This window comes from Siphateles boraxobius, unplaced genomic scaffold, assembly GCF_051911475.1.
Source record: "Siphateles boraxobius isolate OS27281-9 unplaced genomic scaffold, OSU_SipBor_1 43, whole genome shotgun sequence".
NCBI classification, from domain to species: domain Eukaryota; kingdom Metazoa; phylum Chordata; class Actinopteri; order Cypriniformes; family Leuciscidae; genus Siphateles; species Siphateles boraxobius.
Window position 1 is genome coordinate 4037152 of NW_027509064.1, and position 72089 is coordinate 4109240.

At 42.3% G+C, this 72089-nt stretch overlaps 1 protein-coding gene and 1 long non-coding RNA gene across 2 annotated transcripts; one reads left to right on the forward strand and one right to left on the reverse strand.

The window, feature by feature from the left end:
* Positions 1-21710: 21710 nt before the first annotated feature.
* On the forward strand, positions 21711-23800 carry LOC143708843 (uncharacterized). Its single transcript, XR_013193678.1, has 2 exons — positions 21711-21845; positions 22055-23800. It is a non-coding gene; the product is annotated as an uncharacterized LOC143708843 (long non-coding RNA).
* Positions 23801-50694: 26894 nt separating this feature from the next.
* On the reverse strand, positions 50695-59509 carry tent5bb (terminal nucleotidyltransferase 5Bb). The gene is made up of 2 exons (XM_077200126.1): positions 59131-59509; positions 50695-52624 (listed from the first exon to the last, which is right to left on the reverse strand). Exons 1-2 carry the CDS (start codon positions 59284-59286, stop codon positions 51599-51601), a joined length of 1182 nt encoding a protein of 393 aa, XP_077056241.1. The 5' UTR covers positions 59287-59509; the 3' UTR covers positions 50695-51598.
* Between the last annotated feature and the right edge of the window lie 12580 nt (positions 59510-72089).

Here is a 72089-nt window from a genome sequence, read left to right on the forward strand (position 1 = left end):
TCAAAAGTCTTGTGAACACATATTTACTATGTGTTGTGTGGCCTTATTTCAGACACTTTAAGTTTTAGTTTTTTCAATAACCACGCATAAACATTATTCTCTAAAAAATACAAACATGTACATACATGTTGCTCACATTTTACGGTAGCCCTGTTTGTGCTATATAGAGTGAATTTACACCTTTGCCATTAACATGTTTATAAATAACTGAAAAAAGCACAAATGTCAGAGCATGTCAGAACACCTCAAGGACCCCAAAAAACCCTTAGACCTCAGAGGGTTAACACTCCCTCCGGGAGGTTAGCAGGTACCCGTTGATGGCCCATGTATGTAGGGACCATAGTTGCGGGCGAGCATGCCAAATCGAGCCCTTGGCCTGAGAGAGGAGGTCTTTCCTCAACGGTATTGGCCACGGGGCAGTGCTGGTCAGCCGCATCAGGACTGGGAACCAAGTCTGGTTTGTCCAGAGCGGAGCCACAAGCAGCACTGGGCATCCGTTTTCCCTGATGCGTTCCAGCACTTGAGGCAGGAGCGAGACGGGGGGAAAAACATAGAGGGGACAGCGGGGCCAGACGTGGGCCAGCGCGTCCTTGCTCTTGGAGAAATATTTCGGACAGTGAGCTTTCTCGTGGGACGCGAACAGGTCCACCTGCGCTCTGCCGAATGTCTCCCACAGCAGTTGGATCGTCTGCGGGTGCAGCGACCATTCCCCTGCTGGGACATTGTTTCTGGACAGTCTGTCTGGTCCCAGATTCAGGTGACCAGGCACATACGCCGCTCTCAGTGAAAGCAGGTTTTGCTGACCCCAGACCAGGAGGCGTTCCGTTAGCCTGTAAAGGTTTCGGAACTTGATGCCCTTGCGATTTATGTATGCCACCACTGACATGTTGTCCGACCGGGCCAAGACGTGGTGACCCTCTATCTGGGGACAGAAGCGCCGTAGCGCTGTCGACCGCCATCATTTCCAGACAGTTTATGTGTAGGAGCTTTTCCCGTTCTGACCACTGGTCAAAGAACGGTCTGCCCTCGAGCAGCGCTCCCCATCCCGAGGTGGAGGCGTCCGTGGACACCACCTTCACACTCGAGGGAGTCCCCAGACTCATACCTGACTCCATGCCCTGGGCGGAACTCGCGCTTTCAGCCACAGTTGCAGTGGGCGCATGCGAAGCAGACCCAGCTGAGGCCATGAGGCCCAGCATTTTCTGAAACCTTTTGAGCTGGAATATCGAGCCGCGGCGGAAGGATTTCACGGCGTGCTGAATGTTCAGTTCGCGCTCTGGCGACAGACGCGCTGTCATGGATAGCGGGTCCAGCACTGTTCCCAGGAAAGAAATGTTCTGGCTGGGAGACAGCGAGCTCTTCGCCCAATTGACTGGGAGACCCAGATTCTCGAGATGCTCAAGTAATGTGGCCCTGTGTTCTATGAGCTCTGATGGTGATCGAGCTAGAATCAGCCAATCGTTCAAGTAGTTCAAAGTTCGCATGCCCTGGAGTCTCAGGGGTGCGAGAGCCGCGTCCATGCACTTCGTAAATGTACGGGGTGCCAGGGACAGGCCGAACGGCAGGACTTTGTATTGGTATGCCTGGCCCTCGAAGGCGAATCTTAAGAAGTGCCTGTGACGTGACGCTATTTGTATTTGAAAATAGGCGTCTTTCAGATCTATTGACATAAACCAGTCCTCCTGGTGAACTTGCGTGAGGATTTTCCTGGTTGTAATCATTCTGAACTGGCGCTTCACGAGCGCTTTGTTCAGCTGTCGCAGATCTAGAATGGGTCTGAGACCCCCGTCTTTTTACGGTACCAGAAAATACCTGCTGTAAAGCCCCCCTTCGCTCTGAGCCTGAAATAAAGGTCCTATAGCCAATTTGCTCAGTAGTTTCGCTATCTCGGCTCGAAGTAGATAAGATACTTCGTTTTTTACCGTCGTTTCGACTCGCGCCGCGCAAAGGCGGGGGCTTCGAGTGAACTGCAGAGAATAGCCTCTTTTTATAGTATTCAGCACCCATTCTGATACCCCGGGAAGCGTTGCCCACGCCTCTGCATGAATAGCTTGAGGTAGAATGAAATCTGGGCTCTGGCCATGGCATAGCAGCGGCCGGAGAGCTCCGGTGTGCTGAGAAATAGACACTGTGTTTGCAGTGTGCGAGGGGGGGGGGGGGGGGGGGTGCGCTGATCACAGCGGGCAGCCCGGCCACGCTCAGCTTCTCTCTGACAGGTTGTGGAGAGAAGGCGAGCGGGACAAGCCCCGTGGGGTTCGGCATGTCTGTGAGGGAATGCGGGATAGCGGGCACACTCACTGCACTGAGAACACTGTCGGCCCGCGCCGACTGAAAATGTGTTGGTTTCGTTTTTACAGAAACCGAGGGACATGCTTCGTTTAGTGTTTGTGGGCACTGTGTCGTGGGCACGTACACTACATTTATTGCACAATCGACATGAGTGGATTTTATTTGTGCTAGCCCTGTATTGTGGCGGGCTGTGTCTGCGTGTGGGAATGGGCACTGAGACGTGGGCATTCTTACAACACTCATAACACCATCGGCCGTGGCCGGAACACCAGAAAATACACTCTTTATTGGATTTATCTGGGTAGCCATAAAAACGGCTTTTGTGTGCAGGCAAGCGGGCAAATGGACCGGCTTGTTGACTGCTAAATACGCTGGAACAGTCACATTGCACGGTAGGGGATGAGCGAAACGTTTCGGTGAAAGCGCCTCCCAGTTGAGGCCGAGGTTGTCGACGGCTTGAGAGAGCAGACGCATCAGCTCTGATTCAATGCCGGCTCGTTTCCCAGAAGGCTCGCGGATAGCAGAGGGGAGGTCCACAGAGCTCGCCCAATTCTCACTATCTGACGCCATAGAACAGGCCTCGGCTGTTTCGCGGCGCTACAGCGGGCTGAAGTGCAGGCTCTGAGAATGATGCCAGGCGAGTCCTCAGAGTCACCATCGGCAGTAGCTCACAGTGAGGACATCCGCCGTTGACGAGAAAAGGATATAACGCCGGAAAGCGTAGCAGGTACGGCAGCTAAAGGTGGCGATGCCAGCAACATCAGACTCAAGGCTCGTCCCGCTCTGTGCTTTTCCTCAGACAGCGTGGCTTCTCACTCCGGATCCAGCGATGCGTGATGCTTCGCTGAAGAGATGAAAATCAGTTGTACCAGCCTAATCGAGCTATATTTATAGGGCGAGACCACGCCCTTTCTGGCGGGATGTGATGAAATGGGTGCGAAATGCCCCCATTGGATGTATGTCACGCGGGGCCACTCTCGATAGGCTGCTACTGTTGCCGCAGGGCAGCAAGTAGGCGCGGAAGCCGTCTTGCCTATGTCTGCATGCTGCCGCACAGCATTTTACATTCATTCAAAATTAAGGATTTTTGATTAATTAAGAGGTTTTCCCCATAGCGTAAGATATTACGCAGTATGAGAGATACTCTCGTAAGAGAACCAAGTCACATCAAATTCTCATCAAGTAGGTATAAACTTCAAATTTATACACTTACAATTTGAATATTAACCCATGACATTTTTTTTTTGTCTGAAAGATGATGCCAATACTTGAATGAAAGGATCAAAACATTATTTTGTAGGGGATAATTAAGACAGAATCACCAGATGCATGGTTTATAACACTGCACTTTATTGTCAACCTTTTTCTTACCACCATGGAGCACGAGAAGGCAAAGTACTAGTATTAAGCATCCTGTAGCGAGTTGCCAAGTTCAACAAATTGTTTATTTGTTGTTGGCCTGAAATAACTAATGAGCCCTCATAGCCAGGCAAAGCTTTGATCTGCAAACATGATATAGAGAGACATCTCAAATATTGAACAGTGTGTTTTTATCAACAATTCAATTCAATTCAATTCAAATTTATTTGTATAGCGCTTTTCACAATACATATTGTCTCAAAGCAGCTTTACAGAAATTGCATTTCGGAAATGTACATAGAAAAATACAGTTAGTTAATCAAGTATTAATTTATGGCATAACATATCGCCGGCTTTGAGTCGTCTCTTCACAGGCGTCGAGTCGTCTCTTCACAGGCGTTGGGGCATCTGAAGTCTCCGTGAGAGGCTGGATACAAACTGGAGCTGACGAACGCTATTTACCTCGGGACTAGCGTCCCGAGATAACAGCAGAAAGGCAGATGGGAAATAATTAGCATAGCTGATGTTCATAATGTTAATGCATTCGAACTGATTCAGCAGTAGTATCAAAGGTTAAGCATTAAGTGAATGCTTGGTTAAAGAGATGCGTCTTTAATCTAGTTTTAAACTGGGACAGCGAGTCTGAGTCTCGTACAATATCAGGAAGGCTATTCCAGAGTTTAGGAGCTAAATGCGAGAACGCCCTCCCTCCTTTAGTGGACTTAGATATCCTAGGAATGACCAGAAGCCTCGAATTTAGTGATCTTAAAGAGCGCGATGGATTGTATGGCGATAGAAGGTCTGTTAAATACACAGGAGCTAAACCATTTAGGGCTTTATAGGTCAGTAGGAATACTTTGTAATTGATACGTAACTTAATAGGTAACCAGTGTAGAGATGATAAAATAGGTGTTATATGATCATATTTTCTTGATCTAGTAAGAACTCTAGCAGCTGCATTTTGCACTAACTGTAGCTTGTTGATTGAGGATGCAGGACAGCCAGCTAATAAAGCATTACAGTAATCTAGTCTCGAGGTCATGAATGCATGAACTAACTTTTCTGCATCAGAAACAGATAGCATGTTGCGTAGCTTAGCAATGTCCCTAAGGTGGAAAAGGCTGTTCTTGTAATATATGAAATATGATTTTCGAAAGTCAAGTTGCGGTCTAGTATAACACCCAGGTATTTTACTGTAGTGGATAAAGTAACAGGACATCCTTCTAAATTAAAGTTGTATTGTAAGGGATTTCGTGGGTAGTTTTTTGGACCAATAAGTAGTACCTCCGTCTTATCTGAATTTAATAGCAGGAAATTACACGTCATCCAGCATTTTATATCATTTAGACACTCTGTCAATTTAGATAAGTTAGTGTTTTCATCTGGTCGTGATGAGATATATAATTGAGTGTCATCAGCATAACATTGGAAATTAATTCCATGTTTTCTTATAATATTACCAAGTGGCAGCATATATATTGAGAATAGCAGAGGGCCTAACACCGATCCTTGCGGCACTCCATAGTCTACTGACGTTATCTTTGATTTTTCCCCATTTAAACAGACAAAATGGTAACGGTCTGATAAGTACGATCTAAACCAGCTTAATGCCTGTCCCTGAACACCAGTGTAGTTTTGTAGTCGATCCAAGAGTATTTTATGATCGATAGTATCGAACGCAGCACTAAGATCGAGTAGAACTAGTATTGAGATACAGCCTTGGTCAGAAGCTAAAAGTAAATCATTTGTAATTTTAACTAGCGCAGTTTCTGTGCTATGATGCGGTCTGAATCCCGACTGGAATTTTTCATAGATATCATTTTCTTGTAAGAAAGAGCACAATTGAGCGGACACAATTTTTTCTAGTATTTTAGACATAAATGGAAGATTTGAGATGGGTCTGTAATTTGCTAAGTTATTTGGATCTAATTGCGGTTTCTTAATGAGAGGTTTTATTACTGCCAGCTTGAATATTTTTGGAACATGACCTAAAAATAAAGACGAGTTAATAATATTAAGAAGAGGCTCTTCGACTACAGGTAACACTTCTTTCAGTAGTTTAGTGGGTATTGGATCTAATAAACATGTTGTTGGTTTAGATGCAATGATAAGTTTATTTAGCTCTTCCTGTCCTATAGTTGTAAAGCGGTGTAGTTGTTCTAGAGGGGCCATAATTGAGGCTGAATCATAAGACATCATAGAGGATTGTATATTTACAATTGTGTTTCGGATGCTTTCTATTTTCTCATTGAAGTAATTCATAAAATCATTACTACTATATTGTAATGGAATATTTTGCTCTGGTGATGTTTGTTTATTTGTTAGTCTAGCCACGGTGTTGAATAAAAACCTTGGATTATTTTGGTTATTTTCTATTAGTTTGCGGAGATGCTCAGCCCTGGCTGCTTTTAGAGCCTTTTTATAACGTGACATACTGTCTTTCCACGCGATTCTAAAGACCTCTAAATTTGTTTGTTTCCATTTACGCTCTAAGTTACGAGTTTCTCTCTTGATTGCATGCGTAGCACTGTTGTACCATGGTGCTTTAGTTTTCACTCTAACCTTTTTTAATCTAATTGGTGCAACAATATCTAGTGTACTAGAGAACATGGTGCTCAAACTACTAGTCATTTCCTCTAGTTCATCTGTTTGTTTGGGTGCACTGCGCAGCTGAGATAGATCAGGTAAGCTATTTGAGAATCTATCTATAGTGGTTGGAAGGATTGTTCTGCCTGGTCTATAACGTGGCGCAACATGACAAATTTCAGCAGTATGTATTATACAAGTTACCATGTAATGATCAGTGAGATCATCACTTTGCGGTATAATATTTATATCAGTTTGATTGGTTCCATATGATATAATTAAATCTAGTGTATGATTTAGACGATGAGTGGGACCACTGACGTTTTGCGTGACCCCAAAGGAGTTTAATAAATCTGTAAACGCAGTCCCTAACGCATCATTTGTATTATCTACGTGTATGTTAAAGTCTCCAACAATTATTGCTTTATCGACATTGACCAATAGATCTGAGAGAAAGTATGCAAACTCTTTTAGGAAATCAGCATAGGGCCCTGGAGGTCTATATAGGGTAGCCAAGGCTAGAGATAATATGGATTTGTTTCTTGCATCTAAGAGCGTAACATTTAGCACAAGTACTTCAAACGAATTAAACCTGTGACCTGTTTTCTGAGTAACATTAAGAATATCTCTATAGATTGTTGCAACACCGCCGCCACGACCGATCAGACGGGGCTCATGCTTATAACAGTATCCTGGTGGAGTAGACTCATTTAGACCGAAATAATCATTTGGTTTAAGCCAGGTTTCAGTAAGGCAAAGTACATCGAAACTATTATCTGTGACCATTTCATTTACAATAACCGCCTTAGGTGTGAGCGATCTAATGTTTAGAAGACCTAGCTTTAGAAATTGTTTTTGTTCACTGATATTTAGATTTTCTGGTTTAATTACAATAAGATTTTTGCTAGATCCTACACTAGATTTATTGTTTGGCCTCACTAAGCGAGGAATAGACACAGTTTCTATATAATGTTCTACACTACTTATATCAATTAAGTTGGGACAGCAAAGACTGTGATTTGGACTTTGACTTACTAGTCATATGGTGTGTAACGTCTTGGAGATGTTGTCCGACAGAACAGCCGCTCCGATTCTGCTGGGGTGCAGGCCATCAGCACGGTAGAGCCTAGGTCGCTCCCAGAACAGATTCCAATTATTTACAAAGAGCAGTTTCTGTTCATTACACCATGACATTAACCATTCATTTAGAGCAAATAATCTACTGAACCTTTCTTGTCCTAGTCGGTACGTGGGAAGCGGTCCAGACACGATGATCGTTGCTTCAGGCGATGTGCTGCGAACCGTCTCGATCAGGCTTCTGTAGTCCTTCTTCAGAACCTCCGTCTGCCGCAGCCTGATGTCGTTCGTCCCCGCGTGTAGGACCGCAGCTCCGACGCGCTCGTCACCGTTCAGGATCTCGGGAATCTGTGCAGCGACATCAAGAACACGAGCACCAGGAAAGCAGTGAGTGCGCACCTTACGCTTACCTGAGGTAGCACGGACATGACGGACCATGGAAGTGCCGATGATCACGGCGGCGTCACGTTCCGGCTCGCGAAGAGGGGAGAAGCGGTTCCGGGTGGAGATCTCGAAGACCGGGAGGGGCAGGGAAGTCTTTGGTCTGGTCCTGGCTCGTGTCTTCCGCTGTGGGATCACCCAGGGTCCATGGTGTTGCCTCGGTGCCGGTGTGAATGAAGGCAGAGATGATCGCGTCCTCCTGGGCAGAGAAACGCACGGAGTAGACGAAGTCGGAGTCAAAAAGTTACTAACCACTGACTTGTGAGCATCGGCGCGTGATGTTTCAAGCGTTGATCGCCGATCTCGCAGCTCGGCTTGCTTCACCAGCAGAACGCGGATCTGTTTCTCCACCGACTCCAGCTCCAATCGTACCGAAACCAGCTCGAATGTGTCCTCACCTGCACTCAGAGGTAACGTTAGACACACATCCGATATGTTCGCCATTATAACAGATGAACAGTAAATTAGTAGTGATACTACCAATATCACTACTAATTTAGGACTGAAATGATGGATATAACCCGTATCCTTTCAGTTAAACGGGTGTAAAAGGAGAGGGTCGATAGGCGCGAGGCCACGCGTGAAATGCTAGCGGGCTAAAGGCTAGTAGCCGAGATTCGGAAAGTTGGATCTAAGTAGCGATATCAAAGCAATCCGATTGTTTTTTATAAGGAATAGTGTCGAGGATAAGTTCACATGATATAAAAATAGAAAGTGCTTGTTTATAAATGAGTGGTAAAGAAGAAAATCAGGGATTAATGAATCAATTCGACGGAGCTCCAAACACAAACACAGATCGCACGCGCATGCGCAAAAAAAAAAAAAAAAAAAAAAAAATATCAACTTTTTTGTTTCACAATACAATGCCAGAACAAAATGCTTATGTTTGTTATAGCAACCTGTTGAGTGTCTCTACACAATTTCCCTCTGTTTTTTGTATATAAACAGACTTGTCTGAAATAAAATGTCCATACGTTTGAGGCTCCGATTGAATTTCACAACAATTATTAGAAATATTTAGATACCCAAGCAATCAACTAGTATTATTTATTTCCAGTAGTATAGGAAATAAATAGGCAGAGAAAAGCATAATATTTTAATCATTTCACCTAAAGAGACAAAACTTACAAATCCCATGTGATTTCCCCTTGTGGAAAAAGGAGTGTGCTTAATCATATTTAAATGTTGTAGTGTATCTCAAAGTACATTTTCTTAAAAAGGAAAAGGAAAAAAGTATATTTTAAAATACAAACGTATTTTTTAAAACTGTACTTGTACTGCACATAATATCAAATTTAAAGGCCACTTAAAGTCGCAAGAAATTAATTTATTAATTTATTTATTATTATGTATCACCGTAAAGCTGCTTTATGAACAATTTATAAACAATCTGTATATAAATACAGGTGACTTGACACTGGTGACGTGTACAGTATTTCTACCATAATTTAGTCCTGTAAACCCTGCCCCTGAAAGATCACGTTCATCTGCCTCCACTTTTGAGTGCAACCCCCACATCTCAAAATCCAATCAACCTTCCACCAAGTTTCCACCCTACATTTTTTTCTTTTTCAATAATACGTCACACTCGAATGTACATCAGTACAGACAAATACAGCCGTCACTTCTTCTGTTTCATTGTGACTTTAAATGTTCTTAAAGATAGGACACTGTTTCTAAACACACTTTCAAAAAGTGCACCTTCAAAAAACAAAAACAAAAAAAACACATTTTAAATCATTACTTTGTAATAATATTTTTATCATGGTTTAAAGAAGTGCTCTTTTTTATGTTTTGAATACCATACTAAAGCACATGTAAAATACTTAATTATGGTTTTAACTGTAGTGTTTTATTTGATATTACATTTCAAGTCAATGTATTTTAAATTAACTAAATGTCATCATAACAAATGTGAAATTACAAATATATTTAAATACAATACATGGCATAAGTTTTAATAGAAATGGCTTTGAAGTATATTTTAGTTTACCACAAATGCTTGTTAATACATTTTTAACGAATGGTCTACTGAAGGCGAGCAGAGTTAAACCAATGTGCAGTTTTATTGATAAACAACTGTGAAACTAGATACAAAACAACCAAAACATAACATAAACCAGAGGACACTTGAACTGAACATGAGTACTTGACATGCTTGACTAAACTCACCAACAGCAGGTTGTCAACAAACAGACAAGAGACAACGGAAATATGAGGGCTATATACTTCTTCCTAATGAGCCTGCTACGTTGTAGATTATGTGAGGCACTTCTGATTTGAGGAAGTTCCACTAAAAAAGATTAAAACAAATTATTTCAAATTGTAAGGTTACATTATAGATAATCCTTAATCCGTCAGTTTGACTGAATGAGCAGTACAATTTCCTTTATGTTCTATTTTCAGATTTCAAGAGAATAACATAACGCTTGTTATTTTAACGTAATATGGTATAACAAGATTATGTATGGAGTCACGATGTGGTTGAGGCAAGGAAGAAGCAGGATCCACTTGCAGCACACTTGAGAAAGGACAAACAAGCTGAACAAGATAACAAGGGGGCCTGGTTAATCGGGGACACCTGGGAAGACTAATAGAGATAATGGGGAACTGCTAAAACAAGAAATGACAGGGGAACACAGACTGACATTATAACATAGCCAGTTCAGGAGGGTGGTGGAGCGAAGGCGGTCCTGGGGGAGGGATGGAGGGCCAGGTCCGCGCGGGGGAACAGGACCAGGGCCGTGAAATGGTGGGCCTGGGCCGTGGAACGTGGGTGGACCTGGGCCCTGGAACGTGGGCGGAGCTGGGCCATGGAACGTGGGCGGAGCTGGCTGCGCAGGTGACCAGGGCGGAGCAGGCTGCGCAGGCAACCAGAGCAGAGCAGGACGTGCAGGCGTCCAGGGCAGAGCAGGATGAGCAGGCGGCCATGGCGGAGAAGCCCCTTCAGGTGGCCATGGCGGAGACGCCCCTTCGGGCGGCCATGGCGGAGACGACCCCTTGGGCGGCCATGGCGGAGACGACCCTTCGGCCAACCACGGCGGAGAAGACCCTTCGGGCGACCACGGCGGAGAGGACCCTTCGGGTGGCCATGGTGGAGGCCTACTGCCCCAAAAAAAATTATTGGGGGTAGCTACGGGGTCAAAGGCTGGAGCAAGCACCGGCTCAGGAGATACAGGCAGGGCCAGAAGCTCGGGCAGCACCGGCAGGGCAAGGAGCATGGGCGGCGCTAGCAGGGCTAGAGGCTTGGGCGGCGCCGGCAGGTCTAGAGGTTTGGGCGGCACCGGCAGGGCAAGGAACTTGGGCGTTTCTGGCAGGGCAAGGAGCTTGGGCGGTGCCGGCAGGGCAAGGAGCTTGGGCGGTGCCGGCAGGGCAAGTAGCTTGGAGACGGCCTCTGGGCTGACAGCAGGCTTAGGAACGACCTCCGGGCCCAGTGCGATGCAGAAAGTCTTCCTCCTCCTCCTCCTCTTCCGAGAGCGAGAGGGTGCAGGACTGGACGGGATCAGCGGCGAAGGCTCGGTACTGGACGGGACCAGCGGCGAAGGCTCGGTACTGGACGGGACCAGCGGCGAGGGCTCGGGACTGGACGGGATCAGCGGCGAGGGATCAGGGCTGGACGGAATCAGCGGTGAGGGCTCTGGCTGGACAGGCTCTATCTGGACAGGCTCTGGCTGGACAGGCTCTGGCTGGACAGACGGGACGTGGACAGACTCTGGCTGGGCAGACGGGACGTGGACAGACTCTGGCTGGACAGGCTCTGGCTGGACGGGCGAGATGTAAACTGACTCTGTGAGGGGGTACTCTCAGCTGGCAGGGTGCTTCATCAGCCAAGCCCACAGTAAATGCCGAACCACCTAAGTAAAGGGCCAGGTCAATATATCCCTGTAGGGTCCAGCCAGTATACTCATCTGGCATCAGCTTGGCGATATCTACATCCAGCCCGCTCAAGAACAGGTCCATGAGCTCAGTGTCTTCAAAAGACCCCAGATGGCAGCAGTTCAAAAAGTCCCTCACATACCTCTCTATCGGCTGGCCATCTTGAAACATAGAGGCAAGAAATTCTTAGCGCCTGGTTGCTGACAGCTGCTGGATCCATCTTGCGGTGAGTTCTTCTGTCACGATGTGGTTGAGACAAGGAAGAAGCAGGATCCACTTGCAGCTCACTTTATTAAACAAACTCCAAACTTGACAAGGACTCAGACAGGGAACAGGACTCAGGAACAGAACAACCAACATCAATGCTACAGCATCATAACAAAACACACACAAGAACTCACAAAGACTGGACTGAAACACCGGGCTTAAATACAAGGGCAAACAAGCTGAACAAGATAACAAGGGGGCGTGGTTAATCGGGGACACCTGGGAAGACTAATGGAGATAATGGGGAACTGCTGAAACAAGAAATGACAGGGGAACACAGACTGCCATTATAACATATGGCAAGAGCTCTTCTTTTCCTCCTGATTATTTTCTCTTTTTCCTTTGTATTCCACTGTAACAGTCTGAAAAAGAAACACATTGACGGTACTAAAATCACTCCGGAGCAGGTTATGTACCAGGGTTAGATTACTTCAGAGGTATTCACTGCATGTGTGCCTATCGATGAGGTTCCAGTGGGCGAGACAGATTTCATGCAATATTGTGTATTATTAATATTGTGTTAATATTGTGTATATATATTTAAAAGCACTGTGACATAAAGCAATGTTTATTTTACTCTAAATTGTTTATTAAATGTATCTTATTCTACATTTTCCTTACAATGCATTTCTATAGTAAAAATACAAATCTAATACATCCCTGCTCACAACAAATGTGAACGCAAAATGGCTAAACAAGTCAAAATCACCATAAAGTGCTTTTGAGACTTCACAATTTTCAAAATAAAAAACTTCAGAGGTTACATATGTAATGTCTCGGTTATGTATGTAACCCTTGTCTCCTTGAAGGAGGGAACTGAATTGGATCACACTTAGGTAGCCTGTCATCTTCGAGTACTGTTAAAATGAGCCAATGCACATTGGCGTGTAAAATTTGAATCTCACACTCTGCCCCGCAGCGCGGGTATAAATACGGAAGTGGATGCACGTAACAGTTGTTTTTCGCTGAAGAGCCGAGCCTAGCGGAGCCCGGAATCAGCGGTGGTCCAGCAATAGTGGTGACGCGACTATGTCTCCGTTCCCTCCTTCAGGGAACGAGGGTTACATGCGTAACGAGACATTCCCTTTCAGTCGCTCACGTTCAACGTAGTTAAGGTGTCGACTGATTGGGATCCCAATTAAAATGCCACTATTGCTGCCACCTTCCAGTGCCTAGACAAAAGCCTTCTGATCCCCCCGCATTATTTGAGGTGGAGATGGGACAAGGCTTAGGCCAGGGAAGTCACTGCTGTTCCAGAAGACCACTGGGAAAATGTTCTCTTTCGGTGGAAAGGAATACGCTGCGGAAGCCACATCCTGCCCGTAGGGAGGTAACATGTGGAGGATACACATATGGACTGGGCGGATTACCGGGCCGTACAACATATAGAATGTCACTGTGGTGGCTCCAGCCTATAACGGGGGGATACTCAACAGTGGCAGATTTAGCAAATTGGGGGCCCAAAGCGAAGGTAGGTATGCCCCCCCCCCCCCACCCCTTCTTTAAAATAGAACGAAAAAAAAATGTACCGACCGAAAGCTAATCTACGGGGAAGTAAAGGTTGGAGAGGAGAAAAAAAACCTTCCCCTTTAAACCCTGCATACATTTCTTTACTCCAAAATGAAGATGGAAAGGAGAGAACACACAAAGTGTAGCACTACACAAACTAATAGTCATGATGGAACACAACAGAGAATACGGTTTTAGATAACACCTGTCTTTGCCAAAATGCCTGGAAAACCAGCACGGTTTATTCTTTTTTTAAGATCATAATAAATGTCATATTTACTTTTGCCCTTTCTGTAGGATGTAACGTTATAACTTACACGTTATCCTCACCTTGCATCACTTCACATAACAGCTGCTGCTTTAGCGGCATGTATCCCTAACAGAAGGCGTAAAAAAGTTTGTCATTTTTGGCAGCGTTGCCAAATACATATCGGCGTCTTTTTTCTTTTATTTGAGCCGCTTGGGTAACTTCGTTTAATTTTCGCGTTAGGACTCATCGTGCTTCGTTGTGTACTTCCCAGTCCTTCTGTCATTGTGTGTTCATGTTTCGTGCCTTGGCGCGCACCGTTACGGACTAGTCCATTCCATTGAGAAAGTAAGGAGTGTTATGTGTAGGGACAGATAGCAACATGCAGATATGTTTTCGCTTCGGAGCCAAGTTAATTCTTTCGTTCCACAAGCCATCTCTGAACTGTCAGCTTCTTACAGACGAGCGAGATTCTCTGGTGTTGGTGTGACGGCGATCTCCTGGCGAGTCCGCGCTTCCTGCTTATCTGTGCAGTGGTTTGCAAGTGAGTGTGTTTCTACCCGGCGCTTCAACACTCTCAGAGTTTTCTTTCTCTCACAAAAGAGCTCGCACGCGGCACGTCTTTTTAAAGACGGGTCGCCCGTGCATTTCTTGTTGCGGTTGACTCATTTCCGATTTTGATGGGCACATTCTCTGCTCTGCGTGCTTGGGCTTGATCACGCTAGAGCAGCGTTTGTGGATGACTCACGTTCTCCCCGCGGGAACATGACCATCGCGTCATTACGGTCGAGACTCAATGATCTTGTTTGAGAGAGAGTCCCCTCATCCACACCCAATCTAACACTCTCCACGTGCGTTCACGGGATGCCCGCGGGCCCGTCTTCGGACCCCCGCGGGTTTCCTTTCACGTTCCAGAATCGGATCTGTTGTCCATCGCAGCATCACAGGGCGGGCAAGAATCTTCAGGAAGTGAAGATTTGACAGTGCTGCCACTTTCGGGTGTGCATATGGCATTTGTCGAGTCAGATCCTGAGATGACGGCCATGTTTTCACGGGACGATTGGTTTTGGGGTGGCCGCTGACTCTCGTCGCCGTCTAACCCCAATTCCTTTCTTCCCGGATGTGCATCAGGATATCTCGAAATCCTCGAAGACCCCCATGCCTTCCAGCGATCCCTCGTTCATCTCCTCCCCCCTTCATTCCCTCGACGGGGCCGCTGCCCATGGGTACACTGGGGTCCCCCCGGTTGAACGCTCTGTTACGATGCTACAGTGTCCTCAGAGTGCTTCTTCTCGGCGCGATCCTAAGCACCCGTCCGAAGCCTGTAGTTTTTCGTCTACACTTGTGGCTAAATCCTATAGCGCCCAGGACAGGCAGCCGCCTCACTGCATGCCATGGCCATTCTGCTGGTCTACCTGGCCCAGGTGTTCATGGACATGCAGGAGGGTAGGACTGACCCAGGGCTCTTCATTGAGCTGCGCGCCGCCACTGACCTTGCTCCCCGAGTGACGAAATTTGCCGCACGCTCCCTGGGTCAGGTGATGACCACCATTCAAGCCTGTGGCTTAACCTGTCCGATGTGCAGGATGTCCGGCGGACCCGTCTGCTCCACACCCTCATATCCCAGGTCGGCCCTTCGGCGGTGCGGTTGAGGGCTGTACAACAGTTCTCAACCGCCCATGAGCAGACTTAGGCATTCTGCCCCGACGGCCCCGCCGTCCGCTCAGGTCCCTCAGTCTGCTCACCGCCGAAGGCGCCCCCCCATTCCCACCCCGCCCATTCACCTGGGCTGGCTCTGGAGGCCGCAGGGGGACGCCACAGCCCTCTCCTGCCCCGCCCCCCGCTAAACGCGGGGCCAAACGGCGCTACTGAGATGGGCTGCTCAGGGATGATGGTCACTTCTCAGGAGATGGTAGCAGGACCACTCCTTCCCCCAGTGGAGGGCCGGGGGAGAATCCTTTGTTTTCCACTTCCGCGGCTCACCCCCGGGTGGGCAGCAACCTAATGTGGCCAAAGAAGAAGTGACTTGTTCATCCCTGAGCACACAGAGTTCTCGGACGACACGGTACCGCCTCCGAGCCGTGCACCCCCCGTCCCCCTCTGTCCCAGAGCGGGATGACAGCATACGCCGTGCCCCGAGCCGTGCCGCTCGCATCCCCCTCTGTCGCCAGACCCCTGGCAGAGCAGACCCCGTGGAACGTTCATCCTTCCCATGTCTACTCTGTCAGGTCGCGGTCAATGAATATGCCCCGACACTGGGCCGCTATGCCGTCCACGCAGTGGCGGTCTTAACAGCGGTCGTAGTAGGGGGGCCCCCAACCAACCTAAAAAAAAAAAAAAAAAAAATAGAAAAGACAAAAAATGAAAAAGCCTCTTATCATCGTGAACACTTCAAAAGCATAGTAAATGTTATTAATATTCTTAAGAAATACGTTGAAATGTTGAAGTAGTAGTTAAAATATCCAGTTCAAGGTTATCTGTCCCTACACATAACACCCCTTACTTTCTCAATGGAATGGACTAGTCCGTATCGGTGCGCGCCGAGGCACGAAACGGCGAAAGATAAACACACAATGACAGAAGGACTGGGAAGTACACAATGAAGCAAGACGAGTATAAACGCGAAAATGTAACGAAGTTACCCAAGCGGCTCAAATAAAAGAAAAAAGACGCCAATATGTATTTGGCAACGCTTCCAAAAATGACAAACTTTTTTTCGCCTTCTGTTAGGGATACATGCCGCTACAGCAGCAGCTGTTATGTGAAGTGATGCAAGGTGAGGATAACGTGTAAGTTATAACGTTACATCCTACAGAAAGGGCAAAAGTAAATATGACATTTATTATGGGTTTATTTGATGATTGTATGAAGTTCGCGGAGTTGTTATATATTTTTTGATAGCCTAATAAATGTTAATTTTTCGGCTTTCAATTACACTGTCATGTTGGATGGCCATAATTAATGTATAAAAGTAGGGGGGAAAAATAATTTTTATCCAGACATCAATACCTGTATTAGTATCAGTCATAGGTCTACTGACCTTCATTCATAAAAAGATGCCATTAAACAAGTATTTAAAATATACATTCATTTGTAGATTAGCTGTGAAATTATTACATTATAAAATATATAAACTAATATAAACCTATAAAAATGTTTGTTTGTAGAATGTTTGAAATGTCAATCTCAAGTGCAATGCCAATTGCATCCTCCCTCACTCATACAAAGTCAATTATTCATCATGGCAATATTTGCTATGTGTTGCTGTTTGTGATGTTTTGCTAAGTAGGCTATATGACTGTTTGTGGGGGTTTACCATAACTACCTGTCTTGCTGGTTATATTGATATTAATTTGATCTTAAAAAAAGAATAAACCGTGCTGGTTTTCCTGGCATTTTGGCAAAGACAGGTGTTATCTGAAACCGTATTCTCTGTTGTGTTCCATCATGACTATTAGTTTGTGTAGTGCTACACTTTGTGTGTTCTCTCCTTTCCATCTTCATTTTGGAGTAAAGAAATGTATGCAGGGTTTAAAGGGGAAGGTTTTTTTTCTCCTCTCCAACCTTTACTTCCCCGTAGATTAGCTTTCAGTCGGTACATTTTTTTTTCGTTCTCTTTTAAAGAAGGGATGGGGGGGCCCCATACCTACCTTCGCTTTGGGCCCCCAATTTGCTAAATCCGCCACTGCACAGCACACTCCTCTCTTAAAGAGGCACTACTATTAATCTACTAAACTTCAAACGTTTCTCCATTAGTATTACTTGCAACATTTGTAACTCTAGTTTAAGGTAAACATTTCAATTAAACATATGTAAAAAATAACAAACTTCACAAATGACAAAACTCCACAGAAAACACAACACCTCCCACTTAAGTTCCTGGTCTTATGATCCACGGAACTTACCAAATCACTCAAAGAACCCCTCTTCGTGACACCCTCTTTTTTTTCACTTTGGAAAGCCCTTAGCTTCGCACAATGTCTATATGTAATTTTCTGATGAAGGCACGACCGATGGAGGAACAGCTTAGTCCAATGTTCAAGTTAATCACATCCCTTTGGCAGGTGTGTGGTGTACTGCCCGGGTATGCGAAATATGGGATGTGCATGCTCATACTTCATGAATTTGCAATGTGATGGGTATGGTGGCAGCGCTAGGCTTACACCAACCAGCCAACAGGGTTAAGGGCAGTGACAGGGTGATGGGGCAGGGAATAGGGGGGTGTGCAGAATAAGAGGGTTTCAGGAAGTGGCATGGTGGCTGGGGTGGATGAATTTCTTCCTCCACCGGGAGAAGAACCACCAGTCTTCTCACGTCTCTTCTGATAACTGTCATGGGCAGTACAGAACTCCTCTTCTTTCGGCCACCCACCAGGGAAACAGGAAGGCCATTACATGTTGCGATGTCAGCATCCCTGAAAATTCCTTTACTGTCAGGGTAAGCTGTCAGAATCCGTCCCAAACGAAACTGACCTCTCAAAGCATTTGGGTCAGCAATTCAGACAAGATCGCCGACTTTGACATTCCTCTCTGTCCGGTGCCACTTATTTCGAATGAACAGATTTGGGCCAGCTAGTTCCCTCCACTTTGTCCCGAACCGGTCCACTCCGATTTGAATAGCCCTTAGACGACGCCAGGGATGGGTCTCTAGGTCAAGCCCGCTGGTGTCTCCTCCAACCGATGCTCGACCCAATATAAGGGAATTGGGTCTTAAGTACTCGATTGAGTCTTCCTGTTCTTGAGCTCTAGCATCTATTGGGTGTTCGTTTGTCAGGTTGGCTGCCTGATAGAACAGAGTTTGGAGCTCCCCCCATGTGACAGACTCTGTAGCTCCTCTGAGGCTCATGAGCGCCCTCTTCAAAAGCTTCATAGCAGCCTCCACAGCTCCATTTTTGTGGGATGCGTCTGCAGGGTGAAAATCCCACTTCCACTCAGTCCCGTTCTTAGCGGCTACATCTTCTATGGACGTAGCCTGCAAGCAAGCCAGATTTTTATACAGCTCACACAGAGCCGACTTGGCGCCAACAAAGTTGGTGCCTCTGTCAGACCACAGTTTCCTTGGATGCCCCCTCAGAGCAACAAAGCGGGAGTACGCTTGGAGGATGCTTTCTGTCGACTGGTCATCGGTGAAGTCCGCATGGACAGCTCTCGAGGCCATACAACAGAAAACAATACCCCAGACCTTCTTACTTGTCCTTCTTTTAACAGGGTCTTTCACCTTGAATGGGGCCAAAAAGGTCAAGGGTTGTATTCTCGAATGGGCTTGCTCTTTTTGTACGCTCTTGAGGGAGATCACTCATTACTTGCTGACACATCTTGGCTTTTTGCTTTCTGCAAGTGACACAGTTGTACAGCACCTTCTTAACTGTTCTTCGTCCCTGCATGATCCAGGCTTTCCTTCTTGTCCGTAGAAGTGTAGAGGCAACACCTTCATGATTTTCTTCATGTGCCTCCCTGGCCAGTAGGGTTTCGAGCCACGACTGGCATGGGATTAGCGGTACAGCCACTCTATCCTCATTCCAGCGTTGGATTCTCCCTCCGCAGAGCAAGAGTCCTGTATTTTCCTCCTTCTGAACAACCAGGCGATCTAGGGTTGTGTCCTGGAACTCGACACCATCTTGAGCTTCAAGAGCTAGATCTTTGAAAGCTGTTGCTCTTTTTTCCACAGACAGGTATGGTCTTGCCTCCCACTTTGACTGAACTAGGGCCTGGCTGTTATCTAGCCAGATTTCTACTTCTTGTCTCACCCAAGTGATGGTCCCGCATAACCGTGCCAGTGAACTGAACCTTCGGGGGTCCACAAGACGCACAAGTGCAACACTGGTTGGGCCTGACCATTTCCTGGGCTGGGCTCCTGCTATCACCAGTGCTGAGAACGCCTTCCTCCGAAGTCCCCCGATCTTCTCCACAACAGAGGGATTGATCTCTCTGGCAGTTTTCACAGGCCAATCTGAATCAGGCAACTTCAAAAATTCTGGGCCTTCCTGCCAGACTGATCCTTCAGCAAGCTCCTCAGGGGATGCCTCCCTTGTGATGCGGTCGGCGACGTTCTGTCTTCCTTCAACCCAACTCTAGCTCTCTACTGATCCGGCTTTTTGGATTTCTCCAATCCGGTTTGCAAAAAATGTCTGATAGCCATAACTATCCTTCTGGATGGCTCCCAGGATTGTCTGACTATCGACAAAATGGATCCACCGATCGACCTTGATGTAGCAGTGCTTCTCGAAGTATGTCTTCAGGTGGGATGCAAAGACAGCTCGGCACAGCTCTGCTTTAACCCTCTGGGGTCTGCGGTATCGCCGGCGATACCAGCTCACTTTTTTCCTTATCAGTGCAAAAGAGACTCAAATTACTCTGTTGATTTTGATCTTACATATAAGTGCTGTACATTATTAGATCCTGTTAAGTGTCTTTTTTTGTGGGTACTCACAATAAAAACAAAGTGTTGTGCTTTTCGTCAAATAAAGAAAAATAAACATGATGCGCGTTTTGTCAGTGAGGTCCATTATGAAACGCGTCCGAAAAATGAACTGTAACTCTGTCAATACTTGTCACAGAGATACGAGAGATTTCTCTTTATGAAGCTGAAATTCTCTTCTTTTAAATGAAGTAATTTACTAAAAAAAATAATATTTCCAGTTCATGTAATCCGTTTGAAACCAAGGAGAGGTACAGTTTTTTTCGTTCTCCCTTCATTATCTCTAATGAGCTGAGACCGCCACGCCCTCAGAGCTTTTCACATGGTAAATAGGCGATCTATGCATAGCACACGCGGCACGCCCCCCGATCAATGCCATAAAAACACGAAGTTTCTCTGATAGAAACTGATCTTCTCACGAAGATTCACTGATAGTTCATCACGTTTTGAGGATGGCAGCACGCTATTCCGACAAAGAGGCCCTTCAGATGATTCTGGACAGCGATGAAGAATTCACCTTTTCTTCAGAGGAAGATTGCGACTCGGACGACGAACGGCTGCATTTTCAAGAACGAATTGATCTCGCCGAGGATAGAAGTTCGGAGTAAGTTGTTTAGTGTTATATAATTCCTTTTCTGATCATATAGAGCTCAAATGAATTTTTAAACTATATTTTGCCTAGTTTTGGCTAGCTTTTGACATAGGAAATATTGCCTCACAATATCCCTAACATTCGTGTACGCTCGTGTAAACTTTTTAAATGTGATATTCTCTAAACATATTTGTATATCAGCCTACATATATATCACTCAGTTTTAAATAGTTTATGACACTGATTATCATGCTAAATAGCCTACTGCCTTATGTGTAATGCATTTTGTTCGCGAATAACTGCTAGGTTATGTGATTGAGAGAAATATATTTCAGACTCCGGTAAAATACGTGATACTGTCTAAATACAATATATTTTATATATAAATGTTCAGTTTTGGTTAGCCTATGACACTTTATCATGCGTAAATACTTGTTTGTGAGTACCGGTGTAAATGTTTGAAATGTAAGTTCGTTCGTTTGTGTGTCGTTCGCGAACAATCCATTCATTGTGTAGCCTATCCCTAAATGCGTGCGGTCTATATGGGCCATAGATACTCGCAAATGTTCAGTTTTGGTTAGCCTATGACACTAATTATCATGCTTACTGCCTTATATGCACTGTTTGTGAATACAGGTGTAAATGTTTGAAATGTAGTGATGTGTCGTTCACGAAAGATCCGTTCATTGAGTATAGCCTATCATAAATGCAAGGCAAGGCAAGGCAAGGCAAGTTTATTTATATAGCACATTTCATACACAATGGTAATTCAAAGTGCTTTACATAGAAGAAATTAAAATAATCAAAAGAAATCAGAATAATTAAAACAGTTTAGAATAAAAGATAAAATACAGAAATAATCACATGAAATCAGAGTAATTAAAACATAAAATAAAATACAGTGCAAACAGTCGGACGAACAGTGGCACAGTGCTCATTCAGTAAATGCACAGCTAAACAGATGTGTTTTGAGTCTGGATTTGAATGTGACTACTGTAGGAGCAAATGCGTGCGTTCTATATGGGCCATAAACAGATACTCTGTTGTATACATAATGTATGCTAACAGTTATTTTGTTTTGTTTTTTAGGAATGTGGCTGCATCATGCAGCTCTCCTTCTCCAGCACCTCGCAGAGGGACACGCAGGTGTCGTTCAGTTCTCAGTGCGATCGAGAATAATACTGAGTAAGTGCATAGACGTAATATTTTAATGATGAAATATAGCCTAATTGTGTTTACATCTTCATAATGTAAAAGTTCCTATTCTTGTGTGAAATTACAAATATGTCTTTTTTTAATCCATGGTAATTAGTGATTGATAATGACAATAATACAGTTTCTTTGATTGTGTTATCAGCATGCTCACACTTTTTCTTTCTTCTTTTTTATAACAGATGTGACAATGTCCAAGCACCAGTTCCGAAGAGAGCCAAGGCAAACAAGCAGGCGAGCAACAGGCAGTCCACACTGTCATGGAAAACAGAGACCGATGTTGACATGGTTCTGCTCTGTAGCTCTGTAGACTCTGTAGACTCGCAGTCTATTCAAAAAAAAATTTCAGAAAGTGCTGTGTCAACTCTGTGCCACAACACCAATTCCCAGGCTGCCAAGGCAACTGCAAAAGGCTGCCAATATAAATGGACAGATGTCAGCATCGGTGAGATGTACCGCTACATTGGGCTGCTGTTTTACATGGCAATGGTGAATGTCAGCTCCATAAGCTGACTACTGGCGGCAAAGCAGTGTTTTCTCCATACCCTTTCCAGCTACAGTTATGTCCAGGGACAGATACCGCACCATTTCATGGGATGTGCACATGAGTAACCCAGATGCAGATAAGGAGAATGACAGAAAGAGGGGCACACCTGAACATGACCGTCTTTTCAGGATCAAACCTCTCATGGACACCATTTTTCATGCTTGTAAATCCATCTATCATCCTAAGAGAAACTTAGCTGTGGATGAAAGAATGGTGGCATGCAAAGCACACACAGGCATGACACAGTACATGAAAGCCAAGCCAACCAGATGGGGTTTAAGTTGTTTGTTCTTGCAGACTCCTCAAATGGATACACTTTGAACTTTTCTGTGTACACAGGAAAGAACAACTTTCCCACAGGCCATGGACTGTCATATGATGCTGTAACATCTCTTTTGGACCACACATTTTTGGGTTCTGGGTACCATGTGTACATGGACAATTTTTATACAAGTCCAAAGCTCCTAAAAGACTTGTTTGCAATGAAGTTTGGTGCATGTGGGACTTACAGGGACAACAGGAAGGACTGCCCTCGGAATGCAGCTAAGTCACTCTCTAAAAAATCTGCCAGGGGATCCATCAGGTGGATTCGGAATGGACCTCTTGTATTTGTGAAGTGGATGGACACACGAGAGGTATCTGTCTGTTCTACCATCCATCCTGCCTATACGGGAGACACTGCACAGAGGAGGGTGAAAACACAAGATACATGGAGGACAAAGACATTTCCATGTCCTGCACCTGTGACTGCATACAACAAACACATGGGGGGCGTTGACCTGTCTTATCAGCTGTTACAGTACTACACAACGCAGCACAAAACCATGAAGTGGTACAGAAAGATTTTTCTACACTTCTTGGACTTTGCTTCCACCAACTCTTTCATTGTGCACAAAGAGCTACATGGTAACTTGTCTCATAAAGAGTTTATGGAGCAACTTATCACAGAGCTCTGTGGTGTGTCACAGAAAACAGCACCAAAACGGACCAAAAGTGACCATGTACCGGTTCCAGGAGCTGAGCTGCCATCAGAAGGCAGGGATGTTGCCACACTTGGTCGCCGCACATGTGTGCATTGCAAAGCAGTGCATAGTAAAAAGCAATTAACACCATGGAAATGCCAGGCATGCAATGTTCACTTATGTCTTCAGTTGAACAGGAACTGTTTTCAAGAGTGGCATAAAGATGTGTGACTGTGTTACTCTTAATTTTTTTTTTTAAATATTAAAAATAGTAATGTGGAAATAGTAAAATCCAAACTTTTTCACCTTTTTATATTTTTTATATTTTTTGCTTATTCTGTTAAGGCCAAACATGTTCAAATGATCATTTAATTGTAATGCAATTTTAATGTTTTAATAAAACAATTGGTTTACATTTACATCCGCAGAATCATCATAATTTTTCATATATTTTATGCTAAAATATCTCAAAGGATCTACTTCATCGAAAAAGGGGCTTAAAGATTTTCAAAACAGTAATTTGAAAAGCAAACATTAAAAGTGGGAAATGGCACGTATTCGTATAATGACCCATATATATATATATATATATATATATATATATATGTGTGTGTGTGTGTATGTATGTATGTATATATATATATATATATATATATATAGTGTCCTTAGATTCTTTGGGGTCCTTGCATTCTTTCTCACACCTGAATGAAAGGCTCATTACTATGCAGGGTCTTTGTCTTCTCAGGTGTGAACCAACTAATTATTCACAAGGGGGTTGGGCAGTTGACGCCCATTCGCATATTGCCTTGGCAAACAAAAAATGTTTTTCACAATTTTAATCAATCTATTGTGTTATGTGAATGATTAGACAGGATGATTTTCAGATAATTTTGAAGTAAAAACTCTAGGCGACAACTTCCATTAGTCAAAAGTCTTGTGGACACATATTTAGTATGTGTTTTGTGGCCTTATTTCAGACACTTTAAGTTTTAGTTTTTTCAATAACCATGCATAAACAATATTCTCTCAAAAATACAAACATGTACATACATGTTGCTCACATATTACGGTAGCCCCGTTTGTGCTATATAGAGTGAATTTACACCTTTGCCATTAACATGTTTATAAATAACTGAAAAAAGCACATATGTCAGAGCATGTCAGAACACCTCCAGGACCCAGAAAATCCCTCAGACCCCTGAGGGTTAATGACATCACCTTTCTGGTCTAGAGGAGTGAGCTTGGCCTTTGATTCAACCAGCTTCACTATGACTTCATCTTCTGTCTCCCACCGTAGGTAAAGAACGGCTCCGTAGGAAGCTTCACTAACATCAGAAAACGTGATCCCCATTGGGTGACCTATGGCTCCAAAGGGTGTAAGACTCCTGTCGAATCTAAGTTGGCCAAGCCTCACGTATTGCTCAAAGAGTTTTATTGCAGCCTCTCGAAGACGTGGCGAAAGAGGATCGTCCCAGGTGTCCTTGAAGGGATGGTCTCTTCCTGCTTCCTGAAAGGACTCTCTTAGGAGCATCACTCCTCGTTGCTTGGCAGGTGAGGCCAGACCGATTGGGTCATAAAACCCTGCGATCTGACTTAGTAGTATGCGTCGGGTGAGATGGTCTGGGGTGCTGCCTCTGATATCATCCTCTCGTAGATCCAGACCGATCCTCATCTTTCCTCTCCTCCTTGAGAAGTTCACTGACGTCAGCACATGGAGTTTGTCAGATTCGGGTTCATATCCCAATCCCAATGCCTTGTTCTCCTCATCTCGCATCTGGTTGGGGAGTATCAGAGTCTTGGGCTCTGTTAGCCTGACGTTGCTGAGGTAAATGGGTTTTCCACTCCTCCCACTTTGGCCTGTCAGGACCCAGGGCTTGAGGGAGAAGCCACCTGCTTTTAAGATTTCTTCCACCCCTTCGTTCATCCTGACCAGAGTTTGGAGATCATCATGCGACGTCAATATGTCGTCCACATAGCAGTCCTCTGTCAGGATCCGGCGCTCTTCAACCATTGATTTGAACTGAGGCAAGTTTGCCGTCTCTCTCATGGCAACCTGAGCGATGCATCCAGCAGGCTTGTCGCAGATATTGACTCTGACGACGGCAAACACACCCACTTCATTTTCGGGGTTATCCCTCCAAAGGAATCGATGGAGGTGGACCTCCTCGTCCTTCAGCCACACTGAGTTATACATTTTCTTTACATCGCCAAGGGCAGCATACAATCTGCTCCTGAATCTAAGCAGGACACCTCGGATCCGGTTGAGGAAATCAGGGCCTTTGTGCAGGAGGTTGTTCAAGCTCAACCCTCTGAACTCCTGGCTACTGTTTCAGACTATCCTCACTGGCGTTGAGCTAGAATGAGGATTCAGGGCAACCAGATAGCTGATGTACCAGATTGAGCCGTTCCAGCCTTTGATCTTCTCCTTCGTGAGCTTGATGGCTGCTCCTCTTGATACCATTTCGCGGATCTGCTCTCCATATGCCGCTTTCCACACAGGTTCTTTTGCCAGCCGAGCCTCGGTGTTCAGGAAAGTCGCTTCTACTGCTCGGCGATTATCTGGCAGAATCGCTGGGCTTACTTTCCATGGGTAGGCCGCATCCCAGTGTGGGGCATCGCTATGTTTGTCCGCTAGCACATAAGAGAGGCAGTCCTTTATCTTTTCTAAGTCCCTTTCTTCTCCAAGGGTCATCTCTTTGGCTCCCGGAGGGCACTTGCTGCACTTGCAGCTCCTGCATTTCGGGTCACATGCTGCTCCAATACTATCCCACCTGAACCACTCAAACACCTCCTTATTCGTTACAGTGGTGCTGCTGAGCCTCACTTCTTCCATCCTCGTTGGGTCCTCACTCAAGTCTTTGGTGTCCACAAGGACCTCCTTGTACACCCTTGAGGATGTTCTCATAGACCTTGCAAAGTGAGTTTCAGACTGGTGTAGCATTAGATCGACCTCCTCGAAGAGATCAGGGTGAGTACCGCCAACAGTTTTGCCCAATGGGTCATCCCAGAGTACTGGATCTCCCTCCAACTTGAACGGCTGTGGAACTAGACACCCTTCACTGTGGCTGATCAGAAGATCGATGTTCTCAGGACGAACCAGCTCCTCTGCTGTGACGTCAGGAAAGATCTTTTACAGTTGTTGCGGAGTGACAGGCCGACTTATTTCCGCAATATTCTCCAGCCCCTAGCAGAGCAGTTTGTGCTCCATTACCATCCCCTTGATGGTCTTCACTCTTAGTCGCAGGGAGTACCTCTTGGTTATGACTGTCATTTTCATCCCTCCTATTCCCTGGACAATTAACTTGATGCACTCACCAATCAGTGCAAGGCGCTGGGCAGCGTTATTTGTTATATAGTTGGTGTCAGAAGCAAGGTCAATAAGAGTGCCTATCAGCTGGCCTGAGTTAGTTGTCACTTCCAATAACATCATTATAACTGGGTACTCTTTCAGTCCACCTCCAGTAGTGCAGATCGTAGCTGAAGTTTTTTTGGAAAGTACCTTCCTGAATTCTGCTCGTAATTCCGGAGTGACTTTCGCTAGGAGCTCTTCTTGCTTGCTGGTCAGCCCGAGACCTTTTCTCTCCACACTTTTGGTACCTTGCACCTCGTTCCCAACGTCTTTCTCTTGAGGGATGGACTTGGAGCAGAGCAGATAGTGGTGAGGCTCTTCGTTGCGGCAGTCCATTTTACTGCAGAGGAACTTCGGGTTGCAACGGCCATCCTTTAGGTGGAAGTAAAGGCACCAATTGCATATCCCATGAGTCTTTAGATGGGATATCTTTCCTCTGGATATCCAACTCCCTGAAGGCCTTGCAGGCAAACAGCCTGCCAGTGTGTGTCTCATCAGCACAGGCAGTGCACGAGCTTAAAGGGGTGATGAACTGAGAAATCAAATTTTCCTTGAGCTTTTGACATACAGGAGGTCTTCATACTATAAGAATATCCTGTAAGTTTCAGAACTGAAAACTTCCTTGTTAGTCCAATAAAAGTTTTTATTGACACCAGGCTCAGCGAACAACATGTTTTTCAAAGTGGGGATCTATGACGTCAAAGAGGATAAAACCCCTCCTCTGCAAAAGAAGATCAACGCCCTACTTCAACATGGCCTGTTTAGCCCCGCCCACCGACTCGCGCATTACATGCTATAACATAGGCCTACGACGAGGTAATTTTGCTAAACTGGATCGAGCTACCAAGCAATAAACATTTACAAAATATTGTGCAGTACCTGGTTGTGGAAGAAGACAGTTGCTGCATAAGCTTCCTTCGGATTCCAATATAAGGAATGTGTGGTTAAGCTTTATTAAATCAACAGAAAATCAGTCACAATTTCCAACACAGGCTCTGCAAACGGACTTTTACGGATCTGCCAGCCACGCCACAAACATGTAAGTAACCATATTTATTTTAATGCCTGATCTGTGAGCAGTGATTTCTGATGTGTAATTATTCAAGTTCAGTATTATCTTTCTCTCAAAATCATTCAATACTGTTTATGCATCAGTGACTAAAAGATCAACTTCACATCGTTTCTCTTAAGATGAAATAATATTAAAACTGTGATTAAGTTATAGAAAAAAAAGTGACCAAAGGACGCTCCCTTTCCAATCGCCCAAGCTGTTAGTCAATCAATCACACAGAGCGCAAATCTCGTTATGAAATCAATGATGCTGTTACACTGCACAACGAAGCTCTACCTGTATTTACGTCGTGTTTGCATTGTTATTTGGTGAAAAAGCATTCGTGAGTGTGCAAAAACTTCGTTGCAATAATGAGATCTTTCTTCAAGCGATCACCAGACTGTATGTCATCTGCTCAGCTCATCACTGCAATCTTTCATGTGATGGAATAGATTTAAATATAATGCTTTAAACAATACATTTAAAAATTTGTTAATCTTCTCGATAGCTGTAATAGTAAAAACTTAGTAGTTTCCGAGAGTTTCACATGTAATACTAGCTATTTTATATGCAAACATGTCAGCCAATCACAGCAGTGGGCATTTACACTGAAGTGTCACAGCAGACACGCCCCTTCAAACAGAGCGTTCAAATCAAAGGCTGAAATCAGGCTAGGAAAAATGCCTTTTATTTCTTAATTATGACAATGTTTGATGTAAAAATCATACTCACATTATAAGGGCACCCCAGGCGACATTATAAAATAATAAAATAATCCAGTTCATGACCCCTTTAAGCGTGGATTCGACTGAGACTCTTTCGGCCTGAAGTAGCTTTGGGGAACGCTTTCTTGACTACTTCTGGCTTGTCAGCCGAGCCTTTCACTGAGGATCTTCCCTCTTTAAGGCCTACCTCCAGCTGATCTAGCTCCTCCATGATCACCTCCTGCCTCTTCAGAAAGCGCAGTAAGCAGTCGAAGTGGTTATGTGGAGCAAAACCATTCACAGGCTCTGTCTTGTGCGCAATCCATTTCTCATCAGAGCACTTGGTAGCTTGCATTCAAGGGACTGCGCTACCCACCGGTTCTTTATTACCTCCTCTTCTCCCAGGATCACAAGGTTACTTAGGGCCCTCTCCACTGTTTGAATCAGCTCAATTGCTTTCCTAGGGTTATCTCCCTTTACGGAAGGTAGACCCTATACCTTCTCGGATATCTTCAGGATGATTTTCGCCTTGTTCCCAAAGCGTTTATTGAGGCGCCTGAACATTTCATCCGCCGATGCACAGCTAGACAGAACCAAGTCTTTCTTTAACCTGTCGCCGAGACTTACCAGGAGGTGGGACCTTGTAACACCAGCCGTCCTCAGTGAGTTTCCCAGCTGTTCCAGCTCTTCCCACTATAGTAGTCGGTCATGTCTCCCGAGAACTTGGGCAGGCGTATTCTTTCAAGACTGATCTGTGGTCTGAAGCCGTGCGCCCCGGGATGCAGGCCAGGGATGCTTTGTTGAGGTGCATATGGAAACGCAACTGCTCCAGTACTGGATACAGGTGTTACACTGGGAATTTGGGGCTGCGTGCTAACTCTAGTGGGCCCCTCGCCGGACTTGCTATGCTCTTCATTAATACCTGCTTCTTCAACTTCTTCTCCCCGGTCGACCTCTTCTACCCGCTTCAACTTTTGCCAGCTCCGTACCAAGTCATGCAGTCTGTTGGCCAGCTTGTATAGCTGCTGCTTATACACTGTTGTCTTGGCTCCAGGGACAAGACCTTCCCATTCAAACACCTTCTGCTCAAGCATTTTAATTCTCTCCAACAGGCTCTCTCTCGGGACTTGAAAGTCGACGTCCTCCTTCACATCAGTGTTCTCCACTTCAGTACATTTCTCCTCTGCACCATGGGCGTACAGTTTAAGGTCGACATAGGCAAATTTGGACCATAGCGTCTCCTTAGCGAGCCGAAGCGTTTCTGTATGGGTGGCAAAGCATGTTGCCATTTTCTCCTCTACATGAGCCGCTTCTTTTTCTGTTTCTTCTTCCTCGCTATCCACTTCCCCTAGAGTATCAACATATTTGAGTCCAGTGTCGTGCAGCTTTCAAAAATCCACACCAAGTGCCTCGTCATTATTGATCATTATTGATCTCATCAATAAGCACCCTTTTTTCTAGGAAGTCTACAGTGAGGGACAACTTTTTGTCTCTCTTGCGGAAAGAGCTCTGTGCTGTTGAGCGCTTTCCTTTTAAGGCCACTAATTCTGCCGAATCCATCTTCCTTTCCCTGCACTGACCAAGGCGCTGTTTGACAGAGGGGTCTATTTGGCCTGATCCTCTTTCCTTGGTGCTCCTTCACTGGTCAATGCTGATAGGGTAGTGGGAAACTTAGCTTAACACTCTCGGGCCGTTTTGGTTTATTACTGCTCCGTTTTCTCCCCACGAAAAGGGCAACCCAGTGTACACAGGATATTACTCGGTATTTCACTTTTGTTCGTTTATTTTGCCACAAATGATAAGCAGGTAATAAACCTGAAATAATAAGAAAATTTCAATTTTCATGTGCATTCTACAAACATACCTCAATAGCCCAATAACAATATGCAACAATAAATAACATTAATCAAAATACAAATCATAAAGCAATATTAATATGCTATAATAATAATAATCGTTTCATAATTTTCATGTACACGCTTCACACTTCAAACATTTATGCACCATACTCTATTCCTACCAAACCTATGCAAGCAGGAAACTACAGCTGGAAACTACAGTTCCCAGAATGCCCCGCGGCGAACCAGTAAAACAACGTCACTAACATTAAATACCGGTCTGCGATTCATACTTCATCAAACATTTATAAAGCCAAAGAAAGTAAACACGAATGGACACGTCTGGTATAGTGATGTAATAAGTCTAAATGTTAGCTTTATTTCCCATGGCTACGGCCACGTCATCAACTTATAACTTTGGAGTATAGCGTTCTCTTTATCAGTTAACTAAACTGCTTATATCTACCGGAGCATAGCGTTATGTTTAACGTGCATCGGGCATAAACACAGTACAAACATAGCATGGCGACAGCATACAACATGAAGCGTACATCATAAAAGCAGACAAGAAACATTTAAAATTAAGAGAGCTTACAAAGTGGCTGCACACTTGGTTGAAAGTCATTGCAAACTAAATGAATCGCGCTTCCTTTTCACATAGTAAACTCCAGTCACATGTTTCACAGCACACTCCTCTCTTAAAGGGTAAGTTCGGTGTTTTACAAGTAAAGCCCTGTTTTAAGATCGTTTCTGATTAAATCGAACGGTTAAGATAAAAATTTGGACACATGCTGCTGTCCTGATAATTTTAGGTTTTTGTGTTAGCACCCCCCCCCCTCCCCCACCTATACAATGGTTTCATAGGGGCACTGGAACAATCATTCATATAAACGCATTAAACTTTAGTTTACAAAGACGTGAAACTCACCGACTGGTCTGGGGTGTTCACTGATATGCTCACGCAAAAATCGCTCCAAAAGATGCTTTCCCAACAGGTGTTTTACCATTCATTGTAAAACTGTGGACCTATTTTTCCAACGTCTCACAACCGGACATTCTTCCAAAAACTACGATAAAACCTGTTGGAGGGGCGGGACTGGAGAGGACTGTGGGGTAGCTTTATTTTTTTCCTTAGATATTTTGGGGTTAAGATTTATATTATAATATTTTTTTTTGTTAAGGTTAAGTAAAAGTACATTTCTTTTTGGAATAAGTTTTTAGGTAGGTTTTGCTGTTATTTGTAGTTTATGTAGTAGTGTTGTTGTTAGTCTTCCCTTGTGTGTCAAAATTGGGTTGATCAGCCAATATATAAGTCCCCTTTGTTTCTTTTGTTGAAGGTCAGTTGTATTTTTGAGTTTCTTATGTTCAGAGCTTTAGTTACTGTCTGTTTATTTTGACCTCTTTTATGGGCCCAAAACTTTATTTTTATTTTGTTGTCCCAATTTTTGGGAAATAAAAATCCTTATTTTTTAACTTCCCTTGTGACTCCTCTTACTTAACTGCTTTGTCCCTCACAAGCGTACTAGACTAAAATAACAGCTATTTTAATCTATTGAGTACTCCTGCCCTTAGAGCAGCTCGTAATACACAAAAATAACAGCGATTTGAATCCATTGAGTACTCCTGCCCTGAGTGCAGTGCATAATACACTAAAATAACAGTGATTTGAATCCATTGAGCAATCCTGCCCTGAGAGCAGCACGTAATACATTAAAATTACAGCGATTTAAATCCATTGAGTACTCCAGCCCTGAGAGGAGTGTGGAATACACTAAAAATAACAGCGATTTGAATCTATTGAGTACTCCTGCCCTGAGAGCAGTGCGTAATACACTAAAAATAACAGTGATTTAAATCCATTGAGTACTCCTGCACTGAGAACAGCGCGTAATACACTAAAATAACAGCGATTAGAATCTATTGAGTACTCCTGCCCTGAGAGCGGCGCGTAATAAACTAAAAATAACAGCGATTTCAATATATTGAGTACTCCTGCCCTGAGAGCAGCGCGTAATACACTAAAATAACAGCGATTTTCATCTGAGTACTCCTGATCTGAGGGCAGTGCGTAATGCACTAAAATAACAGCGATTTTAATCCATTGAGTACTCCTGCCCTGAGAGCAGCGCGTAATACACTAAAATAACAGCTATTTGAATCTGAGTACTCCAGCCCTGAGAGCAGCGTACTAGACTAAAATAACAGCTATTTTAATCTATTGAGTACTCCTGCCCTGAGAGCAGTGCATAATACACTAAAATAACAGTGATTTGAATCCATTGAGCAATCCTGCCCTGAGAGTAGCGCGTAATACACTAAAAATAACAGCGATTTGAATCTATTGAGTACTCCTGCCCTGAGAGCAGTGTGTAGGCTAATACACCAAAATAACAGCGATTTGAATCTATTGACTACTACTGCCCTGAGAGCAGCGCGTAATACACTAAAAATAACAGCTATTTTAGTCTGAGTTCTCCTGACCTGAGAGCAGTGCGTAATACACTAAGATAACAGAAATTTTAATCTATTGAGTACTCCTGCCCTGAGAGCAGAACGTAATACATTAAAATAACAGCGATTTGAATCAATTAAGTACTCCTGCCCTGAGAGAAATCTCGAAATCCTCGAAGACCCCCGTGTCTTCCACCGATCCCTCGTTGATCTCCTCCACCCTTCCTCCCCTCGACGGGGCCGCTCCCCATGGGTACACTGGGGTCCCCGGTTAAACGCTCTTTTGCGATGCTACTGTGTCCTCAGAGTGCTTCTTCTCCCGCGGCTCCCACCCCGCCCATTCACCTGGGCTGGCTCTGGAAGCTGCAGGGGGACGCCACAGCCCTCTCCAGTCCCGCCCCCCGCTATCACCGGGTTAAGCGGCACTCTTGAGACGGGCTGCTCAGAGATGGGACTCAGTTCTTACCAGAAGCTGGTTGCAGGGCCACTCCTTTCCCCGGTGGAGGGCCGGGGAAGAATCCTTATTCTCAGAAAGAACTGACTCTCCCGTCTCTGAGAACACAGAGTTCTCGGACGACATGGTGCACCACCCTCGAGCAGTGCACCCCTCATCCCCTTCTGTCTCAGAGCCGGATGACAGAGCCAGTGCCGTCCCCGGACCGTACCACTCTCATCCCCCCCTGTCGCCACACCCCTGGCAGAGCAGGCCCCCGCGGAACGCTGGTCCTTCCCTGGCCTCCTCTTTCAGGGTGCGGTTATGACCGTGCCCCCACACCGGGCCGCTATGCCATCCACGTCCGGGCCGGTCATGCTGCTTCGCTGCACCACTGAGGGGACGTCTGTGGTTCGCATGACTCCACTGGCACAGTTCTTGGAAGCCTGGCTAGAGCGTCCCATTTGTTCCGCTGGGTCGCGCGAACCATTGGCTCGGCTATGCGATTCAGTTCGCACGGTCTCCTCCCTGCTTAAGGGGAGTCTGTTCCACTATGGTCGGTGGCCATGCCCCTATCATGAGAGCGGAGGTTTCTACCCTACTGGCGAAGGGTACGATCGAGACTGTCCCTCCAGCCGAAATGAGGTCTGGGTTTTACAGCCCCTACCTCATTGTCTCAGAGAATCCAGTGGGTCACGGCCAATCCTGGACCTGCGCATCTGAACCCCCCCTCCACTGGCTGCCGTTCAAGATGCTCCTGGCCAAACTCATTTCCGAATGTGTGTGGCAACAGGACTGGTTTGCAGTGATCGACCTGAAGGACGCCTACTTTGATGTTTCCGTTCTCCTTCGACTCAGACCGTACCTACGACTCAACCCATTGCGCTCTGTTTTACTCCCTGTCTGAGGGCACGCTTGGCACGGACGGACTGGCGCACAGCTGGCTACGGGGCCCCGCAAGTATGCATTTTCCCCCAGTGAGCCGTCTGGCACAGACCTGTGCGAGATCATGGAAGACTAGGAGCAGGTCATTCTGGTCCCGCCGCACTGGCCCACCTGGACCTGGTTGTCCTAACTAGTACTCCTCAGGACAGCACCTCCCTGGCCATTCCTCTGAGGAAGGACCTCCTTTCTCAGGGACGGGGCACCCTATGGCACCCTTGTCCCAATCTTGGAGCCTTCACACATGGCTCCTGGACGGGACGAGGCAGGTTTGAGTACCCTACCACCAGCGGTGGTGGCTACCTTCTCTTCCGCTAGGCGTCGCCTATGCTTGAAGTGGAACAATCTCCGAATGGAGCCAGTGTCCTCTCATGTACTCGCTTTAACCAGCTAGTACTGGACCCACTCACATGTCTTTGCTTGCTTGCCATTCCACTCCATGGACTGGATACGTGCGATATTCTCCTCAGGTGAGCTTCTCCGAAAGCCCTGAGTTCCTCCAGCACTCCTGACGTCGGCGCCAGTGTCTATTGCCTGCGCGTCGGCTAGGTGCCTCCCGTGTGCATGGTCCCTCTTCTGAGCGACCCCCACATATGTATTTCCATTGTAAGCCTCTCTGAGCATGTGTTTTACCCTTGGCAAGCCACCTTGCCACCCCGGGGGTTGAAATATTCCACTTGCGGCTGGATACCCCAGTGTTCTCCATATGCATCCCTCCGGGTCAGATGTGTATTCTCTAAGTCCCCCCCTCTGGGTTGGCAATAATTGCATATTTCCTCTAAACTTATGGGATATGCTCCCCAGTGTACCTTGGTAGTGCTGTGCTAAATAGGAGTCCTTCGTCCGTGCCAGTCTCACGACAGTGATCTCAGATTTACGCAGGGCACTGGAAGACAGCTGAGAAGGTGGCGTGATTAGACTGGTAACCCCATTCGTCGTCATCCGACGTAACTCACAGTGACAATGAAAGGGAACGTCCGGTTACGTATGTAACCCTCATTCCCTGAGTAGGGAACGGAGACGTTATGTCTTCCTGCCACTTTCCGCTGTACCGCGGGTAATCCCTGTTCATTTTGTTTTTTCTCACTCCTGAAGTCTTAACTCTCCCTATAATTGTGTTACACCAATAAATCTTCTTGTACCACATTTCTGTTGTTATTGGTATGCAACTTTTTGAGCCTGACATTTGTTTTGTTAATATTTTGTTTTAGTTATCTTTAATGTAGCTTCCCCTATCCTAGACTAGGTGGAACGTAACACAGCCAATAACTGATAGGTTCTGACTCGGGTGTGAAACTTCCGGTTCGGCTAAGGAGCGGGGTGTTCAAACTGGCTTTGACATTCAAAAACTGGCACTCGAGTCACGTTTTAAATCAGTATCACTAACATTTTAGTGAATGTATGTGAGCAATGCTCAGATTCTGATTTTAAATTTTAATTCAATAGCAACTCCTAAAATGGGTCATACCATACCACTGAGCAGTTGAAGTAAATAGACAACTTGGCTTAAAACAAGGACACAGTTATTGCATGGATTGCGCAAGAACAATGTAAGCAGTGTTGGGTAAGTTACTTTTAAAAAGTAATTAGTTGTAGTTACTAGTTAATTCTCACAAAAAGTAACTGAGTTAGTAACTGAGTTGAATCATTACAAAAGTAACTATTGCCTTACTTTAAAAAAAATGTTTAAATGTGTGAAATAACTTGGAAACCCCCCAATTTTAAATATGTTTAATGAATGAAACGGACACTAAATAGAATAAATTATTATAAAACATTTTACACTAATTTAATGTTGCTGTGGGAGAATGTGAGAGACAACTATTAACTTAAATATTAAAATATTATTACTATAGTGCAACAACAAAACACAATAGATGGTTTAGAACTTTTAATATGTATTGCACAGACCACAACTGGCCAACAAAGTCTAAAAATAAATTATCTTAAGAAATGTAGCCAACCAAAAATAAATAAATAGTAATTCAAAATATTCATACACAAACACTCTTTGTAGTACAAATTAAGATTATAAAACTCGCACACCTTTACAACTGGTAGACATACTGTATAGCCTACTTGAAGTATTTTCTTCCTCACAAAAGTAAACAGTTTAACAAAAAGTGTTCTCAATATAATACTGAACAATGTAGGCCAACAAACATAAATAATAAAATATAATATTTTGGGGGTTTATTTTTATAACCTACAGAGAACGTCATCATCAGAGTTTATTTAAGCCAAATTCTAGTCATGTTTGCTGCACGTATTCACAACCGGTCAAACAAAGATGTGTTCTCTGAACGTTCCCTGCAGGTTATTTTGGAGTTTTATTTTATAACCATGTAAACTAATTAAACATTTCAGATGATGATACCAATATGCTACAGAGATTATTTGAATGCTGAAATTTGTAATTTATTTATTAAACTATATTATGCTCGGACACACTCAGTCTCTCTCGCACAGTAAAGCGCGCTCTCGGACACACTCGGTGTCTTTAATTTCGATGAGCGAAAAGTAATGTACATACCTTCCAGGAGAGAAAGCTCATTCTATCTGCACTATCGGCCATGCTCTGTGTAACCTCTCCCTGTTAATGAGTTCACAGGCAAATCATGTATAAAATGAACCAGCAGTCAGGATCTTGATACAAAAGCTTTTACACAGCAGTTTTATTTCACAACGTCCCTTCAATATGGACACATTAAACAAAAATAATAATGATAAAGAAAAAGAACAAAATAAGACCCAGGCAGTACACCGAAGTACAAGTGGCGTTAAGAAATGAATAATACTCCAACACCAATTAATTCACCACAGCATTTACCTATATGTGACACCCTCACACCAAACCACAGCATCCACAACAAGCAAACACCACACGTGCGCCCACTGCCCCTCGAGTGCAACCGCCTGGGAAAACCTAAACAAAATAAACACAAACACATTTACACAAACAACTCAGCAATCCTTCATTCTCCTGAACACCATACATGTCCTTACTTCCCAACAATTGTCTAGTCAAGACGAGGGACTCCCTCGACATATGCACTTAAAACACCATTTCCAGCGAGTTAACTCAATAAAACACTATATCTTCAATAGGCAAAGTAGAAAACAAAACTCTAAATGAAACAGATAACAATCGGTGCCAAACAGTCCTACAATAAAAATGCACACGTTAGTACATTTCTAAAACAAAAACAATAAACTATCGATTCAGCTAATACCTGGTTTTAGTAGCTCGTGCTATCCCCTGATATCTTAGTCATCAGCCCCGCTCATGAAGTATCAAATTGCTGCAACAAACAAAGAACATAACATTACGTTTATAACACAGTAAACAAAACCACAAAACAGTTACTGTCTTGCTTTAGCAGCTTGCGTTATGCACTGTAATAATCGTCAGCTCGCTCCTGAACGATCAAAGAGCCCAGCTTCCTGTTCACCTTCTACTTGTTTGTCTCCCTTTAAATAAGTTATTTCACCTGGTCTAATTTGTGTGACAATTATTAATCCTAGCACCCTTTACGGTCATGCCTCACACAATTCTTCCCCAGGTCTTAGTGTCCCCCTACCTACCACATCTGGTTTAATGCTCATTGTTTGATTGGTGTATCATTGCGCCACCATGAGGTCCTGCGACGTTAGATCAGAAGCAGCTAAAGTAGGCCTATCTGTCTTCTTGTCTGCAAGCATTCATTTTTCACAAAAGAGAGTAACGCGAGTAACAAACTCATTTAAATTTCAGTAATTGTAATTGCATTACTTGATAAAAATATATTTAGTTACATGCTCGTTACAGCTAAAAGTAGTGGAATTAGAGTAACGCGTTACTTAGTAGCGCATTACTCCCAACACTGAATGTAAGTGTCTAAAATGCATGCACACAGTTCAGTTGAATGGTAAAGCTTGCCCTCTTTAACAATACAGTTAAACTAAATGTACGAAGCAAACTGTACAAAGCTGAAAAAAACTCAACATTAGCAATTAAAAGAGAAATAAGAGCGCATGATTTATCTGTCAATCAGATGCATGTAAAAGTGTAGTTCATTACTATAGCAACAGTGGGCTCCCAGCACATTTTAGGTAGAACACAAAAAAATAGGTCCTTTTACCTAGCCTTCTTTGCTTTGAAATGAAATTATTAAAATTTAAAATGAAAACATTCAAATGAACTTACCTGGACTTACTTTTCAAAATAAGTAATAAAACAATCGCTCTTGACAACAGGTTAGTATGTTAGTATGTTTAATATCATGTTTTGCTCCAAAATCAAAATACATGTCAGTTGTGAAATAACTTCTGTGGTTCAATGTCGCTTCTTAACTGTCATTTTTCTATGTGTTGAGTTCTGTTTTGTGATCTTGGTTTCCCCTGTCTTTGTGATTTTGGTTAAGTCCTGTTATTAGTTCAGTTTTGAGATCTTGTTTCCCCCCCGTCTTTGTGATTTTGGTTCAGTCCTGTTAGTTTTCCCGCTCCTCGTTTGTGTTCAGTTCTTTTAAGCCCTGTGTTTTCCCTGTGTTTGTTGGTCGTCGTCAATGTATGGTTGTGTTTACCCTGAAGTCCTGGAGTTTATTTTGTTCTTGTATGTTCCTGAAGTTAATTTTGTAAATAAATCAACTACTTTGAAGTTCCTGCATCCTCGTTTTCAGCAACCTGCACACAACCTGACATTAACACAGAGTGAGAATATATTATTTTATTAAATTCGGTAACACTTTATTTCGATAGTCCACTTTAGACATTCTACAAACTATAAGTAACTTTGCAGCTACGCGTCAACTAACTGTCATTAGAGTATTAGTAGACTGTCTGCTTAAGTCTTGACAGAAAGTAGCAGGTTTTGCCCCCCCCCCCCCCTTTTTTTTCTCTTGCTTGGCTTCTTCCTTTTGTTGTTCTTCTTCTTTTTATTTCTTTTCACTGATGAATCAGAAGAAGAAATCATCTCTTACTATTCTGTATTTATTAAAAAAAGATGCAATACACCCACAAATACGTCCTCACCATTTACTCATCTTTTACCCTCATGCCAAAGATGTATACAACTTTCCTTCTTCAGATTAACACAAATGAAGGTTTTTAGAAAAATAAAAAGTACATCTCTGGGAATACATATAATGCAAGCTCGTGTTTTCCTAAAAGTTGGAGCATCAAACAGCACATACTGCAATAACAGCAGTAATCCATACGACCCCAATGGATGGATCAATGTCCTCTGAAGTGAAACGCTAGGTGTTTGTAAGAAAAAATTACAATATTTGAAACTTTTTAAACTGTAGACTATGGCTTCAGACCAACTATAATAAGTTGTTTTTCAAATAAAGATTTCCGAGTCAGTGATATTAGATTGTGTATTTATTTTTATTGTACTTACCCTGTAACTACATGGAAGAGTATATTTCCCAGTATTTAAAAAAGTTGCAATAGTTTTTGCTTTACTTGCCCTGAAACATGTAAGCCCAATCTTAAACATCTGCACTTTTGCTATAAAAAAAAAACTGTATAAATGCATAGATGTGTAAAAAGTTTCAAAAGCCTATACAGTACGTATTGGTACACCATTATTTCAAAAAGGTACCTAAATTGCTCCCAAATGTAAAATTGTTGTATCATAATAGTAGAATAAGTACCTCTTAGTTCTATAATACTTAAGCCCCTTTCACACAGCGCATTGATCGATGGAAATTGCCGGGAAAGGGCCAGAACGCCTTCTGTGTGAACGCAAACATGACCCGGGATTGATGCCGGGATCGATGCCGGGTTGGGGACCTAGTAACATTGCCGGGATCAGTCTCAGAACGCGCGCTGTGTAAACAAAAGCAGTAATCAATGCCGTGTCGTAATGATGACGCTGAAGTGAAGTGAAAGCAGGCTAGTGAAACGGTAAGTAATGCGCTAGTTTTTGATCGAATCAGAGACAAAAATGCACAAGCATGGTTTCTCGAGAGAGAGAGAGAGAAATCGCAGCTCATAAGCAAACTAAAGACGCTGCTGAGACATTACATGTGACATCGATGTCATGTGTCTTTACGGGATTTTTGCGGGTTGTGTGTGATTCCTGAGTATGTGACTCCCTGATTCCTGAAAATAACTAGCAGTGTGAATGAACCAAAATCAAACGAAAGGGGCTTTACAGTATAAATAATTTTTAATTCTCCTGGTGGTCCCTTTATTTCCCAAACTTTATTGTTCCCTTATACTTAGGCCTACATGCAAATACTTTATAGATAAACTATAATTACCGAAAGTTACGCTGTAAATTTCTTCTTAATTACGCAGTACTTTCCGGGCTGTAATCTAAATTTTTACCAAATTTTTTAGTACTCTTTCCATCACTACGTGCCAGATGTGGGCTGGATCTGGGCTGACACCATGTTGCTGTCTGGGTTGGCTGAAATTGTGAATTTACTTGAAGTTTCTTGTACCTACTGTCCTAAAACTAACAAGTTCATGCCACCCTCAAGTGAACATACGAATTGTAAGTGTGAACATGGTTGGTTGTACTGTTCTACATGCTTTTTACAGCAGTGCAGGTTGCATCAACTACTCAATTCATTCTACAACTTTATTGATGCTTTGAGTCTACTGTTAAATGCTTTTCTGAATTAGTAGTTGATTAGTGAAAATAAGTAGGACTTTGTTGCTTTTTCTGCATGTAGATGGCAAAAACTAGTAATAAATCCAAATGTGAACTAACATTTCAAGTGATTTGTGTACAATCCCATTGGAGGGTATGATTTTTTAAAATGTTTTTGAAATAAGTCTTTTATGATCACAAAGGCTGCATTTATTTGATCAGAAATATAGTAAAACAGTAATATTTTGAAATACTATTACAATTTAATCCTTTTTTAATCACTCTAATATTCTGATTTGCTGCTCAAGAAACATTTCTTATTATTATCAAAGTTGAAAACAATTGTGCTGCATAAAAATTTTGTGGAAACCTTTTATTTCAAGATTATTTAATTAATATAGTTTAATAGAACAGAATCTATTTTAAATAAAAATATTTTGTAAATTAAATATCTATACCGTCACTTTTGATCTAATGAATGCAGCCTTGCTGAATAAAAGTACTAATTTCCTTTAAAATTGCACTGACCCCAAATATTTGAAGTTTATTATACATTTTGAAGAAGAAAAAAAATCCTAGTAGGGGAGAGTGGGTAAGTTGACCCACCCCCTTTATCTTGGCAACTGTATACTTTTATTGTCATGTGACCATACATTTTGGAACCACCCATCATTTTTGTCAGACTGTGAAAAGGAGAAGCACACAGGATGAGTAGAAGGCACCCATTTACCTTAAAAACAGTTTTTGGCTTGTTAAAGTAAGATTATAGCATAACAGATGTGACCATTACATCAAAGCAAATTTGTATAGCTCTAAAAAATATTTATGATTCATATTGGTGATTTAGCAATGTATGAAACTATGCAAATCATTTAGCTAAATATTAGTCAGAATTGGTAAGCTAGCTAGTTTTGTCCAAAATGGCAGCTGTGGGGCAAAGGGAGCCAAATGCTGTGAGGTAAATTGAGCCAGTGTTTTAACCTACCCCACCATAAGTCACTAGTTAAGTTAAATATCTGAAGTATAAAATTGTATAATTTCAATGTAATATTACGCAAATCGTGAGCTTAGAATTATACGGTTCTATCTCCACTTTTGGTCGAAATTGAGTTTTTGACATAATCCTATCCATTAGGTGTTTATTAATGCCTGTGTGGTGTTATTTTTGTAAAAAATTATTTTGTTAGTATAGTTATTAATAAAATAAAAAGATTCCATCTCACAAAACAGCAGGGATGTAAAAACTTTGATGCTCAATATCTCAGAACTACCCTAAACGGAGATAGAACTGTATAATTCTAAATGGCTTAGTTTATCCTTTTTAATTTATTTTTAGTTTGAGCTTATTTGATAGGAACAAAGTACACCAAGTCCTTCTCTGATAAGAACCAAAAGATGCTTAATCATATATATATACTGTATATTTCCACCTGTAGTCCCTAATGGCCTAACATTGCAGAAAAACTACCATGCCAAGAACCTTTTATTATAGTTTCAGTGACATTTATTCATTCATTCATTCATTCATTCTAATTCAGTTTTTGTTTAATTTTACTCAACAAAACTCTCTGTTTAGTCTGTTTTTGGGAAGGTTACAACTTTACAAGGTATGTTGTAACCTTGTAAAGTTGTAACCTTCCCAAAAACAGACTAAACAGAGAGTTTTGTTGAGTAAAATTAAACAAAAACTGAATTAGAATGAATTGTTTCAGTAATGCAAAACAATCAAAATATTGAAATTTCAACTTAATTTGGTTGGTTTTATGTGGTTTAAGTTAGCTTTAAGAAAAGAAATGTGACTATTTGTAAAAGGAAATTTGATTATTAAATTTGTTTTTAAAAGATGTAAATGATCTTTAAAATTTCACATGGGTTTGATTTAGATTGAGTTAGATGGTCAGTTTACACCCAGATGGTGCAACTTACCATCTGGGGTAAATTGAGTCACAGGAAAACTTTTTAATAAGAAGCCCCTTTGTTATAGATGTATTATCATCATTTTAAAAATATAGAAAACATCCTGCATTTTTTTAGATACTTTCATTTTACTTCTGCCTAATTTTCTCTTATCTTGAGGACCACATTAGCCAAAAAAAATAAAAATAAATTATATATATATATATATATATATATATATGTGTGTGTGTGTGTGTGTGTGTGTGTGTGTGTGTGTGTGTGTGTGTGTGTGTGTGTGTGTGTGTGTGTGTGTGTTGTGTGTGTGTGTGTGTGTGTGTGTGTGTGTGTGTGTGTGTGTTTGTACACCTGTATACCTGTGCTTTTCTTTGCCAGAGCCAAACTACACCAATTAGACTATTCATACTCTCATTATAATCAATTACCGGTAGACTGTCACAAAGTGTTCATTAAATCAACATAATTGGATGAAACTAAGGCGCATCTGGCACATGTTGCCTAACATCTCTTTTTTTTAAAATTTTTTTCATGACGTCTTTAATTGAAACTTTAAACAATGTGACAGTCAGGAGAGATTTCAATAAAATCAGAAAATTTTTAATGTGACAGCCAGGAGAGATTTCTACTAACAACAGATCAGACAAGCCCTGTTCTGTCATTCAATGTTATTGTGTGATCTTTAGAAATTCAAAAAGTAATTTAAAGAAGAAAAACAGAGGAGCAACAGAAAAACGAAAAATGGAGCTAATGCATCTCTTGCTATCAAAGAACATGGATTTCTTTGCTGGAGACCAACTTTGACCAGTTCTGGTTTTCGATGATCTAATTGATGGAACAGTATACCAATGCATTCAATATGCTAGTCTTTTCAGCATTGTTGTCACTCTGAGAGTGTTTTGCGTGTTTCCCTGTCAAATCTGAAACTGTGAATCATGTTCTGACCCAATTCGACCCAATTACAGACAGAGAAAGAGGAAGATGGAAAGAGAAACACACAGTTACGATGGGCACCACCCTATGCTGTTGGCAAATGTTGTGATTTTTTTATTTTTATTTTTGTACCTCAGACAGATATTAACCAGATGCCTCTGTGCAACTCTTTCTTTGTCAACTCTCATTTACACTGCTTGCAGAAAACAGCAGTGAGCAAGTAAACAATATCCTGAATTGCAAAGCATATGGCCCTCCGTCTCAGCATGGCTCCATTTAGGGCCCTTTTTGTTGATTTACATCATGATTCCATTGCTTATGAACATTTCTGAACAGAAATATTTGGACTGAGTAATCAAAATAAGCTTCAATCCTATCATTTTAGAATCTGTTATCAACGTTTGTCACAGCCGGCCATGCTTCACGGTACACATGCACGGCTGTCTGTATCTGACATCAATCTGACAGCAAGCTTTATTCATGCTTCCCATAAGAGTTTTAAATTAATATCACAGGGAACAATCTGTCACACTCGAATGGTCAAGGAACCCCACAAGCCATATTTTTTCTTCTCCAAGCAGTCTTTACTGTTCCTCTATTAATTGCAATTCCATATGCTATAACACACTCTGTGCAATTACAATTGAGTAAAGAGGACATGGCCTTTGCTGGCCAGAAATCATTAACTTCACCCGTTTTAGAAATAAGATATGTTCTGTTTAGTACACCAGTCTGTCTTTCCCCTTATTTGTTTTTGACAAATCCCCCCCCCCCCCCCCCCCCCCATTGCTGAAATAAAATAATGCGAGAACCTTACACACAACCAATTACACTGGATTTACTGAAGCAATCACCAGTCAGCAAGGCAGAAAAACAGGAGTTTTAAATAAAATTATTGTTTGAAAAGTTGTTAACCCTAACTGGTTTCTGTGCCCAGTGTGCGTCATTTCAGAATTACCGTAATTAAGAGTTTCCGAGTAGAAAAAAGGCTATCACATCTTTAAACTTTGTAATTAAGCAGGACATTTAGAATTTTATGAAAGCTCTGACTTTTCTCACATTTGATGTTGTGTAAAAACAGCCAAAATGACAGTGGATTTAACAATTAAACCTTGTCAGGTAGAAACCTCTGCACATAATTGTGTTTGATGTGTCATTTTATTATAGCTAGTGTTACCAGGTTCACTTTCTTTCTTCTTAAATACAGTATTTCCTGGTTAATGTAATTAGTATGTACGTTGGTTTGAACTGAATAAAATCGTCAAAAAGAAGAATGCAAAGCAAACATTTTAGCATACTTTTAAGAAGAATACTCTAAATGAGTACAAACTGAATGTAATGTTTTCAGACACTTAAGTGCATGGATATCCACTACAGTCCTCACCACATTTTACAGGAGCCCAGTGGAGTCTGTCATTACAGGGTGTATTACATCCTTGTATGGTAGCTGCACCACATTTGAATGGAAAGCCCTACATAGGGTTGGAAAACTGCTCAGAAATGATCAGCATACAACTACCAGCAGTTGAGGACATCTACATTACATGCTGCATAAAGAAGACAAAGCTTATCATGAACAACCACAGTCACCCGGCACAGGCACTTTTCTCTCTTCTCCCCTCTGGTAAAAGGCTCAGGAATATTCCTACACGCACTTCCCCAATGCCATAAGACTGTTCAACACTAATGTTTAAACAACACTTATGTCAAACAGTTATGCTATTATTAGGTAAGAATACTGGACACTTCCTAAAAACAAAAATGTCACTTTGTCACTTTATTGTATTGTGTCACTTATTGTCTTGTTTATTTTGTCACTGATTATCTTATTGTCATAGGGTTTAGCAATCATTTGGTAATGTCTGTATATATGTATATTTGTTTTGTTTCTATAGCAGTAAGGTTTATTGTATTTGGTCTGTCTATAGTCTGTGGAGAAGCATTCAAGTACGTTTTTCCTTGTACTTGGTCATTTGTACTCATGACAATAATAAATGACTTGATGTTTAACCTTAGTACATGTTTGACCTTCTTAAGTAGTACTTAATAAAATATTTATATGTATTTTTATAATTATTTATATTGTCTTTGAAAATATGGTTAAATATTATACTGACAAGCAACTAAAATATTCTTGTGGCGAGGGACGGCCGAGGGACGTGAGAGAACGGCACGAGGCCGGTGGTGCGATTACTAATGAGTAACACCTGTGAAGCACACCGGTCTTGCATCTCTCACGGAGGAGCGGAAGCATAAAGGAGGAGCGACGACGTTGATGATCGAGAGAGGAAAAAGCCTGTATTTTAGTTGTGTTTTGTTTTTGTATTTGTATTTTAATTTAGCCAGCAGTCGTCCGCGAGGGGCTGTTGGCAGTTATGTTTATTTTCGGTAGCCAGCAGTCGTCCACGAGGGGCTGCTGGCGGTATTTTGGTTTGTTTGTTTTATTTTAAATAAAGTATGTTTAATTGTTCGCCGGTTCCCGCCTCCTTCTTCCCTGAACATTGCTACAATTCTTTATTAAAATAACTAATGAAAATGCTATGCCATGTATTTAAATATATTTGTAATTACACATTTATAATGAAGTTGCAAATTAACATTTATACAGGTGCTGGTCATATAATTAGAATATCATCAAAAAGTTGATTTATTTCAGTAATTCCATAAAAAAGTGGAACTTGGATATTATATTCATTCATTACACAAAGACTGATATATTTCAAGTGTTCATTCCTTTTAATTTTGATGATTATAACTGACAACTAATGAAAACCCCAAAATCAGTATCTCAGAAAATTTGAATATTGTGAAAAGGTTCAATTTTGAAGACACCTGGTGCCACACTCCTGCAAAATGCCTTTAAATGGTCTCTCAGTCTAGTTATGTAGCCTACTCAATCATGGGGAAGACTGCTGACTTGACAGCTGTCCAAAAGACAACCATTGATATCTTGCACAAGGAGGGTAAGACACAAAAGGTCATTGCCAAAGAGGCTGGCTGTTCACAGAGCTCTGTGTCCAATCATATTAATAGAGAGGCGAAGGGAAGGAAAAGATGTGGTAGAAAAAAGTGTACAAGCAATAAGGATAACCGCACCCTGGAGAGGATTGTGAAACAAAACCCATTCAAAAATGTGGGGGAGATTCACAAAGAGTGGACTGCAGCTGGAGTCAGTGCTTCAAGAACCACCACGCACAGACGTATGCAAGACATGGGTTTCAGCTTTCAGCACTCTTGAACAAGAGACAGCGTCAGAAGCGCTGAGGTCCAAGGTCAACGCAGCCGTCTATCAGGAAGTTTTAGAGCACTTCATGCTTCCTGGTGCTGACCAACTTTATGGAGATGCAGATTTCATTTTCCAACAGGACTTGGCACCTGCACACAGTGCCAAAGCTACCAGTACCTGGTTTACAGTGTTGGGGGTAACTTATTACAAGTAACTTGAGTTACGTTATCAGATTACTTTATTTCAAGTAACTAGTAAAGTAACGCATTACTTTTTCAATTTACAACAAAATATCTGAGTTACTTTTTCAAATAAGTAACGCTAGTTACTTTTTCACATTTATTGACTGACAGCTCTCCTGTCCCCATGTTGAGAGAAATAAAGTGAGGTGTTGTGTGCATTTGCATTGAACATGCATTTACTCATCTCACTTGCACAAAAACATTCAGTATTCCTCAAAATGAATAAAAACAGTAAAATGCAATCTCAGAATTTTGTGCAAAAGTTTTATAATTAACTATGTTAAATTACACAAATATACTTTATTTATTTAATCTCACTTTATTAACCAATGTCTTTGCTGCTGACCTACAATGATCTAATTCAACCATACTAAGCAAAAAAGACTTTAGATTAGGTTTAGAAATAAGAGTGTTGAACTTCCTTCTCCTGTATCCTATTGTTATTTAATCAAGAACAGCAGCAGCTGAAAGGTTTGTTTGAGCGGCGCCCTCTACTGTACATTAGTAAATATGCATTTCCTTCAGCCTTAGGCTTATTCATTTAACTTTTGATGTGAAAGGGCCTTAACAATTGGCAAAAATAGATTGTTTTAGCTGTTATTAAAAAACAAACAAACAAGCCCATGCAGATGAGAAAAAGTAACGCAAAAGTAATGTAACCCATTACGTTCCATAAAAAGTAACTAAGTAACGTACCTAGTTACTTTTTTGGGGAGTAACGCAATATTGTAATGCATTACTTTTAAAAGTAACTTTCCCCAACACTGCTGGTTTAAGGACCATGGTATCCCTGTTCTTAATTGGCCAGCAAACTCGCCTGACCTTAACCCTATAGAAAATCCATGGGGTATTGTGAAGAGGAAGATGCGATACGCCAGACCCAATGATGCAGAAGAGCTGAAGGCCACTATCAGAGCAACCTGGGCTCTCATAACACCTGAGCAGTGACAGACTGATCGACTCCATGCCACGCCGCATTGCTGCAGTAATTCAGGCAAACGAAAGCCCCAACTAAGTATTGAGTGCTGTACATGCTCATACTTTTCATGTTCATACTGTTCAGTTGGCAAACATTTCTAAAATCCTTTTTTTGTATTGGTCTTAAGTAATATTCTAATTTTCAGAGATACTGAATTTGGGATTTCCCTTAGTTGTCACTTTTAATCATCACAATTAAATGAAATAAACATTTGAAATATATCAGTCTGTGTGTAATGAATGAATATAATATCCAAGTTTCACTTTTTGAATGGAATTACTGAAATAAATCAACTTTTTGATGATATTCTAATTATATGACCAGCACCTGTATTAACTTTAAATGTAATATCGAATAACACACTACAGTTAAATTATAATTAAGCACTTTATATGTGCTTTAGTATGTTAGTCATCACAACAAAATATTATTAAAACAGTGATTTAAAATGTACTTTAAAGTGAAATTTAATTTAATTTGACATTATTAGTGTACTTAAGTGTGTTAAGAAACAACATAGTCATGAAAGTGTACTCTCTTTAAGTGACCTTTATTTAATTAATTATCTGAAAAAATTAATTTTTTATATATTTTTTTTAAATATTTGAAGTACACTACAAGTGCACACTCAATAATGTGCACTTGTTTTGCACAAGGGTTACGAGTCATAAATATCCATTTTGAGATGAAAACATGTACACACCTGAAATCTCAGTTTACGAACAACCCATGGCACCGCTTCCTGTTTGTCACACTGAATGATATTATTAATCACTAGTCCATTACGTACCATGACGCCAGTGCTTGAATAATAGACTGTAGCCTATACACAGAATACAGCATGTGGTACATGTGCTTCTAAACTGCATATTCAGCAAGTACATTCACTGCTCTCCAGCGGTTCATCAGCTGTGTCCTCAGCAACAATGAGTGCGACACATCCAACACAAGCCCAGCCTGCCCTATGAGAGTCAATGAGAGATATAAACCATCCATATCCCATAGACCTACAGTACAGTGGCCCCAAAAAGTATTTAGACATTCCCTAAGCACTTAAAACATCTGAATGTTCTTCTATTTGATAATAAAAGAACAAAAGTAGTTTATGTTACTCTATTTTAGGACCATTTATGTGTATGATTTCTTTAGATTATTTTGCATAAGATAAAGTGATAGTTCACACAGAAATTAACATTTTGTCATCATTTACTCAGCATCAAGTTGTTCCAAACCTGTCCATCAGCTGTTTGGTTTCCAACCCCCTCCAAAGGTCTTCTTTTGGGTTCAGCAGAAGAAAGAAATTCATACAGGTTAGGAACAACTTGAGGCTGAGTAAAGATGACAGTATTTTCATTTTTGGGTGAACTATCCCTTTAATGCAAATCGCTGTTAAACATTACTTGTTCTTGATGAGATTTACTCGATTACTCTTGGAAAAAGAGGACAAAAAAATACAGAGCATGCATTATTTGTTTCTTTCCCTGTGACATTAACTTTTATATAGATCAAACCACTCATTAGCTTTGACTTATCAAACTCATCTATTAAACACATTACACTTCAGTGTGCACACGCATTTCTACAGATATGGGGGGAAAGACTAGGAGCAAATTCTGATATTTTTCTTTCTTTGTTTTTATTGATTTGTAAAGGAAAAGTAAAAATACTGTACTATACAATAGCACAGAGAACAAAACAATGAACAATTTTAATTTACATACATTTCAGTTTGTAGTTTATTCAGGCACTTAAAGTCATAGAAGTAACATTCCACTTAAACTGCTACATCTAAAGTCTTTGGTCCTCAGTTTTTCAAATAAGGAAAGTAGAAAACCATGATCGGAACTGAACACATCCTCCCAGTTTTACGGCTTTTCTTGATTATGTTCTTTTTTTATAACTTCAACAAAAGCTGTGTTTCATAACTCAAAACCATTTCATTTATAAAATATGAATGGGTTACATGTGAATATGGAGTAGAGAAGTGCTTTAGACATTTCTCCCCCAATGTTCATTGTTATTGTTTCATCTGCACTGGACAAAATCCTCACACAAAGTTTTTGAGTGGACGTGGAGCAAATTAAATCTTTTTGAGTCTTCCAGTACAGCAGAGTTCATTACAATAGGCTGGATTGGTAGCATCCATATAAAGACAAAATATCTTAGTTCTGGTCTCCATTGCATTTTGCACAAAACAACCTGCTATAATAGAATGGTGAGTCTCATGACACTTGACGAAAACATGACTGGGTCATATTTCACCCCAAAATCACAAGACAAAAATAGGAAATTATATTTTACATAAAGAACATTTCCTATTAAATTGTAGGACCATTAAGATGTAATATTTGTATGACAATAAAGTATATTTTCTAAAATCTATATAGGTCTATAGTTTAAATTGTGGAGCAATTTATTAATCCTCTTGTCATTTTCTTTGTTCTAATTATATAACTGTTTACTTGATTATATATTAACAGAGAACATTTTACTTATAAGCATTTTACTTTAAGTTTTGGTGTAGTTTGCTTAAACTCATATTGCATATCCTAAGTGATCAGGTTAATAAATCTAGATAGTACACAGTTAGAGTAGCCTAGCTAGCTATAATAATAGTTATTACTTATATATATATATATTTATATATTATTATTATTATTATTATTTCCGATTTGTGAAGACTGTTATAAAGTTGTGCACCACACTCAATATCAAAAGATTCCATAGCTTGTTTTAAACGTTTAAATAAGACCAAAATAAACAAGATGTATGCATTTTGTTTGTTCTTTGAGCCATATATGACTATTGTGCATCTAACATAATAAATAAGGTTACACTTTATTTCGATACTTCGTCACTTTAGACATTCTACTAACTATAAGTAACTTTTCAACTACATGTCAACTAACTCTCATTAAAGTATTAGTAGGCTCTAGTAGACTTGTCAGTAGACTGTTAGGTTAGGGTTAGGTGTTAGGGTTTGGGTTAGGAGAACAAGTTGACTTGTAGTTGCTAAGTTACTTATAGTCAGTAGAATATCTATTGGGGAACCAACAAAATAAAGTGTTAGCAGATATTAAGCAGACAGCCTACTAGTACTCTAATGACTTAGTTGACATGTAGCCGCAAAGTTACTTATATAGTTAGTAGAATATCTAAAGTGGACTATCGAAATAAAGTGTTACCAAAAATAATTAGGTAAATGTGGTGTCCTAATTATAAATAAAACTTTGCAAAATTTTCAAACATTTCTGGAAAATGCCATTTTGTCATTTTGATCACAAAAGAACATTAAATCCTGGTGGGACTGATTAGTTGTACTTGAATGTTTGTTGATTTAAATAAACAAATACCTTAATTTTCACAGTAATACAGTAAAAATACTGTACAAAATTAATTTTATTATTATTATTATTAAAGCTCTTATGAGAATAAGAAATTAGAATGAAACTAAGAAATTAGAATTTCTTTATGCAAAATATACTCTCTTTTTTTCTCTTGATATTGTGGTGAAATCTAACAACCATCTTAAGACTGCAAATATGCCCCAGAAGTGTTTTTTGTCTCTTCCTGGCTCAGCTACAAGGCAGCCATGTTTGATAGGAGCTGTTACAGGTGGAAATGGGCGAATGCACATGTGCTATATAGTAGTTGCTGAAGTTGCTGTCTCTGACATAGGGAGCTGGTTGGTAGTAACATGTTACATTAGACAGTGCAGGGATTGAGTTCTGTTCAGCCAGCACGCGTAGTGCCAAAGAGGAGATGAGCGCGAGTGTCTGTCTCCGCTCATGGCCCATGAGACATACGGTGCTTTCATCTACCACGTGATGGAGAGTTACGAGGCAATCGTAACGCTTGTGCTCAATGCCGTTAAAGTGGTTCTGCAGGTACGCCTCCAGCTTCCTCTGCTGCTCATTGATGTCGGAGAAGTCGATGAAAAAGCGTGAGCACATGTAGCGCTGGAGCGTCTTCATCTGTGCCTCGGAGGCTGGACGGAAGCCTCTTACCAGCAAGTGGCAGTACTTCAAGAGCCCACCTCCACGGATTTCTTCTGGGCTGTGCGTAGCGATGATTTTGGCATGTAGGTGTCCTAGAGCTTCTTCAAAGTTTCCATACATGCTCTCTCCGAGCACAGTGGGATGGAAACTCTCGGACATGGGCGTCTCAGAGCAGCGGTCGAATAGCAGCAGCGAGTCCAAGCCAATCTGAAATGAGTCCACGCTGAACTCAAACTGCCGTCGCAGGGAGTCCACAAACTTCAGCTCCACGTTTTTGCCAGTGTTGTTGGAAAGTGAGATGAGGCTCCAGCGGTCTGTGTCATTGCAAACCTTCACCAGCTTCTGCACATACACTTCCTTTAAGGTCAAGGCAGTGATGCGGTCCCGGCTCACGCCGGGGGGCAGGAACTCCAGGAGACTGTCCAGTACCACATCCATCACCAGACGGAAGGTCTTGTCATCGGTCAGACTCAGGCCGAAGATCAGGTCCAGGTCTTTGTAGCCAAGGCCAGTGTCCTGATGGAGCACATAACTGGCAGCAGAGCCGTTCAGCTTCACATCGCGCACCACTACACCTCGCTCTTCTAGACGAGCCCGCACCACCTACACATGAAGGAGAGGAAGAAAGAGACATAGCAAACTTTTTTTTACAAATTTCACACAGATTGAAATTTTACAAATTTCATACAGAACTGTTTTTCATTTGCTTCAATATGGTGGACAGTCATATTGTTGGAAGTCAATCAGAAACAAAATTTTGAACAATATTTTCATAAGTTATTAGCAATTTGGCAAAAAACATATCTCTGGAGCACTAGGTGTCGCTGTTCAAACTTTTCAGGTGCCTTCTGGACATGCCGATGGTGATACCTACCAAATTTTGTGTCGAAATGTAAAATAATTAAAAAGATATTGCAATTTGTGACAAATTCCAAATGGCGGCCAAATGGTTCGTCTGATCCTGGCAAAATCTGTATCCAAGGATTCATAACACAAGGAATCCATAGACACCAAGATCATGATTTTCTGACAAACTGTTTTCTGCCATTTTTAGCCACATCATGACCTGTAGGTGGCAGTGGCACTGTTCCCAAATTTGGCATGGACCCTCAGATCATGGTTCCGATGAAGCGTACCAATTTCTGTCTCAATTGCTCAAGATAAAGCCTCTGAACCAATTTCGGGTCAACCTCGTTTACAAGTTTGTGACTTTTGAACAAAGATGAAAAAAAATTTTTGGCCCAAAGGTCATACGAGACAATTTTTGTAAGAATTGGGCAAAATTTGAAGGAGTAGTGGCGGAAAAACGGAAAACTGTACTTTTCAGAATGGCCACTACTGTAATGGGCGGACTCTCAATGTAAGATGTTGAATGTGATCAGCATGATGAGGGGAATCAGGTGTACTAAGTTTTGTTCTATTGTTCTAGATCAAAGGGTTTAAAAGTTATAACCATTTGAAAGTGAATTTTGAACTGGTGGTGGCGCTATAGAGTTGGTCCTAGAGACTCCAAATTTGGTCAGATTGCTATTAATTTACCATCTCTACAAGAGTGCCAATTTTCATCATTTTCCAACTTACGATTCATAGGGCTGCTTTAGACTCCCATTGGGGAAAAATAATAATAAAACTAATGGATAATGGCTTGGCCACAAATAAATATACCATTATTAGTAAACCACATATTTAAGTATGTAGTACATCATAGAGCAATGGGGAAATTGAGAATCTCCTATTAACTTGACATTTGGGAAGTCAAAGACTTGAGTCAAAGACTTGGCACATTGATTGTTTTGTGAAAGTCTAGTTCTGTGGAGGTTCTGGATTTCCTCAGTGCCCACCCAGACCAGAAAAGATGTCACTGTGTAAGTATCAGGAGGATCCGCTGCAAACAGATCCAGATCTGCTAAGGTGAACCGGTGGTTACTAGAATATTGCTATGCGGTTATTAAAGTGTTAAGGTGTACTGTGTACTGTTTGTTCCATATCTTTTTTTTTCTCTTTGTCTCATTTGTGAACGTAGGCTCTCGCATTTTCTACCCATCACAACACATGATTTTGGTTGACCTATTTAACTATACCTGTATAACTATATAACTTGTCTAAAAATTACCCGGGGAAAAAAACAAACAATAAAACACTAGAAAAGTAGATGAAAGATGAAAAACAACACAATGCTCCAGAACAAATGTTGGTTTTCTGGGATACGGCAATGGTCAGAACATAAAATGAAACTTTCAGATTAGTTTCCACAATGGAATTATACATTTCAATGTTGAAAATATATTGTTAGAACCAGTTAGTTACACTGGTAACCAAACACTTTCAGACAGTTGGTGGGCCATATTGACAACAGTTTGTACCTAATAAAATGTTTCTTAAAGATAATTAAGAAGATAAGGATAAAACTAAACATATTTTGTATTCCCAAAAATATTTCTTGTCTTTTTCATAATATTGTTTGGTAATACTTTAGTTTATTATTTTACCAATTCTCACTATTAACTAGTTGCTTATTAGCATTCATATTACTTGGATATTGGCTGTTTATTAGTATCTATAAAGTACATATTAATGCCTTATGCTTTCTGTACACCTAAAGACTTTGAAAAGATTTAGAAAAGACTTTATAAGATTATCAGCTCACATCTAAAGACTTGGGTCCACAGTTTTTAGTCTCAGACTAAAGACTTGCGATAATATCAAATATGTTTGATATGAAAGTCTAGAGAAAGACTGGCATAAATCGGGTCGCTGACTGCAGATTATCACCTCACATTTAACGATCGAGACGACGGGAGCACGCCGAGACTCCAGTAAGATTCCTAAAGACTGCCGGTCTTTAGTCTGGGACTGTGAAAATCCTTTGGTGTACGCCCGGCATTAGTCTGCATGACCATACTCTACATCCCTTAATTCTACACAATTCCTACCCATTACCTAAACTTAACAACTACCTTACTAACTGCTAATTAGTAGTAATTAGTTACCAATACAGTAATTAGGTGTCTATTGAGGCAAAAGTTGTAGTTCATAGCTAATACTGAGAATTGGACCCTAATCTGAAGTGTGGCCGATTGTTCTACAGACAAAGCTTTAAGTCAAAGCATATGTATGACATGACTTTTTACTGAATTTAAAAAAATAACTCTACAAAAACGACTTAGAACGTGATCACGCATAGCACCATGCACAAAGTCACACACAACATACAAGGAGCATTCACTCAAAAAAGGAAAAAGCCTAGAGGGACTGATGCACACAGTTTTACAGTTGAAATCTCATCTGAAACTCTAAAGAAGACATACATTGAGATATCTTGAAATCTACAAACTTATTTCCATTGACCCTGTGTTGAAGGCTTTTAAAAAAGCCGCAAACACACTGGTCTGACCGGTGCTGACTGCTGACAACGCCTTGGCTCGCCTTGTTTTGTTTTCTAGCCTGGCCAAAATAGGTTTCGTCTTTTATTTGTAGGATTATCGTAAGGCAAATTTCCACACAACATTTGACAGATTTAGGCTGGGGAACAGGCCAACAGAACCCAGCATCATTGCCCCCTGGATACCGACAGCCTCTCTGGGCAGCTGGTGTCACTGTGAACTGCCAAATGCAAAGGGATGAATAAACCACTTAAGAGTCTCTGACACTGGCCCAGGCTCAGGAAATGAGTCAGTGAATCCCCTGTATTCTGGACCTAGACTATTAAGAATTTTTTTCCTGATTTTAAAATGTTTCCAAAAATTCACAATGGAATCTTTGAAATTCTAGCTATTGGATGGCCATGTGGATAACGCTAGGTGTTATATGAAGCTCGGATACAACTTTAAGCAGTTACTCATACATAGGCTAACTTCCAGTACACCAGTTCTACGCCCCATTAGTAAAGGCCTTGTCCAAAAAATCATTCATCTGATTTTCCAAACAAAAAAACTAAATGCTTAGTATGTCATAATTTCCTCACCCTAATTTTGTTCCAAACCATGCCTTTTTTTTTTTTTTTGGAGACTATGAATGTTGAGACTAGGAAGGTTGAGCTCCAAATAAGGACCCTTAAATTGATCCATACGACACATGTACTTTAGTCTTCTAAAGGCAAATTGTAGCTTTGTGTGAGAAACAGAGTGAAAATTAAGTTTTGGTTGTTTGTTTTGCTGAATACGTCAAAGTCTTAGAGGTTTTGAACAACATGAAGGTGAAAAAATGATGACAGAACTTGAACTATCCCATCATTTCTTGAACTATCCCAAAACAAGTTTTCAGGGGGTCTATATTACTACCATTTTTTTTTTTTAAAGATACATTTTAAAGTGAAAGAATGTTAAAAAGGCTTCGTTGATTAGCTCCCCCTGCAGGTATGGGTGTATGGTGTAATGTATACCTCAAACTGATTCCAGCCGCTGGTTTTACCAGGTTTATGTTACATGTTGGAGGGATAAATTCCTTCAAGACATCTATTCACATACTCATAAAAGCACCTGTTCTAAGACAGGAACAATGGGAATTGCTTAGATGTAGAGTCTATGTATCCTTTCAGATTGAAAAAAAAAATAATAATCCTGAGGAGTTAGTTTACACTCTGGCCAAATTGAAAGACTTACCAGGCTCCTCTTTACCACACAGATGCCATGTCAGCTCTGGCTCACAAGTCTACTGTTTCCAACAGGATTAATCAACTTTTAACCTTATGTGCCACAAACAAGCAAACATTGTCTGCTTAACAGGCCAGTGTAACAATGCAAAAAATTATACCACTGAGAAAAAATGAAATAGTGGTGATTTGTGTCTGAGTGTTCTTTCTACACTTGGTAATAAGAATGATGCATGCTTTACAACAACACCAAATACTGATGCCATGTAACAAACAACCTTCTGGAGGGCTGATGACCAACAAATCTAAGAGTTTTGCTTCCTGGTAGTTGAAGACGTTTCCACTGTTATATTGTAGACAAAACTACAAAACACTTGTGAATACTGCACATTCCAGTCAGATTGTCAGAATGCTACTAACATCCAGGAGTTGAAATGAACAAGTTTTTATCAGTCTGTCAGGAAACCATGTTTAAATTAAATCATGTTTAAATTATTCTGTGTTGGTACTATGAGCACTTGTAAGAATGAACTAATCTCTGGGCTTGCTTTAAATCTTTCAAATATATCCAGAGGTTTTTTGAGGCACTTACTAGCAAGCATATTGCATATTTATTTACCACTACGCGCTGTGTGTAGGGCACCAAGTGCTGAGGGGGCACCAAAAATAGCCCAATGAAAAATCAATCATCATATCATAGTCATAATAATTATAATGCCGATATTATTTCAGTATAGAAATATTATTAGGCACTTTTTAGGGATGTATATAACAAAACAGGCAGAACAAGAGTATTTAATTGCTCTAGAAAGTAACGATGGTGCTGCCGCCGCCTCAGTGGTCCATTGGATTGTGCGTTAAAAAGTTAAGTTAAGTTCATAAAGGAATTATGCTTAGGGCACCAAAATGGCTAGCAGCAGTACTGAGCGGAACTGTATATTGTTGGTCTTCTGTCTGGGAAATAATCTGTGCATGGACAGTAATTCTGTTGATGTAATTGGATGGCCAGTAATGAAGGTGTTTCCTTAAAATGTATCCTTTACAGTAGAATAATCAGGGAAAAAATAATCTTGGCACCTCATTGTGAAACTAGCAAATCAGATGAATATAATATGCTTTCAAGCTTAATAATGCTTGAGTAGAGATGCTTAAAAACTTACACTTGAAAATAAAGTACCACTGAAATTTATTTAAATGCCAGTTTATTTAACATTTTTAACAATACCATTTTATTTTAACAGTAACCTGTCAAATAAACAAAAAGTAGTCATCAAGAATGAGGCTCTTTCAAATTAAATTGTAAAATAGCCAATAAATCCGTATCTATTACCACACATTCTAAGTTTCTACACTGTGTGGCAACCATAAACAGCCTACAGTATGGGGTTGTATTACAGAAACATTCTAAATCTGTTTCTGATTAATATTCTGTTTAGTAACTATTTTTAAATAGGAAATAAACCTTTGTTTAAACATTAAGTCAAGAATTAAGATTGCAATGCAGAAACATCCTAACTTTTCTATATGTTTACAATTCTCTATCCTATCTGTTAAGTATCCATGGTAATCCGTTTAGGAAATAGACTTTAACTGTTCTGTAACATATTTTCTGTAACATCTCCTAATTATAATATAATTATAATATTATAGCCCTACATTTAAGTACCTACTGTATGTATTAAATACAATGGGTCTCATTCACTAATAATTGCGTAGATTGTTTAGTCACAACACGAGTGTATGCACATACATTTTGTTCTTAATCTCGTTCTAATGTTTGAATTTGTAATACATGTGCAGTAGGCCTTCCTATTCTAAATGAGCGGCCGCGTGCACGAGGTTAGCAATTTGCATAAAACACGCCCAACCATCTTCTTATAAGGGCTTTCCGCACAACCTTTCATTTACAGGCACAGCCTTTCACTCTCGTCAAACATTTGACGCTCTCTGCAGACGCGCACTCGCCAGATCCACGAGCAAAACCAAGAGTACCATTCTCAAAACCAGTTCAGATTACTCAACAGCCAGCTGTAAATCAAGCTTAAATCTGCGTTAGAGAAACCTCGCAGCTGAAGCTAGGTATAGGCTAATGCAGGCAGGTATTCTCACTCTTCCACTACTAGGCTATGAAATATAAACATGAAATTAAATTGCAGGCCTGTTATTTATTAATAATAATACTATATATATATATATATATATATATATATATATATATATATATATATATATATATATATATATATATATATATATATATTATATATAAACTTTTTTTTTCTTTTATCTATTTTAAAAAATTATTAACATTTATTTTCATTAATGGTAGCCTAATCGTAATATTGTTTGTTTTGTGTAAGAAAGAATCCATTAGGATCCTTCAGGATTGTTCCAAATTATATTTAAAATATATTGGAATTGGAATTCTGTCCACATAATTGCATTCCTTTTGGTGCTAAATGTGTTCAGCTGATGTTTCATAGTGTTAATATAAAGCCTATGAGTTTGGATCCTGTACCTGTACGATATGTCGAGGCTGAACGGAGAGTGTAGGGAAGTTTCCTCGCCCGTGGATCGGGACACACTCTCCCAGTATGGAGTCCAGACGCTGCACCTGCTCCCACGACAAAACACAACAGCACCGGCTGTGCTCCGACACATCCGCGGAGGACATGACGAAATCAGTCCGATGATAACACAAGTCTGCTCTTTGGATGTCAGCTGGATGCCCCTATTTGTTGATGATGATGTCCGACGAGTTCGGTTTAGAGTAGAGAGTCAATTCAAGATCAAAGCGTGGATTTGAAGTTATTTTATCAACAAAACAGAATCCAAATATTTGCCGATGAACATACGAACTCAAGCGTCTGTTTCCCACAGTGTTACTCACACAGTCTACCGTTCATTCACTGTGCCTGCCTGGAATAAGCCTACAAATACATTTAAACCTGCCATATTTACATACGCCGCTCAATTGGTCAGCTTTATGAATAATTACATTGTTTATAATAACTAAAGGGTTTGTGCACGCCTACGTCCATACGTCACAATAACCTGCTGCGATCATTGGTTGTAGGAGGGGCGTTCGATGTGTGGGAGCATGTGTTCAGTTTATGGTAAACACAACCCAGAATTGTCGAAGCTAGTTAGTTTTATTACCTTATCCAATAGGTTAAACCTGTAAACATATGATAATATATTCAATCGTATCGTAGTTTGATTTAATGTAGGTTTTGTATATATACAGAAGATTTTTAAAAGTCTATTTTTCTCATTGCTTTTCAAGATGGTTAAATGTAATTTGTCTAAAAACTGACACAATCTATAATTTTTTATATTATCATTACAGCACCTGTTATAAAATAGTATTTAGATCAACATACATTGAGAACTCAGCTATTTCAAAAGGAAGTGAAACCGATCTTATTTGTATACATTTGCTGGAAATCTGATATATTTTTACATGATGCTAGAGCAGTGCTCTGGGTGGTTTCAAGCAGTCTGAACTGGAACATCTCCATAGTAATTTGTAAACAATACATTTATTACAAGTTAGTACCATAGAACACAATTATATGAACATTATGCATGTACAAAGAGGTAATTTACAGAACACCATATAGATATAAGCCAAGCAAATTAATACAATAAAGTATGCCAATGATAAGAATCAAAAATATTCAAGACACCTTGAATGAACTGATTAGGACACATTTAGGCAGTTTTACTGTTGCGTAAAAGATTTTGAAACAGCACTGTAAAAAATATTTTTGTTAGGTAACCTAAATCAGGGGATTTCAATCTTTTAGAGGCCACGGACCACCAATCCTTGCATCCTCAAATTTAAAAGGAAGCTATATATTCTAAATTAAACTCTACACTATTGCAATTCATTTATTATTTTTATTTATTATTATATTTGTTATTATTATTTAAAATAAATAAATATTATTATTTATTTATTTGAATCAAATGTTGTTTATTTCTTTATTTAAAACATTTGTATTGTTTACTTATTTAATCTATATTAATCTAATTTCTATTATTTGTTTTACTCAAATTTTATTAATTTTAATATATTTAATTATTCCTTTTAATCTTTTTATTATTCTTTTATACCCTGCTAGAGTCAGTTATATTTTAAGTGAACAAACAGTTGAGAATGATAAGTCAGATAAGGGAGAAACAGCTCTTTAAGGTAAAAACTGCACATTTTGACACAGTATTATGCCTTATTGATTTGGCTCCTGTATGTCATTAGCCTTTGGGTCTAATATTACATTTGATAAGTCCCACAGGAAGTTTAAAAGGGCCTTTTATAACCTGATCAAACAGTAAGGCCCTTACCTCTGCAAACATCCTTTATTTTCCCAGGCTCCATATAGCAAACAGAGAATCTCCTCAGCTTGAAACGCTGCTTGTATATGACTTTAATCCTGCTTCTATTCCGTCATAGAAATATGATCTTTAGCTAGAAGGCATATAAAAGACGTCATAAAGTAGACCAACCTGTTAAGTGTAGCAAAGTATCATGTAAAGGAAAAGAAACAAATCTCTGGAAGAGAATAGAAAAAAAAAATGCTGATCTCCTGTTGTCATGAGGAGCAGGTTAAGAACCTGAAATGATGTGAACAGGGCTTGATATTAACACCTGCCAACGGGTGGATTACAGCAGGCGTGTAAGGCAGTCTCTCCTACTATCCACTTTGGCGGGTTGACTTTGATATATATATTATATAATTTTTTTCAGTTGTAGTCTTTTTAAAAGGCATCTGAAATAGTAAACTAAGTTCGCTTTCGTAGTCACTATGAGTTCTGTCGTGACGACGAATGGGGTTTTTGCTTAGCTTTCTAATCCTATCAACTTTGAGTATTACAAAATGAGCCAAATGCAAAAAATGCCATGGGCCTGCAAAATTTTTATCGCGTGTCTCCGCCCCACCTCGTGGGTATAAAAGGAGGATGCGGGCAACATGCAGATAGGTTTTCGCTTCGGAGCCAAGAGGATCTCTTCACTCCACAAACCAACTCTGAGTTTTTCAACTTCAACTCTACGAGACGAGCGACTCTCCGGTGTTGGTGTGACGGCGATCTCCAGTGAGTTCACACTGCCTGCTGATCTGTGCACTGATCTGCCAGTGAGTGTGTTTCTCCCTGGTCGCTTCAACATCCGCGGGGTTTTTCTCTCACAAAAGAGCTTTTCACGCAACACGTCTTTTTAAAGATGCCTCGCCCGTGCACTTCTGGTTGCGATCGACTCATTTCCGACTCTGATGGGCACATTCTCTGCTCTGCGTGTCTGGGCATTGATCACGCTAGAGCAGCGTGATCAGGATGACTCCTGTTCTCTCTGTGGGAACATGACCATCGCGTCATTACAGTCGAGACTCAATAATCTTGTTAGAGAGAGAGTCCCCTCATCCACACCCCGATCTACACCCTCCACGAGAGGTGGTACTTCGGCTTGTGACCAGGGTGACCTGAGGGTGATGGTGTGGAACAAAACACCAACGATTCGTCCTCGGCCCATGCAACCCGATCAGGGGATGCCGGCGGGCCCCGCACGTATCCATTGACACTCCAGAGGAGGATGCGATGTCCATCGCAGCATTACAGGGCGGGGATGAATCTTCAGGAAGTGAAGATTCAGCATTGCTGCCACCTTCGGGTGTGCATAAGCATTTGTCGAGTCGGATCCTGACGAAGGTTGTCGAGGCTAATTGGTTGTGCAACTGGCTAATCCTAGCTCACTCTCGAGACCAGGTTTGCGAACACAGGGACCTAGTGCTCTGGCACCTAGCTCGTCTGGGTCTTCGGGTCAACTGGGTGTACCGTATCTGGTCAGTCTCACATGACTTACCCATTCTGAGTTTCAGGAAAGCTTGCAACCATTGACTTGTGTCTAATAACACACACACACACACACACACAAGCATATAGACATTATTCACATTTGAATCCAGAAATGAGTAGTTCTGAAAGGGTACAATATATTCCTGTATACCGACGTGTTCTGCTTTCATTTTAGTATGGTTATGACTTCTCTAGATGTGTTAGGTAAACTCTAAATGCCCATTTTCATGCATATGAATGTAACTTCGTATTCCTTTTCTTCTTACATATCTTAAGAAGAAAAGGAAGACATCCAAGATGGCGCCGCGGATGGCTGCCTCGGTGTGGAGCTCTCCAGCTATTGTGTTGTTTTTGTTCGTTTGTTCTGCGCTTAGTCATTCTTTTCCTATCAGTTTCACCAAAGACGAACTACTGGACATTAGGAAACACACACCAGAAACCTTTTCTACAGTTTTTGATTATTCGGACGTTTTGCTGGACATTCTCGTCGGAGGTGCAGCGTTGTTGTTCAAACGCGCGTTCAGACGCAAACGCGGGAAGCGAGCCGGCGCGCTGGTTAAACTCCGCGAGCGCGGCCTGCGCACTGCACTCCCCAGTATTCATCTCGCGAATCTCCAATCCCTTCCTAACAAAACGGATGAACTTCTTCTCCTCACCCACACTAACAAGGATCGCATCGCGGAGCTAACGGGGAAAACGAGAGGTGGTGGATTGTGTTTCTACATTAACGAAAGTTGGTGTTCAGATGTAACAACACTGAAGAAGATGTGCTCTCCTAATTTAGAGGCACATTTCATAAACTGTAAACCCTTCTACTCGCCTCGGGAATTTTCCTCTTTCATTCTCGTGAATGTTTACATCCCTCCAGACGCGTGCGTGAGCGCGGCGCTACAACAGCTGGCTGAACAAATATCTGAAATGGAACAAAGGTACCCAGACTCTCTTTTAATCATTCTTGGGGATTTTAACAAAGCAAATCTTTCCAGTGAACTACCAAAATACAGACAGCACGTTACATGTCCCACCAGAGACAGTAATATACTGGACCACTGTTACACCACAGTAAGAAATGCGTATCACTCCGTCCCACGGGCAGCTTTGGGGCTCTCTGATCACTGTTTGGTTCATCTCATACCGACCTACAGGCAGAAACTGAAATCAGCTAAACCTGGAATAAGGACTGTAAAAAGATGGACTAATGAAGCAGAGCAGAATCTACAGGCCTGCTTTGATTGCACTGATTGGACTGTTTTTGAAGCTGCTACCAATGATCTGGATGAGCTCACAGATACTGTAACATCATATATAAGTTTCGGTGAGGATACATGCATTCCTACCAGGACATTCTTATCATTCACTAATGATAAACCATGGTTTACTGGGAAACTCAAACACCTTCTTCATGCCAAAGAGGATGCTTACAGAAGTGGGGATAAAATCTTGTATAACCAGGCCAGAAACAGATTGACAAAGGAGATCAGAGTTGCTAAAAGGAACTACTCTGATAAACTGAAAAACCAGTTTTCATCCAACGACCCATCATCAGTCTGGAATGGGCTGAGGAACATCACCAACTACAAGTCACCATCCCCTCGATCTGTGGACAATCAACACCTGGCTGACGATTTAAATTCATTTTACTGCCGGTTTGAAAAGCCCTCCTTCACACCACACACCCGGTCTGATCTGCACTTCACACTTTCACCATCACCTCCTGCACTCCAATTATCACTCCCCCCTCCTGCCATCCAACCTGAGCTTAAGGTCTGTTTGGAGGACGTGAGCCGAGTCTTCAAAAAACAGAAGACTAGGAAAGCCTCAGGCCCAGACGGCATCTCATCTGCTTGTTTAAAAGCCTGCGCTGACCAACTGGCCCCGGTCTTCACGCAGATCTTCAACAGATCATTGGAGCAGTGTGAAGTTCCCTGCTGTTTCAAACCCTCCACTATCATTCCTGTCCCCAAAAAAAAACAAAATCACTGGACTTAATGACTACAGACCTGTCGCTCTCACGTCTGTGGTCATGAAGTCGTTTGAAAGACTGGTGCTGGCCCACCTGAAGGACCTCACTGGACCCTTGCTGGATCCCTTTCAGTTTGCTTACAGAGCAAACAGGTCTGTGGATGATGCAGTCAACATGGGACTGCATTATATCCTGCAACATCTCGACAGACCAGGGACTTATGCAAGGATCCTCTTTGTGGACTTCAGTTCGGCCTTCAATACCATCATGCCTGGTCTTCTCACAGCCAAACTGACCCAGGTCTCCATACCATCCTCGATCTGTCAGTAGATCACCAGCTTCCTGACGGACCGGCAGCAGCGAGTGAGACTGGGGAAACACACATCCAGGACTCTCACCACCAGCACTGGCGCCCCCCAAGGGTGCGTTCTCTCCCCACTGCTCTTCTCCCTGTACACTAATGACTGCACTTCTAAAGACCCCACTGTCAAGCTCCTGAAATTTGCAGACGACACCACTGTCATCGGTCTCATCCAAAACGGTGACGAGTCTGCTTACAGACTGGAGGTTGAACAGCTGGCTGCCTGGTGCAGTTATAACAACCTTGAGCTGAACACGCTCAAAACAGTGGAGATGATCGTGGACTTCAGGAGGAACAGCCCAGCACTCCCCCCACTCACCATCATGAACAGCACTGTGGAAGCAGTGGAGTCATTCAGGTTCCTGGGCACTATCATCTCTCAGGACCTGAAGTGGGACAATCACATTGGCTCCACTGTGAAAAAGGCCCAGCAGAGACTGTACTTCCTTCGCCAGCTGAGGAAGTTCAACCTGCCACAGGATCTGCTGATTCAGTTCTACTCAGCCGTCATTGAGTCTTTCTTGTGCGCTTCCATCACTGTCTGGTTTGGTTCAGCTACCAAATCAGACATCAGGAGACTACAACGGACAGTCCGGACTGCGGAGAGGATCATTGGTGCCCCCCTGCCAAACCTCCAGGACCTGTACTCTTCCAGAGTGAGGAAGAGAGCAGGTAAAATCATCACAGACTCCACTCACCCTGGACACCACCTGTTTGAACTGTTACCGTCAAGACGGAGACTCAGATCACTGGCCACAAGAACATCTCGGCACAGGAACAGTTTCTTCCCACAGGCCATTTCCCTCCTGAACAGTTAACACTCCTCCCAAGGCATATGCCTGTAAGTGCAATACTCCCACTGTTTAGTGCAATATCCTACAACTCAGGTGATACTTATATGTAGATTTATTTATTTATAATATTCAAAACACTGTAAATAGGTTCATAATCTGTAAATCTGAAAATGTCTATTCTGACTAAACCCAACTGTGATAGTTTTATTCTCATATATTTATATATATATATATATATTTTTTTTATTCTTATAATTTGTAGTATTATGTTTCATGTTGTATTTGTATTTGTATATGTCCACTGGAAGCCTCAGTACCAAAACAAATTCCTTGTGTGTGCAAGCACACTTGGCAATAAAGCTCTTTCTGATTCTGATTCTGATTCTGATGCCTTGATACCGTTTTAATCCTCTCGATCTAACTGAGTTGGTCATATACAGGAGATTACAGTAAAATGTATGATTCTATGTGCACCAGCTTTCTGGAGGAGAAATGACGAATTCTTAACACCATCATAAACTATGCAGATGAGCCTTCTTGACAGGACAAAGAAACATGTTTCCCGCTCACAAATCTCTAAGGAGATTGGTCTTTCTGCTCCAAAGGAGGTGTGGACTGTCTTCCATAAAAAAAAGATGATGGCCCGAGCTTCTCACTTCTCTACTTCTCTCTTCCTTTGTGTTCGAGTTCCAGCTTTTCTTATTTCCGTTCTAGTTCTTTTCTTTGTTTTTTTGAACTTTGTACCGTAGTCATTTCGAACTCCGGGTGTAACAGACTCAGCCTGATTTTCAGCAACTCACCTACACGTAATGTTTTGAACTTCCTGCGAGCCATAGGCGCCCTAAAAGAACCGGAAGAACACTCTGACCTAAAGGACTCAACGAGGACCTAAACGCGCATCCAAGCAGCCTTGTTCAGTGACACAAGATCCATATGCAAGTATTGTTTCAATCGAAATTCAAATGCATTAAATGCTTGCCCTGCTTTAAGGTGTTGTGATTCTTTGCTGGCTCTCAAGGGTTAACTGTTTGTGAAATTTGCTATTTCTGTGATCTGCTCTTTTACTTCCTTTCTTTACTTCCGTTATTCGTTTTTCTGTATATATTCGTTGTTGAATGTAATTTGTGCTATAGATTTATTTATTAAACCCCATTATACTCATTTATTGACTCTGACTGTTGCTCATCGAATAAAGCCTTTTTAATGTGTGATCTTAGCTACAAGCTTGATATTGATAAATACTTTAGTTAGTAATATTATCAGAAAGTTATTCTTCATAAACAGAAGGATAGCTTTTCCTGATAGTGATCAGAATAATCCTTTTCGCGAAATTGATCAGAGAATCGTACGGTATGGTATTGATATAGCCTGTCTGTATATTATATGTATTCATAATTGATTATAATTCATTGTGGTTAATTGTCTATATATAGAGATACAGATACATGGACTATATATTCCCTTTTTGGGCGATTTAAAATGGTAGGTAATATTGTCTCATAGCCCGTATGATCAGTTATTAATTGTGAATTATTAATTATTGATTATACATTCCCCTTTCCTGAGCAGAGTTACCCTACATGGGAGAAGAGCAAACTTTCCCCTGTGCAGAGGATTGCTTTTCTCGGTATGGAAATCGACTCAGTCGCCATTTCCGCGCAGCTTACGAGCGAGCGCGCGCAGTCACTGCTGACTTGCCTGAGACAGTTCGAGGGCAAGAGTGCGGTTCCACTGAAATTATTTCAGAGGCTCCTGGGGATTGCTTCATATGAGACCGCTTCAGCTCTGGCTTCGCGACCGACTCAGCTTTCTACGGCCTGGAGTGCCCTTGGAATGAGTTTCCAGCATGTTGTTGTCTCAACAGATGTCGCCTCCATGGGCTGGGGCGCATTGTGGAATGGACATGCTATCGCGGGCTCCTGGACAGAACCCCAGCGCCTTTGGCATGTCAATTGCCTCGAGTTGCTGGCAGTACGCCTTGTTCTGCACCGCTTTCTTGCGCTGCTCAAGGGTAAACACATAGTAGTCTGCTCAGACAATACCGCGACCATAACGTACATCAACTGACAAGGTGATCTACGCTCCCACCGTATGTCGGAACTCACCCACCACCTCCTCTTATGGAGTCAGAAGCATCTGAGGTCACTTCAAGCCATTTATATTCTGGGAACCATAAACTGTGCAGCCAACGAGCTCACACGGTTTCAGCCCCTTCCTGAAGAATGGCAACTCCATCCCCAGTCGGTTCAGCCGATTTGTGATCAGTTCGGGGACGCTCAGGTAGACCTGTTTGCCTCCCACGACTCGTCCCATTGCGACCTGTATTACTCCCTGACCGACGGCACGCTCGGCACGGACGCACTGATACACATCTGGCCGCGGGCCCTCCGCAAGTATGCATTTCCCCCAGTGAGCCTTCTTGCACAGACCCTTGTGCAAGATCAGGGAGGACGAGGAGCAGGTCATTTTGGTTGCGCCTCACTGGCCCACCCGGACCTGGTCCTCCAAACTTGTAGTCCTTGCGACAGCACCTCCCTGTCCAATTCCTCTGAGGAAGGACCTTCTTTCTCAGGGACGGGGCACCCTTTGGTACCCTCGTCCCAATCTTTGGAATGGAGGACGTGAAGGACGTGTGTCTCCTGGACGGAACGAGGCAGGTTTGAGTACCCTACCACCAGCGGTGGTGGTTACCATCAGTTCCGCTAGAGCATCGTCCACAAGACATGCCTACATGTTGGAACCTCTTTGTCAACTGGTGTTCTTCTCACCGAGAAGACCCCAGGAAATGCCCGATCAGTGTCGTGGTTTCCCTCCTGCAAGATGGGTTGGAGCGAATACTGTGTCCCTCCACCCTGAAAGTGTATGTTGCCGCTATCGCCACACATCACGATGCAGTAGAAGGTAAGTCCGTTGGAAAGCACGACCTGGTCATCAGGTTCCTGAGAGGAGCAAGGAGACTGAATCCTCCTCGCCCTCCTCTCGTTCCCTCTTGGGACCTCTCACTGGTTCTAACTGCCCTGCAGAGTGCTCCCTTTGAGCCTCTGCAATCAGTGGAGCTTAAGTTCCTGTCAATTAAGACAGCGCTCCTGGTTGCATTGGCATAGACAGGACGCAGTGTTTCAGGACCTCAGACCAGCTCTTTTTCTGTTATGGTGGGAAGCTGAAGGGAAAGGCTTTCTCCAAGCAAAGGTTGTCTCACTGGATAGTGGACGCCATTGCTTTGGCATACCAGCAGCAAGGTTGACCATGCCCCCTTGGTGTGAAAGCCCACTCCACCCGGAGTGTGGCTTCCTCTTGGGCTCTAGCGCATGGCGCCTCGCTAACGGACATCTGCAGAGCTGCAGGCTGGGCGACACCCAACACATTCACCGGATTCTACAATCTCCGAGTGGAGCCAGTGCCCTCTCATGTACTCACTTCAACCAGCCGGTACTAGGATCTGCTCAGGTGTCTTCGCACTCCACGGACTGGATACGTGCGATATTTTCCTCAGCTGTGCTTCCCCGACAAGCCCTGAGTTCCTCCAACACTGCTGACCTCGACGTCAGTGTCTAGGCCTGTGCGTTGGCTAGGTTCCCCCATGTGCATGGTTCCCCCTCTGGGCGACCCCCACATGTGTATTTCCACTGTAAGCCTCTCTGAGCATGTGTCTTTCCCTCTGCAAGCCACCTTGCTACCCCTGGGGTTTAAACATTCGACTCTGCGGGTTGGACACCCCAGTGTTCTCCGTATGCAGCCCCCTCCCGGTTCATACGTGTAAGTCCCCCCCTTCGTGTTGTCATTATTTGCATATTTCAACTGAGATATGCTTCCCAGTGTACCTTGGCATTCCTGTGTTAAGTAGGAGTCATTCGTCCGTGCCAGTCTCACGACAGGGACCTCAGATGCAAATGCAGACCCATGGCATTTCTTTGCCTCGTTTTGTAATACTCGAAGTTGATAGGCTTCCTAAGCGAAACCCCATTCGTCTTCATGACGGGACGTCTCTGTTCTCTACTCAGGGAACAAGGGTTACATACGTAACCGACACGTTCAATGCAGTGTTGACAGAAATACAGATTTTTCGATACATATCGATACTCAAATATCTAAAACGCTTCTGTTACATGTGCATGTAGTTCTGATTCATTTGTTCTATGTTATGATTTGTTTGTCCTCTAGGGGGCGAATATGTTCTTGTTTGTGTCTTTCTTTATTAGGGACTGATGGCAGGCACCTGTGGATCATGTATGTTTGGCATAAGAAGTTCAAGCGGCCACATCTGTTGAGCGGGCGTGGTGTTCGGCGTGGTTCTGTGTGCTTTCTTGTTGTGTCTTACGCCGGTTCATTTTCTCTTCGTGTTGTCGACATCACTTTTTGTATTAAATCCCCTATAGAATGAGCTGTGTTGTGATGTCTTCACTTGTGTTACGGTTACGGCCGTAACATAATTGGGGGCTCGTCCGAAACTATTATGTTTTTCTTGTTTTGTTTTTGTGTAAGCTGTGTAGAGGAAAATGTGTGACGTATTTTGCCCGTCCTGGAAAGTGTTTGGTGTAACTACTGTGGTCCCACGTTGTCATGAAACGGAAGGACACAAACAGGTAAAGTAGCAGTGGTCTTTATTGAAATCACTCAGGAACAGTTGCGGCAGTAGTGGATGATGGTGGAGAGTAGAAACAGTGAACGTGGATGGTTTGGTAATTGAAGTGTCTCTTATCTGATGTAGAATGAAGATGACTGGAAGGCCAAAGAGAGCAGACAGGTTGGAGACTGGAAGACTGGGATCGCTGAACGGGATAGCAGCAAGCAGGTAGGATTCGTCAGGTAAGTAGCAGGTTCAGGTTGAGAGAGTCAGGAAGTCGATGGAGTGTTGACGAGACCAGACAACTGAGTGAGTGAACTGGTGTGGTTTTTAAGGAGTGAGTGAAGTGAGTGCTGATTAATGACAGGTGAAGATGACAGATGCTGGTGATTAGTATTCTGGTGAGGCTGAACGAGTGGGCAGAGTATAGAGGTCTGGCGCTGATGCTGGTGTATCCGTGACAGTACCCCCCCCCCCCCCCTCCACGGCCAGCTCCTGATGGCGGAAGAGACCGACGACGGGGATGACCACGACCTCTTGGCGCTGGGCGATTGGGATGAGCAGAGTGGAACTCCTGTAGAAGAGTGGGATCTAGGATGTAATCCCGGTGAACCCAACACCTTTCTTCCGGGCCGAATCCCTCCCAATCCACGAGGTATTCCAGGTGGCCGCCCCGTCGTCGGGAGTCGAGAATGTCGTGGACCTGGTAGATATTCTCGTCCGTAGGATCCACTGGAGGAGGAGGAGGTACGTCTGAAGCGCCAGACCCTGGGGAAGGAGTGAGAGGGTTAGTGTAGGGTTTGAGTAGAGAGACATGAAATGAAGGTGAGATGCGGTAGTGAGCAGGGAGTGACAGCCGGTAGGTGACTTCGTTGATCTGCCTCTGTATGGCAAACGGACCGATGTACCTGGGACTCAGCTTGCGACAGGGCTGTCTGAGATGGATGTCCCTGGTGGAGAGCCAGACCATTTGCCCAGGTTGGTATAGTGGGGTAGCGGATCTTCTTGCGTCGGCCTGGCTCTTGTGTCTCCGGACAGCCCTTTGCAGATGGACTTGTGCTGAGTCCCAGACCCTCTCGCTCTCCTGGAACCAGTGATGGACTGCTGGAACGTCGGAAGGTTCACCTGACCAGGGAAACAGGGGCGGCTGGAAGCCGAGTATGCACTGGAAGGGCGTGAGGCCTGTGGTGGCTTGACGAAGGGAGTTCTGTGCATACTCGGCCCAGGGAAGGTAACGGTTCCAGCAATCCTGATGGTTGTGGCAGTATGACCGCAGGTATCTCCCGATCTCCTGTATCTTTCGCTCAGTCTGGCCATTGGACTGTGGGTGGTATCCGGAGGTTAAACTGACTGTAACACAGAAGAGGTTGAAGAAAGCTTTCCAGACCCGGGATATGAATTGTGGTCCTCGATCGGAGACGATGTCTTCAGGTATGCCGAAATGACGGAAGATGTGGGTGAACAAGGTTTCAGCGGTCTCGAAGGCAGTGGGTAAACCAGGCAGAGGGATGAGCTTACAGGCTTTTGAGAAACGATCTACGACAACCAGGATGCATGCATGAGAGTCAGAGGATGGTAAATCTGTAATGAAGTCTACACCGAGATGAGACCAGGGTCTGGTGGGAACTGGGAGCGGCACTAGTTTTCCCTCCGGAAGGCGACGAGGAACTTTGGCCATGGCACAGACTGAGCAGCCCTTCACGTATCGGGAGACATCCTGGGTCATATCTGGCCACCAGTACCATTGTTGTATGAGCGAGAGGGTTTGTTGGCTGCCTGGGTGTCCAGAGCCCGGAGATGTATGGGCTGAGTCCATGAGGGACAGACGCAAACGAGTTGGAACATAGGTCCGTCTCTCAGGAACCCCCGGCGGAGCAGGTTCTGACCGGGTGGCGTCGGCGATGAGATCATCTATACTCCACAGGATGGGACTGACAATCAC

Excerpts from the sequence above, each read along its gene's own strand:
- tent5bb (XM_077200126.1), bottom strand. The coding sequence starts at position 59,286 with ATGTCCTCCGCGGATGTGTCGGAGCACAGCCGGTGCTGTTGTGTTTTG. Across the intron at positions 52,625-59,130 it reads AGCCTCGACATATCGTACAG|GTGGTGCGGGCTCGTCTAGA; the intron begins GTACAGGATCCA and ends CTTCATGTGTAG.